Raw genomic sequence first — 72,089 nt, 5'->3', positions numbered from 1 at the left:
GGACAGACAGACACACACACTGAGGAGATTTACAAACATCACCTACACACACACACACACACTCACATCTTAAAATAGCACACACAGTTTTGCAAGTTCCACAGTGACTACAATGCAGAAGCTATTTAAAAGAAAGAAGTTATTGTCATATGATGTGTACAATCTCGATAATTGGACAACATGTCATGTTCAAATGGTGCAAAACAAACAACATAAGGCAAAGTAACCTGTTGTTAAATGATCCAACCTACGGTAAGCGTATGATATACATATATGATATATATATATAAACTAATTCTATGTGAATACACAGCGATTAAAGAAACACATTCTTGGTCAAATGATGGAAGCACCTGTAGTCCCCGGGTCCGGGGAAAAACATAAGCACATCTTTTAATCTTCCAGGTTTAAACATACATAATGTACAAGTCAGAACTATGATTACTATTTTACAGAGTTACTTTCAGTTTGTTTCCTTCACCGGACAGATACCAAAACAGATGATTGCTATTAGACATAAGCTGTCATTCACTTCTGCTTGTTCTCAGCATAATCAGAGCAGAGCTCTTCATACTTCACACAGTCTGCGATCGCTGTCGCTGTCAGACGTTCTACCATCCACAGAGCTCTCTTAGCGTAAAATGTGTTGTTTCTATGTCTGCAGTATGCATTTGCACACATATTGTTGTTTCCTGTTTTTCAAGCGTCTCAAATCAGGAGATCAGATTTGAATCGAAGACACTCACTGATGCTTCATGAAAGCCTAAATCATCTAGAGGGGGTGAATCTGTCTCACAGAACATGTCAAGAACATGTCACGGGTTTCATCGCAACAAATGAAAAGAAATTATATTGTCATGAAGAAAATGAAAATAATGTTAGAAATAAATTCACTGCAAAAGTATTTATACATCATGGAAGTATTACTGCCTTTAAATAAAACACTTTTTTTTTTGTATTACAGTAATGAGAATAAAATATTACCATTGAGAATAATTGATAATTACAGAAGAAAAAAAAAGTAAAAGCACCAAAATCATTAGAATTTTGGTGGGAAAAGTGTTTAATCGAAAGAATCTGTGCTCTTAAAGCAGACTTAATTTTCTTTATGCAAAATATAATTTCTTTTATGTGTGTGTGTTTAATTGAGAGAGAGAGAGTCACCCATGAAGCACTGTAGTTATAAAGCTGCGGAAGGCAAACCCCTGAGCTGAAGCACAGCCAGACGTGAAGTATTTCAATCAGCAGAATGACAGGACGCTTTCACTCATGAGTCAGCGAGGACGCTGGGAGATGTGAAAGAGTCAAGAGCGCCAGATCGTGACTGCATCTGATCAAAAGAGCTTCGGATGGTCTCAGAAACATCCACAAATAAGAGGTCGTGGTTAAAACGTTTGCAGTTACACAACAGCATTGCCAGCTAATCAACCCGGTTATAATAGGAAACAGTAAGGTGATGGAATGTGCCATTAGGATTGGAATTATTTTCACAAAACACTAGATGGATCGGGGATCTGGATTTGGATTTGTTACAAATACTTAATATCAGTACAAAACATAACACTTGTGCATGTTGGGATTGTTTGTTTGAGTATCAAAAGTACATTCTGGAGCATGCAGTAGCACCATGTTTCTTGAGGTCACTTCACATCTCAAGCGATCCTTTACTTTCTCCTCCTCCCGCAGTATTTTCCTTGGCAGCCGGCTCCTCCTGCAGAACAACACCACAGCTTACATTAAATACTATCTCTTCTTCATTTGTGTGAATGAAGATTAAGGAAAGTCGGCTGGGTTTGAAATGGCATGAGGGTGATGACAGTTTTCATTTTTGGGTGAGCTATCCCTTGAAACGTGAAATGACAACACACCGAAATAAATTCATGAAGTTCAACAAGAAAAAAAATGTTTAAAAAAATGTAACCGATTTTATCCATCAGAAATTTGCCTAATTCATATCAGAATGGAGTCTGAATTCAATGCGGAAAGATCCTCCAGAGCATCTCAACTACTTTATGACGTCCACCAGTGCGGCTCTGGTTTTATAAACTCACATAACAGCAGTCTTAAGTCTCTGGGGTATATTTGTAGCAACAGCCAAAAATACATTGTATGGGTCAAAATTAACGCTTTTTCTTTTATGCCAAAAATCATTAGGATATTAAGTAGTTAAGATCATGTTCCATGAAGATATTTCCTACCGTAAATATATGAAAACTTAATTTTTGATGAGTAATATGCATTGCTAAGAACTTCATTTGAACAACTTTAAAGGTGATTTTCTCAATATTTAGATTTTTTTTGCACCCTCTGATTCCAGATTTTCAAATAGTTGTATCTCAGACAAATATTGTCCTCCTAACAAACCATATGTCAATGGAGAGATGATTTATTCAGCTTTCAGATGATGTAGAAATCTTGACACTTAAGTCTGGTTTTGTGCTCCAGGGTCACACATGCTCATGTACATCTTAACTTCAGTAGAAGTAGGCCAGTGTTTGGTGTGATTTAGGATCAGGACGTTTAGTTGAGGACAGCAGAAATGAGATCAGTGATTATGAGAAATCAGTGATTATGTGGTGGCGGGATTAATCTCGTACCTCGATAACCTGCTCCCAGGAATCCCGTCAGTCCACCTCCGTATTTGGCTGCTTTGGCTGAGGAAAGAAGCACACGAAATACACATTAATCAAGTGACCAAATGAGCTCAACAGTCTCATTCTACTGCATCTTCCAGTGATGTTGTAAGGGTTTTAAGAGCGTTTACCTTGTTGTGGTGACAGTCCTGCTCCATATCCTCCTAAAACACAAGAAATCATTGTATTATGAGCTGTTCAAACCACATGAGTGACAGTGAAATGTGGCATTGTGTCTAATTAAGTAAGTAAAGCGAAGAATAACTGTGTGAAGTAGATGCCAATAGGAACTGTGAGTAAGCCAACAGACAGCGTCCGGATTACTGTTTGTTCCAGCAGGAGATTTATGACCAGCTGTGACCAAGAGCATCTGGACGGAAATAATAATAAAGCCACCGAGCACTCTACGTCGTGATTATATAATAAGTAACACATAATAGCGTGCTGTATGACAGCAGCTTGAGTGTGTGTATTAGCAAGCACCGAGAATCACATTATAGTCAGAATGCAAATACACCTTCCATGATATTTGCACTTCAAGCCAGTGCTTTTCATAGTGAGTGGATTTCAGCAGTTTTTCAGCATATTGCCTGTCAGGATATGCTGTTTAGAGGGGTCTTATTATGAGGTTATTTTTTTTCCTTATGTTTGTGCATGAGAATGATTAAGTTTACAAAGCACAAAGTCAATCCAATGTCATTCTCTATGTATATCAGCAAGCACTGTTTCTGAACTCCCTCAAACATCTAGACTGTAGTCCTGAGTTTTCTTTCATGAATGTACTCATCACAGTATCCCACCTTTAAATAAATCCCACCCAAGACATATGCTAAAAAACAAAAGTGGGCAAGGCCTGGTTGAGTTACATTAGTAGTGTGTCGTCACCATTTCACAGATCTAATATACTGATACACACGAAGCTGTTTATGTTCACAGACATAACCAACTGTGTTTTTATGTGACGTCTGTGTGTTTTTCACATAACCTTGCATGTTTTTGACAGCTGATGCAAAACAGACGGATTTCTGTGCACTCAAAAAAAACTGCATATCAGAAGTTTAAACTGACAATGCATGCAAGAAATAAACTGATGATGACAAAGAACTGCAATATGCATTTAAGATAATAAAAAACAGCTGTTTTGATTATTGCCACTAAGTCACAGGCTCCTCCCTCTTCTGGAAAGGGGGTTGGGGAGCAGCAGCTCATTTTAAAGACAAACACACATTTTGAGCTGAAAGCTTCACAGACACTTTCAGGGAACACTTGAGACATCTTATCAAACGTACAACGGCCCTCGAAATGGGAAATTAACTACAGAGGGGCTGAATTCTATAAGGAGTTACAATATGAATTTAGCCTTGGGTTATTTCTATAAAATGATACCTGGATATGCTTGTGGATATCCTCGATATCCTCCTGGAGCTACACCACCTGTAGGAAGAAAAGACACAAAGATTTAGATCTGTAACTCAGTTGATCTATAACACAGATTACAAGTTATAATGTATACTAATCCTAAGTATAGAGGCTTTAGTATCTTGGCAAATTAAAGCACAGATTGAGATCACTTCGATCTCTTCTGAAATGCCATTGGACACAAATGTAAGAGTAATTTAGTCTTTTTTTCTCAGGAGAAACGTCTTTTGTTGTGACTGTGTGTTGTGAATACAGCGAGTATTCTGGCAGATGGTTTTTGGCTGGGTTTGCAGTGTATCTGCATAAGCAGAAAAGCCAATTGAGGAAGATGTTCTGAAAGGACGGTGCTTGAGAGAACACAGTGACACCAAACCATTGCTCAAAGGACCAGTACAAACCCATGATCTCATTGTGTGTGTGAGAGAGATTACACAAGTGTGTTACTGCTATGAGTGTGAAAGTACATGTGTCGTGGGCAGGACAGAGGGGTTTTCTATTTGACTGGGGGATTCTGGTTTTGAGAGAGTACCAGCATGTCAAAAGACCAAAACAATCATTCCTGTCACTGTTAACAGAGTCACATAATTGGCAGAGCTCAGCACCAGTAAAGGCCCACTTCGCGCACTATTTCTATAACACCTCTCCTCATTTTACAGTAAAATTGGTCTATAGCACAAATATATAGACAATTCAAGAACATGTATAGATGCCAATTAAGATCTGTGTGAAGCAATCATTCTTTGTCCAGTTAATGCTGGGCCTCACCTGGCTGTGCGTATCCTGTACCCAAAGAGCCATAGCCTGTTGACAGAGTTAGATGTTAAACACTCAGCACAATCATAGCTCACACAATTTAGAGGACGAAAACAAAAACCCACAATGAATATGTTGTACTTGTTAGATGCATTTCCCTATATCCTCTACAATTCCCCAGCAGAGAAGGCGTGCTGTTATTGAAGCTTCAGTGTTAATCTATGGTCATGGGCAGTGCATTTGTTCTTGGGAAAAATCTTTGAAAATGAATTTGCAATGCTTTTGAAGTACAGTGTGGAGTCGGGTTGCAGAACATTAATTTTTTGTATGCTTTCTTTTGCTACCTGGTTTAGGTGGTTTAGCACCGGCTCCCACACCAACACCTGCTGGATACCCTCCACCTGCAACAAGATGATCGCATGTCTTTAACAACAGCCCACTAACACAAGGGAAGCTATTTCAGTAGTATGTTCAGTATTTTGACAGAAAATGGTGTGCGTGTGTCATGGCACAGAGTCAGGGCCGTCCTTGTAGGAGTACATCACAACTCATGAGATATTATATATATATATATATATGTATATATATATATATATATATATATATATATATATATATATATATATATATATATAAAAATTTGCTAATTTTGGTAAAAATGATCTATCCTCAACACTGCATTACAGGATCTGCACTCCCTGCTAACCTTTGGAGTATCTTAAAGTTAAGTCTAAATTACATTGGCTATCCTTTGGGACTGGGGTACCTCAGGGTTTGATGCTTGGCCCCCTCCTCTTCCCGATATATGCAACATTTAAGAGATCTCTTATTACCCTCATAGAAAGATTTGGTTTAAGCAATACTCTGCAGGACTGATGTTGGCCAAACCCTGTAGTGCAGGAAAATCACAACCTTCCTATCTGAGCAAATGATGCAGAATATAGTGGCATATTTGGTTTTCAATCTTACACCTCTGTTTAAGACGGCACATCCAAGGCACTGATATTTTGATCAGGTTCTGGAGCACCCTCCTAACTTCACTAACAAATGCAAATCCTCCCTACAGAAGTCTGTATTTAGACAGCCGAGTGCCTTCACACCTTCAAGAAAAATTGAAAAAACCTGCACCCTTCCAAAAGCATTTGACTCCCAGCTGTTAATGCACTTTGCACACATTTTTATTCAAAGTGATATATATTGCATTGAAAACATGCAACCTTAATATTGTACTTTTAGTACTTTTCAACCTACAGGAACACTGCTAAATGATCAAGTATTAAGTAATTTGGTGTTGCATTACATCTCACCTGCTCCAGGTACAAGTCCTGCCCCTCCAACTCCCCCTACACCTGGGACTCCGACTGCTCCTACAACTGGTGCACCAAACACACACATACACACACACTGGGTCTAGGAGGGTGCTGTCAGCATACAGTCAGATCCTGATTTGAGAACTCTTCTAAGCTTGCTTGAGCATGATTTTCTAAACAAATGCCAGGTTAAGACGTTATTCAAAATGTTATACATTTACATTTGAATCAGAATGTGTATATATATATATATATATATATATATATATATATATATATATATATATATATATATATATATATATATATATATATATTCTGCATGTTATAACATGGCCGGTGTTGACCACCCCTGGTACAGTATATGATCTCACCAGGAGCTTTCAGAGGTTTGGCTCCAGGTAATACACCAGTTCCAATTCCAGCTGCTCCAGTGCTACCAGGAAATGGGCCTAACACAACAGGACAAAGAAACATTCAGCATGATTTTGACTTTGGTAAGTTTTTAATGTGTTTTTGTCTTTAATGATGGACTTATAATATTTACCATATCCATATGGGTAAACCACACCAGGACCTGTAAATACACAAGTGTACTTTACACTGAAGTCAAATATAGGTGCCTATCAAGGTGAGTGGTCATACTTCAGCGTTTACACTTACACTTCCTGAGTTTTACCCAGTGGGAGATTGTATAGAATTCTGTTTTTTCACAGGTCATTATTTATCTGTTACAACTATGCTTGCTGAGTTTATATATCAGGACTTTTTTACCCTTACACTGAAAGTATTTTGGAGGATGATACTTAATATCAGATGCATCATGATACTCTAGACTGCATTATGACATATTCAAGTATTTACACAGTAAAAAATATAACATGGTTTTACCATAGTGGCTGTCTAAGTAAATAAAAGGTTAGTGTGGAGTTGGCATTATCTTTGTTTTTTTTAATATTCCTTGAAATCACACAGATGATATGAGGACAAAGAACTTTGTCACAAGTGATTTTACCCTGCCCCCAAGAGGTATAACTAAGTAATGCACACATTTAAAAAAGATTATTTTCTGAATATTTTGTCCTTTCTATCAACAACTATAGAGCTTTGGACTGTCAGTTTGGTCTTTGATTATTTTATTTTATTTATTTATTTTTATTTTTTAATTGGGTGATCCCAAAGTAAATTGGGCAAATGTCAAGTTAGTCAGGAAGTAGGTGGGTTTGACAGGAAATGATACACTGAGCCTCACAGCTCAGGATGAATGATGTATCTGAATGCCAGGACACATAATTCAAGGTAAGTCACACCCCGAGTGTCTAATGATGTATATTGACGACTTACCAGCTCCAGGTTTATAAACACCTGCATTCAAACACAGAGAACACAGATGTGTGAGCTGCTGGACACATACTTACCAGTGCTGGTAAACTGCATGCATACTATCTCTATTTGTACTCACCAGCACTAGGCACTCTTTGCGCACCACCTAAGTAACAGAAAATGACATGGTTATCAGCGTACATCTACAGTCAGATGAATGCACAAACACAGCCCAACAATGAATACGACCCCCAGTGTGTCCAGCAGTGACCCCATCTGGGTCATTCTCAGGAAACGGTATCTTTTGAGCCTTATGATGACTGAGTGATTTAATAACATTGCAGATTATAAAGTTTTGATAGATCTAATCTCATTAATGACTACTGGGATTTAGTGGGTTATACTGAAATTAAACTAAACTAATTCGACCTCACTTTTATGTTTATTGAAACAGAAATATCACTGTTTGTGTCTTTTCAAGATTTGAAGCATTATTGTTCTTATCACAAAGTACAAGAATGCTGAATGTAAAAATAAATATATTTGGTAGCTCAGGCTGTTATTACCCACTCCAACACTGACTTTCAGCCACACAACAGGGTTGGCACAAAATATAATAATTTCACAGTATTTCTATTATAGTGCATGATATATATATATATATATATATATATATATATATATATATATATATATATATATACATATATATTCACATTGACAAATGGGACAGCATCCTGAGAATGATCCATCAACAGGTGATGAACAACAGACTCTGAATGGGTCTCAACATACAAATGAAGTCTAATTTAATACACAGAAGACTTGGAATCAGGGTCCAAAATTCACTTTTAGCTTCACCCGCCAATGGATGGTGAAGTAAGAAAAAAGAAAGGCCATAAACTGACACAAGATAGATGTGTGTTATTATTCCACTGGGGTTGTTCATGACAGATATGTCCGTCTTTGATTGGAGTAAAACTATATACAGTATTATGTTAAAATTCCTAATGAAATCACTTGTCATCTCTGCTTGATTTACCTATAAAAGCCAGTTGTGACCCACACAGTTAATTTTGGTCCCTGCTTGGAACTGAGCATGTTCTTTCTTAGCACTCAGTGTGCATGTTTTGAAAACACGAAACATGGATGACCAGAGGACCATTCTTTACAGAGAAAAAAATCCTGCTACATAGTGTCAGTAACAGACCTGAGAAAATGCAGATTGGCAATTTCAAGTGCAGATAACAGCAAAAGTTAGAGGGAAAATGAAGGAGCATTAAAGCTTAATGGTAAAGCATTCTTAGTTTAAGTAAAAGGTTTGAGAAAATGCAGTCCCAATCGAAGTTTAGGTTCGAGTCTCGGGCCGGCAAAGTGGGTGGGGGGAGTGCATGTACAGTTCTCTCTCCACCTTCAATACCAAGACTTAGGTGCCCTTGAGCAAGGCATCGAACAACTGCTCCCCGGGGCGCCGCAGCATAAAATGGCTGCCCACTGCTCCGGGTGGGTTCACAGTGTGTGTGTGTGTTTCACTGCTCTGTGTGTGGCTTCGGATGGCCAGTAAATGCTAATTCTGAGTATGGGTCACCACTTGGCTGAATGTCACGGTCATGTTTCACTTTCACTTTTGAAGGAGCATTAAAGCTTAATAGACAAGACATTTGTACATGCAACAGTAGATCTTACTGGGCTCAGTGGCCTTGCCAGTTGCTACAATAGCCGTCGGTCCTGCCAAGAAACAACATGTTCCACCTTCAACCCTTGCAGTTTAAAGATAAGCAGCATAGAGGTGACTAGCTCAGAGGCCAGCGGAGGCAGAAACCAGAGGCCGCTGCCATAACAGGGTGCATTGTGGGATGAAGGAAACAAGCTTGAAAAACTAGGGCTCAATTTGATAGATGGTGGGGGGGGGATACCAGCAAGCTGACAGTGGAAGACGATCAGTTACAGGGGGAAGAGAGGCTTATACAAGTGATCAGCAAACATATACAGTAATATTATTATCTGTAAGAGTTGCCATTTTATCCTCTGAACCACAAAACCAATGTAAATATACTGTGTGTCTCCCTGTTTTCAACTAAAAATAACAAAAACAACAGAAAATATCAAAACCTAGACAAGCTAGACAAGATATTTGGGCGTCATAGCAATAGTCCTGGAGATGACCGGTATTACCATTCAGACAGTACAGAGCTACATCTAGATGGGTTGGTAAAGCCTATGTCACAACTGGTTAGGCTAGTGCATGCCTGCACACCATGGTGGAATTGCTCAGGGAAATAGATGGAGGTGTGGGCTGAACCCCTGAGGCAGGTCAAGAGCTACATCAACCCACAGACCTTGCCCTCCATGCCACCAAGTACAGCAGATGACCAGATGTAGTGGCTGTTCAATGGCGAGCCCATTGGGATGCTCATTCTCCCACAGTGTTTGGCTAAACCTGCCACATCTAGTGCATTGGGAGGCAGCAAACTGTAGTTGACTTTTTGACCATTCTCTGCAAAACACCATTTTTGTATGTGGTTGTTAGAGGGGTTTCAATACACAGTTTTGCAGTTTTGCAATTATTTGGGAGGCACCGTTTTTAGCACAAGAAGTGCTATCTCTTTTGAGCAAAGGAGTTTGGCTTCTGTGGACACTCTTCTGCATGCTTTTTTTTCTGATAGTACAGCTCCTGGGAGTTCTAGCAAGTGTAAGGCAGAATGAAGTAGGCGTATTGCTCATCGCCCTATGCTAGCCAGCCCGAGATTGGTTCTTAGACCTAATGTTCCTCCTGGTAGGCCCTCCATGGGAGATTGCTCTCTCAACTGCAGGGCTTAGTTCAAGACCCTGGCCTAAGCAGTTGAAGTTATGAGTTTTGCCTTTGCCTTTGCCAATATTAAAATCTAGTCAATTCTAGTAAATTTTTGATTGTTAAGGCTCCCTCTACTAGAAAAGTATATGTTCTGAAGTGGCAGCCTTTCGCATCATAGTGTAAGCAGCATCATTTGGATCCAGTCCACTGCCTTGAATTCCTCCAAGAAAAAACTTCTGCATGTGCAGATCGACAGTACTTCATTGGGGAGATACTCCCTAATTTCCCGTGGTTTACATGGGATCAGATGGCTGAGGCCTTTCTGCCCAGCGAGATCTTCTTCTTGGATCTTTATCAGACCATCTTTTGAGCCTCAAGAGTCAGTGTCTGAGGACTGTCCTAAGTCAGGTGTACTGAATCCTGTTCCTGGAGATCAGCCTACCTGCAGGGTTCAGTTCCAACCCTGTTCCAACACACTTGTCTGTAATTACCAAGTCCATTTTGCAGAATGGATTAATCGGTATACAGTTTCCCATTGTGTCAACCAATGACGCAACCTTGAATTCCTATTTCCTGAATAGGGAATGAGATGCTGCGTCTCATTGCCATACTTCAGGCAGGCCTGTGCATCTTCTTTCAGATAATCTGAGGATGTGATGTTTGAGATGGCCTTTTATGGTGTAGGTGATGAAGTGCACTATGTCAGCTGACCTCTTCATCAGCCAATGGTGTGATTGCACACATTTTTCAGACACTGTCATGCCAAAGGGCATTCCCCAAAGTGTTATCGCATGATGCAGCATCTTGTTCCCTACTCAGTGAACCAGGGTTACATATGTAACATTTTCAACCTGTCCTCCAACTAATACGCTCGTATTGGTCGTTTGTCCAAATCCCTGAAATACGACCCATCAGAGCGTATACTACAATTGTGCCCCTATCGGCAAAAGGTCGTTTTCATATTAATGTTTTGTACTCTTTTATTTGCACTGTGATTTGCGTTTCGTGTAGCTCAGTTGGTAGATTATTGCTTTATGCCTTGATATGCAATCATGCTATCATGGGTTCGATCCCAGAGAAAGGATGTGCACGTTAAATGTATATGCTCAATAAAGCATAATTTAGCAGGATTTCTGTGAGGGTTAGTTTTAGGGGGTGGGGTTAGGTGTGGTCATTCGAACGAATAAGCCACCTAGTAAAATATGTACGAATTACTGTGAGATCGGTGGTAAAAAGTCCACACATTGCATTTAAAATAAACGTGCTTTTTGATTGGTAATGACGTTATACGTCATTTCATGACGACAGACGCAACGCGATACTGTCATTATTTTTATGCCCGCTAGAGGCCGCTTAACTTTAAAACGTAAATATAGGTCGTAATAAGGTGCTTGGACAAACGACCTATATGGTCATTTTTTGTTGGAGGACAGGCTCAACATTTTGTATAAGGCACATATTAAGGGGATGCTATTGATTAAATCTGGATTCTTTATTATATTAAAGGTTTAGTCTATGAAATAATGGATATGTTTCATTTTGAAATAACTGTAATTCTGACCCCAATTCAATCACCATTATTTGTCTGTACTTTAACTCTTTGCAGAAAACTGTTTCAAAAATCTGTACGTTATTTGAATGAGCTACTACTTTCTTTCTTTGGCAACAAACTGAAATGTAATAAAGAGTGCATAGAGATTGCTCATTTATCAAACAGAATCAGTTTTGTATTTACCCGGTAAAGCAGTCCCTCCAGGAGCCAGAGTTGGAAGCTTTGCTGTGGAACAAACACATTAGCTCAAATCAAGCATGACATATTATGTGCTTCATGGCATTTGGTGGAGTAAGCCTATTTGTTGTACCTGGTTTTCCACTTGGTGCAACGGGCAGACCAGTACCTCCAGGAACACCGATGCCAGTGCCACCCGGTACAACCACTAAGTCACCACCAGGTGTTGCTCCAGGAACTGCTATTCCAGTTCCAGTGATCCCAGTGCCTGGCAGACAATGGGAAGAAGTGCATCAAGTGGGATCCATTATGCTGCATTACTTTATTAAAAGGCAACAGGTTTAGATGGAGCAGCTTGTTAAGAAATATATGAATCTTATATATATGAACTACTGTACCAGTTTTAGGAGGTTTGATTCCACCAGGATATCCTGAAAACATTGAAATGAGTCTTACTGATTGCTTGTGATTATTATCTCACACTGATAGTGACCTGTTTGTGGGTCAGTTGAATCAAGTACCTCCAACCCCGGCTCCTGGTGTCAGTCCTGTCCCAGTTCCAGGCAGTGGTGCTCCTGCTGCACCAGGTACTGTACCTGCACCTCCCGCAACTCCTGCAGGCAACCCATGTCACCATTCATATCATTGCCACATAGTTTGCACTAACACCTCTTTTACTACAGTTTATTATGATTCTTTTGAAAAAATGTACAGGCAGCTGCCATGACTAGTAATTTTGGTAACACTTAAGATTAGGGGACACATATTCACTATTAACTATTAAGAGTTTTCCCTCAATAAACTTTTAATTTGCTGGTTATTGATAGTAAGTAATGTAGTGTTTAGGTATGGGGTAGGGTTAAGGGATCTAGAATATGGTCATGCATTAATATATGCTTTATAGCTACTTATAAACAGTCAATATGCAAGTAACATGCATGCTAATAAGCCACTAGTTAGTGAATTATGTTCCCTAATCTAAAGTGCTATTGTAATTTTATTGTAATCAAAGAGAATGGTCAGCATTTTCTATTAAATGTTCATAATTTTGCTAATCAACAAACATTCTTTTTTCTATAATCAATTTAATTTATTGAAGTTCATAAAAATACTGTAATAAGGATATTGGCAGTATGTAATTGGGGTATATTTTCACGAATGGTTACTTGCATATCTGCATACTTCTTTAATATGAAATAAATACGTTTTAACGATTTTAATTTGCTCTTAATAGGTAGTGTCCTAAACTACTCATTTATTTATATCATGAGTAGGCTGTACACCTCGAGTAAATATGATTTTAGACATTTTTCAAAAGTGCTATTCATTTGTTTTGGTGTAAACATTTAAGTATAAAAATAAAAAAATAAAAAAAATATACAAAATCTTAAAATACCTTTTTAGGCAGACATACAAATTGTTCTCTCACCATATTTCGGAGGTTTAACTCCTGCTGGATACCCTGCAATACCATAAATTCATTTTAGAGAATTAATATTTTAGATCACAATTTATGATTTATAATGCTTGCTTAATTGTTATGATATTTCAGTCAAATTTAAATATTTTTTAGGATTTAAGCACAAGTGAATTGTAATTTTAAACAAAATATGTCTTGAATAAATGGTGCAACTGTATATATAATAAAAATACCTCCGGGTACACCACCGGGTACACCACCGGGTACACCACCTGGTACTCCACCTGGTACTCCACCTGGTACTCCACCTGGTACTCCTCGTTGTTCTTGTGCATGTGTGTGATTTTTGTTTTTAATATCGAGGAGAAAGAGGTGTTGTGAGATATGTATTTCCATTATGCCCATTCAAATGTAGAGGACTATAATAAAATAGAGCATGGTTTGGTTCTATGCCTTGGATGTTGATTGGATGTTGATTTGTGGTCGTGGCTCTCAAAAGAAAGATGAAAGACACGGAAGAGTTTAAGAGAAATCCTGCATACGTCGCTAGAGAGAAGACTGTTGATTTCCAGTTAAGACAATGGTTCTCAAATCCTGGTAATAGGAACCTATTGCTCTACAGATTTTGTATGTCTTTTTTATCTGACACATTCAGTTCAGTTCATGGAACTCTCTCCTAATGAGATGATGATCAGAATCAGTTGTTCATTAACGAAGACATACAAAATACCGTTGGCTGAATGTCTGATGCATACAGCACACAAAAGTGGAAACACTTCAGGAGTTTCGAAGTCGTCATCGGATTGGTTGAATTATACAGGATTTCTGGGAGACGTGTGTGTCGCGGTCTTTAAAGGGGTGCTATTATGCTTTTTCACTTTTTCAACTTTAGTTAGTCTGTAATGTTGCTGTTTGAGCATAAAAAAAAAAATCTGCAACGTTACAAAGCTCAAAGTCCACTTCAAAAGGAGATATTTTATTTAACAGAAATCACTTTTCAATGAACGACTTGTTTGGACTACAAGGCATATTTTCCAGGATTAGTGATATCACAAAGATCGACGAATGGGAAGTGACCTGGTTAAACTGCACTAGAGAAGGCAGCGAGTGTTATATCACTAAGTCGGAGACACGCTAGCTTTCCCAAGCAGACAAACTTAGAGTGGTTACAATCATCCGGGTTTAATCACGCTTTTATTTTTTTGTTATTTTGGTTTTATTTACACTGATGCTGTTATATTTACACTGAAAGTGGCTTGACATTTCCCGACCAGGTGCCGAGTGGAGCCAATCACAACACACACTGGCCCAGCTAACTATTTCAAAAGGCAGGCCTTCATTTGATACAGGAACTATTCAAGCCGTTCATGCCAGACTGGGGAGAGAGGTGTTGTAATAATGTAAAATATGTTCAGTCTGAAGGTCTGGCTCTGCGAGACTAAACACACCTTAACTAGTTAATCAGGGTGTTCAGGATTATTGGAAAACAACTGTCAGGTTTGTTAGAGCAGGGCTGGAACTGAAGTCAACAGGAAATTAGCTCTCCAGGAGCAGGGTTGGAGACCCCTAGTTTAGAGAGTTTCTGTAGTATATTCAAACTCCTATTTGGTATAAAAATTAAAATAATTTACCATATTTAGGTGGTTTTGCCCCAGTCCCATATCCTGTGGAAATATGAAATCTGCTTTTACTTTGGGTAAAAACCATCTACACAAATACACATCTGAGAAAATCTATCCATCATTCTCTGACTGGCGAGAAATCCTCCACTTCTTTCTGCTTGACCTGTCTGGGACCATTTCCTCACTACTGTCTGAACATCATGGAAACTGACCTCTGCTGGTTTGAGTTCTATTGTACCTCATAAGTTTATATTTTCAGAATACCTTAGAGTAAAGGGGTTTCTCAGTCGCATCAGTTAACTACTGGTGTACCTCAGGGTCTGGTTCTTGGTCTCCTCCATTTCTTGATATACACTGGCACCTATCATCCAGGTAGATTTTTTTTTTCTTCCACTGATTTCCTCATAACATAAAGACATGCAGACATGCAGTCTTATGATCACAAAGTGACTGCATCTTTACTTGCCTCAGCCTAGATTCAACTACACCATCTCTAACTAGTGCTCCAACTACACCAACTCCCCTGAAGACTGAGCTTCTGGTCTTCTTGGCAAGTCCAGTACAACACCTTCATTATTCATCTAGGCTCATCTACAATATAAGGTAGCTTTACTACAAAAGGAAGATCAGACACTTCCTATCTGAAGATCCTACCCTTCCTACGCAGCGATGCATTTGAAGATCAGTGAACCAAAGAGAGAGACTGCATGTTACACCTCATCTCACTACATGGGATGCCATTCTCTGTCTGCTTTAAGTCAAGGCTTGGGTGCATAGATACTAACTTGTATATTTCTGAGCAAGTTTAGAACACAGCAAGAATTACAGCACATCATGTTGTTGTATCATCAGGTTTAATGTTGTAGTGTACTGGCTGAATATTTGGAAATGGAATACTTTACCTCCATATCCAGTTCCTATTCCAACTCCACCTGGGACTCCACCAGCTCCACCCAAACCTGATGACAGCAATGACACAAGGAAGGACATGTTATCATGACTTGTATATTCTGGAGCAATGGAATATAATTAAATGTTGCAGGGCATTAAAGTGCCACATGTTTTGGTAAAAGTAGACAAGAGTGAAAATGAAAACATGTTCAGCAAAATTATCTAATTTCATATTTTAAACAGTCACAGACTCTTCAAAAGAGGTCCATTCTCTAACTGGCAAACTAAAAAAAAATGTATTGGACAATGTTAGTAAACAGAAATTTTATAAACCAAAATTTATTGATAAACCATTTCCAAATCTCACGTCTATGTAATTGCTCCCTAGGACTTGCATGTCTACACATTTTTACTAGTCAGCCGACAAAGGTAGTCAACAAACCATCTCACACGTCTGAAGCGAAACTATAGTTTGCTTATACTGCTTCAGTTTTACTTTATTTCCACTTAATGTATTTCCTAATGTCTAATTGGCTGATTACAAATCACAAACATTCCACAGAACTAAACAAATAGTGCTGATTTGCACATCTGTATAGTTTAGGAGGTCAATTTGTTACACCTGAACCTAATAATCAGGGGCCGTTTTTATTTATTTTTATTTTTTTATTTTTTTTTACCTTATTTAGGGGTCCAGCCCCAGTTCCATTCCCATAGACTACAAAACAAAAAGTGTTGCCAGTACTTTCAAAGCAGCAAGCTTATTTCGAGTAAAGCAGCATATTAATATGCTTGGTCATGGTTTCAGTCCATTGAACATGAGCTACACTTTTAAACATTTTCAAACATTTTTAAACATTCAAGAACAATCTGTTTCAAGGAACATGTTTACAGTACAAAAATGGATTTATGTCTTTAAAGCCGAAAGTAATTTAACAGGCTTTTTAATTTAGAGTTGCAACAGGCTCTTCAAATTTTAAATAGAAAAATGTTTGTACATGGCTAGGCAAAATCAAAAACAGTTTAAACCAGGAAAAATTGCTGAAGAAGAAAAAAAGATAAAAGAAATCCAAGCAGTCTCTAAATGAAAACACTGTTGATTACCTAAATTCAAATTCACAATATAAACAGCTGTTATAGTCATTATAGTTCTGCTCATTGACAGGCATTTTTGCTTACCTGTTCCAGGCACAACACCAGTCCCACCTGGTAAAGCACCACCAGCACCCAAACCTAGACAAAGATTTTTTATTTAGAGCAGCAAATTCAAGGTTACTAAGATCTAGCTTATATACATCTTGCTTATATCTATATATATAATCAATGAATACAAATACCATATTTTAGAGCCTTGGCGCCAGCAGGGTATCCTTAAACACAGAAATCCATATAGAGTCCATATATTTTAATCCAAAATTTCAAAAAGAGGTTTAAAAGAATTAACATGTCTAACATGTCATCTAATATTTGGCCTTTTACATCTCATCATGCTTTTATGCAGAATGAAACAGTGATACCTCCTGCTCCAGTTATTGGTACTCCTCCTGGTACTCCTCCGGGTACTCCTCCGGGGACCCCAAACCTGTTCCTCCAGGCACTCCTGGGGCCACAATAGCATAATCTTTGACTAGACAATACCCTACCAACAATCCAGCTTTTAAGTCAAATATTTTTTTTATTATAATGTCAACTTCAAGCTCTATTACAAAATTCCAGTGCAAATGGCAAAATAAAAAGCACAAAAAAATGGGATAGCATTATCAAATCATATAAAATAGTCAGACCCATACCATATTTAGGAGGTTTGGCGCCAGCTCCTAGCCCTAAAAACATTTATCAATATTACTAAACATCAGCCCAAAATAAACTATCATGAGAAACAAAATGAGCTTAACTGACATTTGGAACATATACAGTCAAATGTAGACAGTTGAACATATACAGACCTCCAGCCCCAGGCACAGCTCCAGGAACTCCTCCGAACCCAGCAACAGAACCGTAGCCTGGGACAACACCGGCCCCTCCTACAGACATGACATGCAGCCAAGCGGTATCAATTTATTTCTTTAGATTTTTTACAATATACAAGATATGCAGTAAAAGTGATCTGAAAGTGCTATTTTAGAATAATATTTTGAACCCAAATGCTGGGTTCAGCTTGTTGGGTCATTTTATTGGGTTATTTTTAATATTTTTACCCATGTGCTGGGTCATTTTTAACACTGGGTTATTTTTTTTCCACCTAACTGCTGGGTTGAGCCTGTCTCCGTTGAAACAATGCAGCTGCTGAGTTACAGTCAGAATGGGCTTTTTGCGTCCTAGAGAGCAGTTCTCAGTGCCACCACCGCTGATTTGGTGCACTGTTTCCGGAAAATAAAGGTTTGTATACATTTTATTTAATTTATAAAGTCTTTAATGTGGTGTAAATTATATAATTTTACGCAACACACGGACGAGATGTCAGCTGTGTCATCTTGCATAACATTGCCTTGCTTTAAAGGTGGATAGTGTGTCTCAAGTTTGAGCTCCGTCACGTTATTTCTCTATCGTCTATTTTTTAATCTTAAAATCTATTTTATACACCATCATTTTCCTTTCTATAAGGTGAGAATATATATTCTATTGTATTCTACAACAAAAACAATCAGAGCACCTTATCACTAGTTTTATTTTGATTTCCCGAGTCCGCTATTAGCTTATAGCCCGTTAGCATCGCCAGCATGGTTGCGCTAAACCCGCGAGCATTGCTAATACTCTATTCACACACATTACAATTGCTTTACTTACTGTTACTTGCTTTAATGGCAGATGTATGTCTACCTTTGAGTGCAGGTGATGACACGTTCGAGCTGCATTTGGTGGAGCTGGAGGCCGTGGAGAAGCAGATTCGGGTCCTGGAGCAGAGGGAGGCCCAGCTGAGAGAGCAGAGAGCCGTGCTGGAAACCTCCCGGGCTGACGCTCACAAGTCCAGGGTAAGTATGCAGTGCGCTACTAACAGTCCCACCACCTCTCCCCCATGTGTTTCTCTCCACAGGCACCGTGCACCCAGGACGCGATCTGCCCAGATGTCCTTCACTCCGGCGCCAGGACATCACAGACCATGGGTGCATCCGCTGTGGAGGACGCGAGCCAGGCCCCGGGCGATGACCTCTCCCCCTCCGGTATTCGAGATCTCCACACGGAACCGCTTCTCTCCCCTCCGCTAGACGGAACGCGATGCTGTGATCATCTGAGACTCCATCGTCCGACACATCCGTGCTACGTTAGCCGAAGGTAAAGTGCACACTCACTGTTTCCCTGGTGCTCATGTTCTTGATGTTTCTGCGCAGATACCCGCAATCCTGAAGGCTGATGAGAGCCCCGGAGCGGTCATGCTTCACGCTGGGGTTAACGACACCATGCAGCGGTAGATGGAGACACTGAAGAGGGACTTCAGGAGCCTTATTGAGATTTTCATATTGTAATGAATTCTTTTTTGGTTTGTTAGTGGTGTTTTAGGTTTTGTTTTTTTTTTTGCTCTAAATGAATGGTTATTGTCATGGTGTAAAGAACAGAAACTGCTCTTTGTTAATAATTGGAATCTTTTCTGGGAGCTTCCTAGGCTTTTTCTCGCTGATGGCCTGCACCCCAGCAGAGTCGGAGCGGAGCTGCTCTCGGACAACATCTCCAGGACTCTACGCTCCATATGACTAGTAAGACAATTCTCAAATAACTGCTATGATGGCTTTTGTTTTACTCGCTTAAATGTTAGAAGTACTTGCTCCAATCTATTAAGACTGTGTCTGTTCCCCGAATTGTGAGGTCTAAATATAAATTTAATGTAGGATCTAGATAAAATCTTATCTTGATTAAACCAGAAAAATGTATAAAAAAAAAAAAAAAAAAAGTTTAGTTAAAGTTTGGGCTCATAAACATTAGATCACACCCAAAGTAGTTATTGTAAATTAAATGATCACAGATTATACTGAAACCTGGTTAAAACCAAATGATTATGTTGGTCTAAATAAGTCTACTCCACCAAATTACTGTTATTAGCATGTTGCAACAATATATAGTGATATTCTCAATATTACCCAGAAAATAGGATACAGGTTTAAATCATTTGAAATGTTTTTGCTTAATGTTACACTGTCAGATATGCAAAAGAAATCTATCGTATCTCTTGCTCTGGCTACTGTGTATAGACCACCAGGGCCATATACAGTATTCCTAAAAGAATTTGGAGATTTCCTCTCAAACCTGTTGGTTACCACTGATAAAGCGCTAATTTTCAGAGATTTGAACATTCACGTTGATAATACAAATGATGCATTAGGACTTGCGTTTACTGACCTAATAAACTGTTTTGGAGTAAAGCAAAATCTCACCGGGCCCACTCATCGTTTTAATCATATGCTAGATTTAATTATATCGCATGGAATCAATCTTACTGATATAGATATCGCACCTCAAAGTGATGATGTTACTGACCATTTCCTTCTATCATGCATTCTGTGTATTGATGATATTAACTATATGGCTTTGCGTTAAGGTCCGGGCAGAACTATTGTTCCAGCCACCAAAGACAGATTCACAAATAACCTGCCTGATTTATCTCAACTGCTCTGTGTATCCATAAATACACATGAACTAGACAAAATGACTGGCAACATGTGCCATCTTCTCTAATACATTAGAAGCTGTTGCCCCCATAAAACTGAAAAAGGTCAGAGAAAAATGTACTGTGCCATGGTACAACAGTAATACCCACGCTCTCAAGAAAGAAACTTGTAGACTTGAGCGCAAATGGAGAAAAACTAACTAAGAATTGTGTGGAAAAACAGTATGTCCAGCTATAGACAGGCTCTAAAAACTGCCAGGGCCGAGCATATCCACAAACTCATAGAAAAACACCAAAACAATCCAGGATTTTTATTTAGCACAGTGGCTAGATTAACAAATAACCAGACGCCACCCGATCTAAATATTCCCTCACAGTAAAATAGTAATGACTTTATGAATTTCTTCACTGATAAAATAGATAACATCAGAAATACAATAACAAATGTAGATTCTGCAGCGTCTAATACTTTTTTTCCCATCACACCCAAAGTTAAACTGCAGTGCTTTACAACTATAGGACAGGAAGAGCTAAATAAACTTATCACTGCATCTAAACCAACAACATGTTTATTAGATCCTGTACCCACTAAATTACTGAAAGAGTTGTTTACCTGTAGCAGAAAAACCGCTTCTCAATATTATTAACTCGTTGTTATCTTTAGGTCACATCCCAAAACCATTCAAGCTGGCGGTTATTAAGCCTCTTATTAAGAAACCGCAACTAGATCCTAGTGAACTGGAAAATTACAGACCCATTTCAAATCTTCCATTTATGTCTAAAATTTAAGAAAAAGTTGTGTCTGCTCAATTGTGCTCCTTCCTACAAAAAAAAAGATCTCTATGAAGAATTTCAGTCGGGTTTTAGGCCCCATCATAGCACAGAAAACTGCACTTGTTAAAATTACAAATGACTTGCTTCTTGCATCAGACCAAGGCTGCATCTCATTGCTAGTTTTACTTGATCTTAGTGCTGCGTTTGACTCCATAGATCATGACATACTCCTAGATCGATTACAGAACTATAGAGGTATCCAAGGGCAGGCTTTAAGATGGTTTAGATCCTACCTGTCCGATCGCTACCACTTTGTTTATTTAAATGGGGAGTCATCTCATTTATCACCAGTAAAATATGGAGTGACACAAGGATCTGTCCTAGGTCCTCTGCTATTTTCAATATACATGTTGCCCCTTGGTAATATTATTAGAAAATACGGGATAAGTTTCTACTGTTATGCTGATGATACTCAACTATATATCTCAACGAGACCAGATGAAGCTTCTGAATTATCTAAGCTAACAGAGTGTGTTAAAAATGTAAAAGTTTGGATGACCAATAATTTTCTCCTATTAAATTCAGATAAGACAGAGATATTACTTATTGGGACCAAAAAACATTACACAGAATCTCGTAGATTACAATTTGCAACTGGACGGATGTACTGTTACTTCCTCTACAGTCAAAAATCTGGGTGTTATATTAGACAGCAACTTGTCTTTTGAAAATCATATTTCCCATGTTACAAAAACAGCATTCTTCCATCTTAGAAACATTGCCAAGCTACGAAACATGTTACCTGTTCCTGATGCAGAAAAGCTAGTTCATGCGTTCATGACCTCTAGACTTGGACTATTGTAATGCACTGCTAGGTGGTTGTCCTACATCCTCAATAAACAAGCTACAGGTAGTCCAAAATGCAGTGGCTAGAGTCCTTACCAGGTCAAGAACATATGATCATATTACAGTTTTACAGTCTCTGCACTGGCTACCTATTAAGTTCCGTATCATTTACAAAATATTATTACTTAATTATAAGGCCCTAAATGGTTTAGCTCCTGCGTACCTAACTAGTCTTTACCACGCTACAGTCCATCACGCTCCCTAAGGTCACAAAACACTGGACTTTTGGTAGTACCTAGGATAGCAAAGTCCACTAAAGGAGGTAGAGCTTTTTCGCATTTGGCTCCCAAACTCTGGAATAGCCTTCCTGATAATGTTCGGGGTTCAGACACACTTTCTCTGTTTAAATCTAGATTAAAAACACACCTCTTTGGCCAAGCATTCAAATAATGCATCTCATTATCTTGGACTGCAGTTATATCTGATCAAATGCGCATTATTATACATTAGCTTGGGTTAAACTAATTAATTTTACTTGGCTGGAACAGCAGCTACGCTAATTATGTCTCTATTTGTTTCTCTGTTTTGCCATGGGATGTAACTAGGATGTACACAAGTTCCAGTCTGGATCCAGAACACCTGAGAAGAGATGATGCCAACCCCTCAGAGGACCTTAGATGATGCTAACCCTGAAACAACATACACAACTACCACATTTTGCTATAAGTTTGATTGCATAATTGCTGTTAATAGTGTTAATCGTCTTTTGTTTACGTCTTTTATTGATTTTTCTGAACATTTCTGCCATATGCACATAAACTGACAGTCATCACTGATAAGCTACTACGTTGCTTTGCAATGATTTGTATCGTAAAAAGCGCTGTACAAATAAACTTGAATCAAATTGAATTGCATAACATAAATGGATTTTATTCATTATACTGAGTGTAATTTAATATGATGTTAAAATATGTTCTCTAATCTCAGTACTGTTTGTTTACGGGCAGTTTTTGGAGTCAGTCATGCCATCTCTCAGCTGCGAGTTAATCACGAGGCTGCAGTCTAAAGTTCGCTGTTCCCCCTGCAAACAGCAGACCTTCACCGGCTCAGATTTTAGTGACACACCGGCACGAGAATTAGCACTATTTCAGTAAAAATCCATTACAGAGACCAGTTGAATACACATAAATTAAAATGCTACTTTTAAATATGGCTTTTGTATTTCTAAAATACTTGTTAAACAATTTTAAATTAAGTTTAAAAGCCCTGAATGGTTTAGCACCTCAGTACTTGAACAAGCTCTTGTTACATTATAATCCTCCACGTCCACTGTGTTCTCAGAACTCTGGCAGTTTGATAATACCTAGAATATCTAAAGCCCCTTTCACACTGCACGTCGGACCCGGCAAATTGCCGGAACATTGCCAGGTCGACTTCTGTGTGAAAGCAAACATGTCCCGGGTTGATTCCGGGATTGAACCCGGGTCGGGGACCTAGTAACATTGCCGGGTTCAGTCCTGGAACGAGCGCTGTGTGAACAAAAGCCAGAACTAATGCCGTATCGTAGTGATGACGTGCGTTATCGCACGACTCTTTTAGTGTGTTTTGAAGGCAGATCAACGTTCGCAATGAAAAAATATGTGCAAACTGTAACGAAGCAGAGATCAGTTAGTTCCTTACTTTCCGCGCTGAAGCTGAGATAGTTCAACGTTTTCAGTGAAAGTTTACGTGCCTAGCGTTTTCCACTCGTACATTACACGTCACACCCTGATATCACGTGTCTTTGCGGGACATTTACGGGTTGTGTGTGAATGCACACGCATATTCTGGGTAATTACTGGCAGTGTGAAAGTGCAAAATCTAGCAACCCGGGTACAAATGCCCGGACACATTACCCATGTATTTGCCTGAATCGCAGTGTGAAAGGGGCTTCTGTCAACTGCGGGCGGCAGATCCTTTTCCTATTTAGCGCCTAAACTCTGGAATAACCTACCAAACATTGTTCGGGAGGCAGACACACTCTTGCAGTTTAAATCTAGATTAAAGACCTATCTCTTTAACCTGGCTTACACATGACACACTAATACGCTTCTAATATCCAAATCCATTAAAGGATTGTTAGCCTGCATTATTTAGGTAAACTGGAACCGGGAACACTTCCCATAACACCCGATGTACTTGCTACATCGTTAGAAGAATGAAAGTGAAAAGTGAAAGTTGTGACATTTGCCAAGTATGGTAACCCATACTCGGAATTGGTGCTCTCCATTTAACCCATCCAATTGCACACACACAGCAGTGAGAAATGAACACACCGTGAACACACACCCAGAGCAGTGGGCAGCTATATCCAGCGCCCGGGGAGCAACTGGGAGGTTCAGTGCCTTGCTCAAGGGCACTTCAGCCATGGTATTGAGGGTGGAAGAGAGCGCTGTTCATTCACTCCCTCCCACCTACAACTCCTGCCTCAAACCTGCGACCTTTGGGTTACAAGTCCAACTCTCTAACCATTAGGCCACAGCTGCCCCAGAGGGTCACTGCAGTCACCTGGATCCAGTACATATCCAGCCCAGATGGTGGATCAGCACCTAGAAAGGACCTCTACAGCCCTGAAAGACAGCGGAGACCAGGACTGGAGCCCCAGAGTCAGTTATGATTTTAAGTCATTGTATAATAAACAGTGATGTTTGTGACCACAGGAAACAGATGATTCTTCTGCACAATTGGACTTTGCTGCAGCCTGGAATTGAACTGCTGGTTTTGTCTGGCCAGAGGAGAACTGGCCCCCCGACTGAGCCTGGTTTCTCTCAAGGTTTTTTCTCCTTTCTGTCACCGATGGAGTTTTGGTTCCTTGCCGCTGTCCCCTCCGGCTTGCTTAGTTGGGGACACTTCATTTACAGCGATATCGTTGACTTGATTGCAAATTATTGCACAGATAATATTTAAACTGAACTGAGCTGAATGATGACATCACTGAATTCAATGATGAACTGCTTTAACTGTCATTTTGCATTATTGACACACTGTTTTTCCTAATTAATGTTGTTCAGTTGCTTTGACACAATCTGTTTTGTATAAAGCGCTATATAAATAAAGGTGACTTGACTTGACTTGACTTTAAATGTATGTAATATTGTAAACTATGCTGTATTCACCCAAATAACTTCAATTAGAAAGGGTGTTCTTTCTTGATAATAAATAAATACATTTTGATTATTGCTGTTGCCTATAGTAATTCTGTGTGTGATTTTTAATTTCCAGCCCATTTTAAGCCAGCAATATAATAATTTTTAAACAACAGATGACCTAAATTAAACAACCCAGCATGGTGGGAAAAATGTTTAACCCAACCAGATGGGTCAAAATAACCCAGCATGTCTTCTGTCCAATATTTACCCAGTGCTGGGTTGCCAGATAACCCAGAAATGTTTGTTTTAACCCAGCATTTTTAGAGTGTACTACCTAACTATCTCAAGTACTCTACTTGTACTGAATAATTTTTTTAAAAGTTATACTTTCTTTATCTTACTCACACTTTGATTAATACCATGGCAAACTAGGTTTTATTTTTCATTTATAATATAACATCAGAAAACATGCTAGCAAGACTAAAACACTAGTAGCTTGCAGCACCAAGTTCCCACTATTGTCCAGGCTCCCCAGCCTATTCAAGCCGGTGCTGTACATGCAGTGTCTGAATCAAAATGTCATGCACCTATAAACCATAACTGGAAGAGAATTCCAAGCAAAAGTGTTAAACTGAATTTTTTTTTATTCTGTGTTTGTCCGCACTACATTGTAAAATTCCATTTACACCTGAAACATGTGTAAAAGCTCTTACCATATTTAGGAGGCTTCACTCCACCTGGATACACTAAAAAATAATTTGTAATTAAAGTAAAAAAAGTAATTTCTATTGTTATTATTTCATGAACTTTGTCCAAAAGATTAATCCTTCATTATAAGCAACATTTTAACATTATGACATGAACTGTAGGTTTCACCAGATGCAATATTAATGTAGTGTAAAACTCACCTCCAGCTCCTGGAGCTGTTCCTGGAATCCCCCCGGCTCCCCCCACTACTCCACCGACTGGTGCACCTTCAAAATATTTTAGTAAAATAAGCAGCAAACCAATCTACTACTTTGAAAAATGCCCCTGGGATATTAAAATCCATTCAGTCACTTCTGTGACTTGATCATAAAGGCATCTAGTATGTATAGTGCCCAATTTTGGAACCAAGAAGCACCATCATAGGCAGAAGAGATTGCATGACCAAAATGTAAAACTGATATTTAGGGGCATGTACATGTGAAATCAGATACATCCGAAATCTGAAGACAAAGCACAGTTGTACTCATGAGTTGCTTTTCCACTGTGGGGCCAGTGTGAGCCATGGCTAACAGCATGCCAGTGTGTCCATTGTGTGTTTTAATGGTTTTATACTGCGCCTGCAATTTCTTTACCTTATCTCAAACTTGCATCGTAGTGCGCTGGATACTTAGCTTTGCGAATTCAGCAAAAATGTATTTTATTACTTCTTCGTTCCTGCAGACGCCATCAAATTGGCGTTGTACATCGTCCTCGGCCCAGATGCTTAGAAAAGCCCTGGTATCTTCCACAGACCAGTACTGGCGATTCTCCATTTTCAGTTTAGTTCAAGTTCTTTGCATGACGTAATACAGCCAAATGCGCATCTTGCCACAGACACTCTAACCTGACAACTCGCTTACTGGAGATAAACTCCGCCTTTCACCTTGACCACACCTCAAGCCTCAGTTGGCCCGCTTTGGCCCAAGATATTCGTTGGGCCAAAAAACCCAGGCCGTTGGCCCAGAGGAAGCACCGACGAGGCACAATCAAGCCCCAGAAGTGACAGTGGAAACGGGACTGGCCCTGGCATGCACTAGCACACTAGCAGTGGAAATGCAGCTATGGATATTTTGTGCGGTGGCTCCAAATTGCCTCAAGAAGTGATTTGATTGTTTGTTCCCACTCACCTCCAGCTCCAGGGTACAGTCCTCCAACACCGGGAACAACACCAGTTCCAGCTGCCCCACCCAAACCTAGGAGATCGAGGAAGAATCTAAACATTGCTTTATAAATGTGGTCTTAGAATAAACTATATAAATCTCTGTGAAATCCCACCACAAATAAATGTTACCATATTTAGCTGCTTTGGCTTGAGCGGGAGTAAGACCTTAGAAAAAAGAAATGGTTTTGAGACTCCATGATCATTATAATGTTTAAATGTTCTTCTAGATATTTTGCATAGACAGTTTTTTTTAACCTCCCGTTGCAGGATAAACCCCTCCAGCTCCTGGCACAATCCCAGCTCCACCAGGAACTACTCCTGCACCTGGAACAAGGCAGGGCCATGATCTCTCAGTTTGACAGAAATTAGAACCATGGTATATCTGAATAAGAAGGATCCTAAATATGCGATACATGCTTACCGTATTTAGCAGCTTTTGCCTGAGCAGGGGGAGAGTGCAGCAGGACCTTGACACATGGCAAAACACAAAACATTTATCAGTGGCGAATCATTCTAATAAAGTGACTGTCATTTAACACAACGGCACACAATTTATCTCACCCCCTGCCCCAGGAAAGAGTCCACCTGCGCCTGGTACACCACCAATACCAGTAACACCAGGACCAGCACCTAGCGAAAGAAGGTTTGCTATCAGATTGAGATTATTGTTTAACATTGTCAAAATCATGCTCTAGATTTAATACTGTTGCATGGAATTTATGTTAATGGCATTGAAATTCTGCAGCAGAGTGATGATATTTCAGATCATTATATAGTGGTGTGTACTCCATATAGCTAAAGCTGCAAATGTAACTACTTGTTACAAATATGGTAGAATCATCACTTCTACCACAAAAGACTTCTTTGCAAATAATCTTCCTGATTTATCTAATTTCTTAGCATATCCAATAGCTCAGAAAATCTTGATTTAACAGAAACTATAGACTCTCTCTTTTATTGCACTTTAGATATGGTTGCTCCTTTATGCTTAAGGAAGATTAAGGAAAACAGTCCGACACTGTGGTATAACAAGCACACTTCCAAGATCGATACTACTTGAGATAAAATTGTGCAGCCAAAAACCATGCATCCATCAGCTACAGTACTGTATCAGATAGTGCACCATAGATCCACTGAGGAACAATTACACTCATTCTCTACAATACGAGAGAAAGAATTGTACCATATAAACTTGTTAAATCATCTAAACCAACAACATGTATGTTAGACCCTATTCTATCTAAGCTCCTAAAAGAGGTGCTTCCAGAAGCCATAGCTTACTAACTATTATAAATTTGTCACTGTCATTAGGATGTGTCCCAAAAACCTTCAAACTGGCTGTTATTAAGCCTCTTATTAATAGAACACAACCTGACCCAAAATAATTAGTTAATTACAGACTGATCTTGAATCTCCCTTTTCTTTCAAAGATATTAGAAAATGTAGTATCCTCACAACTATGTTCCTTCTGTCACAGTCCGGTGTGAGAAACGCACGATTATGACGAAGATGAAGGAGAATAATCTTTAATATAATCCACACAGAAGGAATCCACAGATGGTAGTCAGGTCATGCACAACTCAACTTTAACACTGGACAAAACACAGAATGCACAGACTTGACTTAATAAAGGGGAGCTTGATGAGGGACAGGCAGGTGAGGAGGATGAACTAATAATCATATAACAAGAACAGGAACAGGAACATAACCTAATATGGACACAAGGAACTAACTAATGAATGAGAGACAGAAACAGGGTCAATGAACACATGAGGGATGAAAAACACAACAAAATGTCCAAAGGGGTGTGACACCTTCCTAGAGAAAAATGGTATCTATGAGGTTTTCCAGTCCCAATTTAGACTTAGTATCATAGTACTGAGACTGCTCTCATTAGAGTTACAAATGACCTCTTATCATCCAAATGTGGTTGTATCTCACTATCAGTGCTACTGGATCTTAGTGCTGCATTTGACAATATTGACCACAACATTCTCTAGGAAGTGCATTGGCATGGTTCAAATCATATGTATCTGACCATCATCAGTTCATAGCAGTGAATGAAGAGGTATCATACCGACGACAAGTGCAGTATGAAGTACCTCAAGGCTCAGTACTAGGACCCTTGCTTTTCATGCTTTACATGTTACCCTTGGGAGATATCATCATGAAACATGGTGTTAGCGTTCACTGTAATGCTGATGATACTCAGCTCTATATTTCTTTGTGGTCTGACAAAACATATCAATTTGCAAAACTAACGGAATGCATAGTTAAAATAAAAAACTGGATGAATAGTAACTTCTTACTGCTAAATTCAGAAAATAAATAAATAAATAATCGGGCCAAAAACCTCCACATGTAATGACCTAGAAATACTGTCTAACACTCGTTGGCTGCTCTGTCAATTCTTAGTCATCAGTTAGGAACCTAGGTGTGCTATTTGATAACAATAACAATCTTTCCTTCAAAAGCCATGTTTCTAGCATTTGTAAAACCACATTTTTCCATCTCAAAAAGTATATCTAAATTATATCCTATTAAACTTTGTGCACATTTCAAAATCTTGCTAATTACTTATAAAGCCCTGAATGGTTTAGCACCTCAGTACTTGAGTGAGCTCTTATCGCACAAAAGTCCTTCACATCCGCTGTGTTCTCAAAACTCTGGCCATTTGATAATACCTAGAATATCAAAATCAACTGCGGGCAACAGAACCTTTTCCTTTTTTAGCGCCCAAACTCTGGAACAATCTACCTAACATTGTTCAGGAGGCAGACACACTCTGTCAGTTTAAATCTAGATTAAAGACCCATCTCTTTAACCTGGTTTACACATAACACACTAACACATTTCTATTATTCTTTTAAAGGATTGTTAGTCTGCATTATTTAGGTCAACTGGAACCAGGAACTCCTCCCATAACACCCGATGTACTTGTTACATCATAAGAGGAATGGCATCTACGCTAATATTCATTTGTTTCATTCTTATTCCCGAGGTCACCTTAGCCATCCAGATGCAGACTGTATCCAGATCAGATGGTCACTGCAGTCACCTTGATCTAGTACATATCCAGACCAGAAGGTGCATCACCACCTAGAGATGACGTCTACAGCCCTGAATGTCAGCGGAGACCAGGACAACTAGATGTGCCCCAAAAACATCCCCAGCGAAGACCTCGTCAGCTAGACTGCCATTGGGACAAGACCACGGGGACCAGAAGACTCCTCTGCACAAAGTGACTTGAATTAAACTGCTGGTTTTGTCTGGCCAGAGAAGAACTGGCCCCCGACTGAGCTTGGTTTTTCTCAAGGTTTTTTTCTCAGTTTCTGCCACTGATAGATTTTTGGTTCCTTGCAGCTGTTGCCTCTGGCTTGCTTACTTTAGGACACTTAACAGTGAAATTGTCAACTTGATTGCACAGATACTATTTAAACTGAACTGAGCTGGACCATCACTGAATCAATGATAAACTGTCTTTAACAGAAATTGAGCATTTACTGTTGTCCTTTTGTATTATTACACACTATTTTTCCTGTTTAATACTGTAAAGTGCTCTGACACAATCTGTATTGTTAAAAGCACTATAAAAATAAAGGTGACTTGACTTGACTATATAATATAGTCAACAAGCCTGAATCGCCCATCAGTCAGTTATGAGCCACATAATAAAGCAAGATAATCAGTCAGTGTACTCACCATATTTAGCTGCTTTAGCTTGAGCTGGAGTAAGAACACCCGCACCTGCTCAGAGAGGACAAATCCAAATTTTGCTTATAGAAAACAGAAAACATCAATAATATCACAGGCCATTGAATGTCACATCTCATGCCCCATGTGCATTGACATCAAACCTATCGCAACGTGTCTTTGCATGCAATGTTTGATTGCACAATTGCTCTGGTAGCTCCTGTTATTCCTAAATTCCTTGTAGTTTCTAAATACCTATAGGTTTCTAAAAGGGAGTGCACATATGGATAAAATGTATACATGAATTTACTCATTTCTTTTGATACAAGTATCAGCACAATGAGTAAATGCAGGACAAATTAAAGTTGGATTTAGATTTTGAAGCTTTTAACAAACAACAAAGGTCTGGTCTGTCCTCAACAACAACACTAATTGTTTTTTTATTTTGTTTTTGGGACTGACATTTGTGTTCCACACTTTGGAATGGCATACGGGTGAGTAAATGATTTCCTTTAAACAAACAAACAATGTCTGATTGCAGCTCCTAAACCATTCTTTAGCAAAAGGATTTTTCACCTCCTGCCCCTGGGTAAACTCCACCAGCACCACCTGCTCCAACACCACCTAAACCAGCTCCAACACCCAAGAAAATATGTAAACCCTAAACTAGCCACTTGAGTAAAAATGACTTATATTTCAATATGGACAATTTTTTTTAATATAAAAAATGTTGATTGTGGTTTTAGGGGATTTCAAAGGAAAATGCATTCTTACCTCCTATGCCAGGGTAAAGTCCACCAGCACCACCCAGAAAAGCTCCAGCCCCACCTAAACCAGCTCCAGTACCTGAAGAAATGGGAGCAAACAGTGAACTTCTAATATTAGCTCTTGAAAAAAAAAAAAAAAAAAAAAAAAAAAAAAAAAAAACCTTATGCACAAACAACTGAATTACAATGTTAATGGTCTTGTTCTTTGGATAAAGCATGTGGACTTCAAAATCATTTAACTGATTATTATTACCATATTTAGCAGCTTTGGCCTGAGCAGCAGAGACACCTAAAGTCCCCACACCTACAGTATGTACAGAGACATCAGATCAGCTACTGGTCATGCATTTGTAGTGCATGTGTGTGCGTGCTGTTTGCAGCCATGGAAAATGACAGTCATTTCAGTATCTTTCCAACTCTTCTAGGGTGAATCTCATGAAGTCAAGAGCATGTGTGGGTTTTATTTCACCACACAATCTGACTACATAGATAAGAAATTATATTTTTGCATTAACATTGAGTACATTTTGCATTGGGACATTATCTTTGTGAGAACTAATTAAAAATCTATAGAGTATATCCCATAACACACACACACACACACACACACACACACACACACACACACACACACACACACAAAATGTATATAATATATTATTGAGCTAAAACATAATGTGTTCTGTACAGGCTAAGATTTTTAAGATTCATAGTGTATTATAATTATTTAAATATGGTGGCTCTGACATAACACACCAGTCCCTGTTGGATAACCGGGCTTGGAGCCAGCTCCACCTTTCCCACCAGGGAGTCCAGCACCTCCACCAAAACCACCATAACCTTTGGCATAGCAGGCGAGAATCAGCACACAACTCATACACATCACAAACAAGGTATACAGCACATGCATGTGATCGAGGTCATCACTGTAGCCTACCGTAAGGAAGTTTACTACCAGTGTAGGGTAACCCAGCACCTGTTAGGACAAGTCATGACATAAAACTTATCGAGACATACTAAAGACATACTAAAAATACTGTGTCAACAAATATGTTGTATCCTGTACATACTATAGCTATTCACAACAGTAGAGTTTGACGAGAACTACAGTAACACATGGCCAGTATTTGAACAAAGAGCACATACAGATAAATTGCTACAGATAAAACATATGCAAAATATTAGATGATAAATAAGCCTCTGAATAATTTCTGTTGACGTACGAGCTCACTTTCACATAACCTGTAAACCTGTTGAAGTTGACACACATTTTTATCAACATTGTATCCTGTTTTTATCAGAACAAATATGCAAGTTTGGAAAAGCTCTCTTCCACTAGAGTCTCACATATTAATACCGCAATCAATTTCTCTTAATTTCATTGGATGTATTCCTAGTCCATGATTAAGGTTGATAATGCGCTGATAAGAGAGACATGAAAATATGTACTTCATTTCAAGCTTCAAATGGAAACATTTATGAAAATATTTTCAGTTGTGACTATGAAAACTATGACTATGAACTTGAACTTAACATTAATTAATTAATTTAACTTTGTCAAGGCACTTTCAAGTGAGATGTCACTTTCCAGAGAGCACATCATCCATCTGAGGTTAGTGCTCAAAACTAATTAATTGAGCACTTCAACTGCTGAACCTCTATGTAGAAGAAATCACACAACGTTTCGGTGCACCGGAGAGCAATCTACCACATAAATGGATGACTAGCGATGCAAGTCTAAACACTGATCCAATATAACTGGGTTTCATCTGGAGCATTTGATGAAAGACATTCTTACTTTCTTAATTCTGTCAACCTCATATTGTATTGCTTAATAGCTGTAATACCAAAAGTGCAATCAGTCAATAAATGTTTCTTTTCAAGGCATGGTAGAACTGGGCTGAGCACGATTTGTGAGTCTGATCAAAAGAATCAAATGTTCCACCTGGGGCTTTGGGAGATTTGAGAGGGTATCCGTGAAATACTCCTTGTTGCAGTGGTCCATATCCACGCCCACCTACAACAAAAGGATAATTTGTTTGAATGTCAACAGACAATGTAAACTTTTTGAAAACAGGTGTTGTTCAGATTTGCAGATACTTCCAGACTATCCAGATATCATTAATATTCTGTTTACATTGTTGCTGTATGCTCATGTACTGTACTAACCACCACCTGGTACCAGACCCTGCCCTCCACCAGCAGCTATAGGAAAGATTCAGTCAGTCATAAAGATATGGTAGAATTTATTTCATTGCATTGGCTGATGTCATTTTCATTGAGACTTCACCTGATTTAGGTTTGAGTCCAGTTCCTGTGGCTACACCAGGAAGAACACCCCGCCCATTGAAGCCTGTAATCATTCAAATCCAAGTGATCAAGACCAAATGAAGGCCATGTGTGCAATTTTAATTTGGTGTTTTATCCAAATGACTGAGTAGCAGGCCTGCACTAAATCTGTGAGCACAGAAAGCCCCACAGATGTCTGGAGAAATCATTCAGGTTCTACACATACCTTTGTTTATGAGATGTCTTGGCAAATTTGATAACGGACAAAATTTATTATATGCATGTATGTGCAATATACATTCAATGCATAATTTCTGCCTGTTTCTGCTAACATTAGAGTCTTCTATAGCATGATTTTACTTAGGGCAACTGCTGTTATGGAGGAGTCAATCTTGATGAGCAAGACAAATAAATTAATGTTAAGTTCAACACTCTTCAAAGGGGTCATATGATGTTGCTAAAAAAAAAAAAACATTATGCGGTTTAAGGTAAAAAAACAACAACTTTTTATTTTCCACATACTGTACATTATTGTTTCTCCTCTATGACCTGCCTTTTTGAAACGTGTCGATTTTTAAAAAAGCTCATCGGTTTGAAAAGCGAGGTGTGATCTGATTGGGCAGCTGTCAAGTGGGTTGTGATTGGCCGAATACCTCAAGCGTGTGACAGAAATGTTACGCCCCTTAACATGCTGTTATGCCGTGAATGAATGTTCTGAAGTGATGTAAACTTCAACAGATTTCCCCTGCTCAAGGAGTAGGGAGCAATGAACACTGTGTAGGGACCATGTCAATGGAATCAGTTCATGGATGGAGCTCACTTCTAACAAGCTGATTATCTGAATCAGGTCTGTTAACAAAGAGAGACGTGCAAAATATGCGTGAGGACTGGAATTGAGAACCACTGGGATTACATTAGTTGTACATGTTAATGATAATTGCTTCCGAATTATGCTACCATCTGTTTTAATGAGAGGTAGCAAAATCTGACAGGGTAGCACAAATCATCAGAACACTGGCGCGACGAGACAAAATCAATAAAACCCATTACAAATAAGGCATTTGTTGTATCCTGTGGGGACATAATTACGGATTATAATGACTTATACTGTGTTTTTATGCATTGCATTGCATTGCGCTGCTTAAACATAAAACCATGTCTACATTTGTGATCGGAGAAACGACAAACAGTAAGCACTGCTCTTCACTGCTCAAAACTCATGTTTGAATCGTCATTGGCGAATCCTTTAAATATGAAAACATTTTGTGAGTCAGAACAGCCGGCATTGTAGTCTTCTCTCCCAGGTTCAGGAAACAGTCCTCCATAAAATGTGCTGCACACATCTGAATATTTGGTTTGAACTGTTCTGGAACAGTGTTGTAAATACAACTTAACCACTGATTTATAGTTGTGTCCTCTTTTAGAAGGTCAAACCAAGTATTTTTGCTTTCACAACGAAACACACAGCCTCTTCACAACATGGCGGCGGCAGCAACAACAATAAAGTTATTTATATTCTTTCTTTACGTGAACATTTAGGCGGCGTTATGCAAATCTTCCCACATTATGACATAGACATGTGGAGGCGTTTTAGGAGGGCGTGGAAAAGTCTTAATTTTTATAAAGAATATCTCTTTGGATTTGAGACTTTAGTCTTTGCACCTTTAGGGATCTTATCTATTCACTAACAGCTTGTAACACTGCAAAGAGAAAGGAAAACTTGAATTCGCATCATATGACCCCTTTAACAAGCTATCTGAATAATCCATTACACACTGTGAAGGTAACTCTATTGCTCCCTTAAGTGTGCCAAGAATTTGTAGGTTTGCATTCTTGCATATAATATGTTTCTGACCTAAGAGTGTAGCATCCTCAGCTCAGTTGAACATATTTTGCCATGAGCAGATCCATTTCACAGAATTCGGCATATGTTCCTCACAATCCGCACCATAAATGTAAAAAACGTTCTCAGTGTCCTTGTGGGCCTGGTGGTCATATTGCAGTACATAAACAGAGAGAAATTATCAAACCTTGTCCAGGAACAAGTCCTCCTTGATAAGGTCCAGGCACTCCCACTCCTGCAAAAAAAACCCCAAAAAAAAAAACCCAACAAGATCGAAAGTTGATCTATAATCATGCTTATTTCCATGTATAGATACAACGTCAGAACCCCACACTCACCCGGCACTGGAGCTTTTCCAGGCTTTGCGGCTTTTCCCCCAGGTCCAACCCCACCAGGGCCCAGTCCTTGTACCCCGGTCTGAGGAATGACAAGACCTAACAAACAATTGAAAGGTCAGACTACCTTAGACAAGACTATCACTGCTGGCTAGTCATTCGAATGAACTCATGCCAGTATTTGCTAAATATACATTGACTGCACCTGGGAGGCCAGAACACCAGGGCCAGTTCCTCCTGCACCTGGGCCCTGAATGAAAACCCAACAACACATTCAGTCAGATCACTAAACACATTGGGTGCAAATCTGGCCTGCAGATATTCCTTATGCTTCCTTAGTAATTTAGTTTGCCTCACTTGCTCCGTCCCTTTGACATGAAACAAGTCGTCTTATCTGATTTCAGTGCCTGGAAGCTGATGTTTCAGGCTGTTCATTTATTTGTTTAACCCTTTTCCAACCGATATCAAACACAGAAGAACAGACATTGCATGCTGCTTTTAGATTTTGCCAAGGACATGCTGAAGTAATGTGCTGGCTTTCGGTACATGAACACCACCAGCGGGTTCCCAGAGGGGACATGTTTGTTGATTTGGCTCATGATCTAAGGCTCCTTAATTCAACTTCAAGCCAACTGGAGTACCATGAAAAGAGTCATAGCCGCGTGAATACCAGCAGAGTAAGCTATTTGTTAAAGGTGTTAAAAAGGGACCTGTATGTTTTTATTGTATGAATGTTTCCTCTGAAAATGAGGTCAGATCACCTCCTACTTTTTCCATTTCAATTCTTCTCGAAAGACGTTTAATTCACAATGTGTTTGTACAATGGAAACAATGGACTCTGAAAAATGTATATTACCTCCTTTAGCAGGCTTTCCACCGGCACCTGAATCAAGAGAATCAGACTTAGAAGAGAGCCATGTAGTTTTTGTTACTTAGCCACAAAGAAAACCCAAATCATTAATAGGCTTGTTGAATGAATGGCACCTCCAGGAAGACCTCCTCCAGGCAGACCTCCTCCAGGAAGACCTCCTCCAGGTAACCCAGCACCTAAAGAGAATCCCTAATGGTTATATTTAATTCCTTGACTGCACTTTAAACACTGCTGACTATTCACTGGATGATGAGCACCTGGTTTAGCCGGTTTCAGACCTCCAGCCACTGGGTACAATCTTCCAGCACCACCATATGCACCATAAGCCCCATAACCACCTACAGTAGAAGAGACATAGAGCAACAAATTCAGAAAACCTGTATGCCAGGCATGGAAATTTACTGGCATTAAAAGTGTCAGCAATTTTAACATGGTTAACTTGAGGAAATTAAAGGACAATGTATAATTTTCATTGAAGGAATGTTCTGGGTTCAATACAACTCAATCAGCAGCATTTGCTGCTTTTCAACTTATTGGTCACACTTTATTTTTAGCCCACTTAAGCATTCTACTGACTATTAGTAACTTTACAGCTACATACAACTAGCAGTTATTTGAGTATCAGTAGACCGTCAGCTTAATATCTGCTGACACTTTATTTCAAAGTCCACCAACAAACTATAAGTCACTTTCAAGTATGTCTACTTATTCTACTAACCCTAACAACAAGAGAAGACAGTGAAATTAAAGGAAGCAGCATGGAGGCTAGATCTGTGGTAGCCTCTAAGCAATGAAGTGAATGTTCTAGAAATACAGCATTCTGACTAGCTGCATCACTGTGTGGTATGGTGTCTGCAACTCATCCTGCCGGAAGACTCTGCAACGCATAGTGAGAGCAGCTGAGAAGATCATTGGTGTCTCCCTCCCCTCTCTCCAGGAAATTTACGGAACCCTTCTCACTCGAAAAGCCCTCTGCATCGCAGGTGACCCCCCCCCCCCCACCCGTCACACAGCTTCTTCAGTCTGCTGCCATCAGGGAGGAGACAGCGGAGTCTCCAGGCCAGGACCAGCAGACTGAAGGACAGCTTCATCCATCGGGCTGTCAGGAAGCTGAACTCGCTCCCGAACTTGCCCCCCCCTTCCCTCTTCTGCCCCAGGCACCACTGAACTATGAATCCCACCCCCCACAGGTCCCACATCCCCAGGTCCTTCCACTCCCACCTCCCACTAACATACGATAACATGCACCAGACACTTTGTGCAGCATTGGTCTGCTCACTACCTCATTCACCATGGAACTGACTTCATTCTACTACCTCATCAGTCAGTTTAAATAAAATAACTGCTCTTGAGCCCTTTTGTCACTTTAATCAGGCTGAATAAGGTTTTTTTTGCACTAAAAATCTTTTTATCTGCACTGTTTGTTCACTGGTTTGCACTCTATCTGCCATGTGCCTTGCACTGCTTTATTTAACTTTATTTTTATTTTTTACATTTCCTTATTGTATAGTTGTATCTCATATTTTATATTTGATCTAGATTTTTAGGCTCTACTGTTAGTGTTATTTGTATGCACCGGGGGTCTGAGAGTAACGCAATTTTGATTCTCTGTATGTATGTACTGTACATGTGGAAGAATTGACAATAAAGCAGACTTGACTTGACTGTTGTGATCATGAGTATGCCTCTCTAGACCATTTGAATCCATGATTCTGGATAGTGGAATAACAAGTTAGAAGTGATATCTAACAGGAAGGATGTCACATATGAATCATTATAAATTTTGAAGATGATCTGCCCCCATATGAAGATGATCTGCCTCCAAATGGCTTGGACTGTAAATGTTATGGAGTGATTTAGCAATGAGACTGGAAGGGGCTGGATGGGAAAGAATGAAGAGAGAGAACAAAAGACAATACATTTTTTAAGAGATGGAAAGTGAGGGCTCAGAGGATACAGTGGATCTTTTTGGCTAAGTAAATGAGGAGTTAGCATGATTGAAAATTATTGCCACATTGTGTCCTCCTTCAACAAGGAAACCCTAAACAAATGAGGTCATGAAGTTTGCATCCGTATTTTATGGTAGAGGGAGGAATACAGGAATGGAAAGGATGTGCAGTAAAATGCTTTGCTTATGAGTCTTTCTTTTGCCTTTTTGCCATTATAAATCTGAGAGTAGCTTTTAAAAGCCTTGAAATTCTGGTGTTGGAACTTCTGACAGAAGAGAAAGAGATGAAACTTTTTATAGTGGATCATGGCAAAAGGAGGCTACACACTCATGCTTTCCAAGCATAAATTGCAGAGGGTCACAGACAACAGATCATTAACTTGGAAAAAATCCACATTGCTCTGCAGAACAATGCCACAATTGTACAGAGCTGAGGATGTAACCATATTTTGACCTGTTATGGAATATTAAACAGCTTGTCTACATTTGGCTCCAAACTTTTGGATCAGTTAAATGTCTAGTACATGCTAAAGAAAGGTCTCCGCTAATCTCAGCCTCAAGCAACATACCCACAGACAATGTCAACGGACTGAATCATCAGTTCCAATGTGACTTAGTACTACACATAAAAGAAATTCTGGAAAAGAAGCTTTGTCTTGAGCATCTGGTGTGACCCCCTTGATCATTAATACTAGAAAAGAAACATTTCCAGTAACTGCGGATCAGTCCTGCACAATCCGCTTAAGTGAGTTTGACTTGGCCATCCGGAAACATTTAATTTTGTTGTAACCAAATCTAATGGTTCTCATTTACAATCAAATTCTGTCTTCTCATTGCTCCACAAAATGTTCTTTCTCATTCACATGGTTTTAGGCACATTTCAGGTCAGTAGAAATGTTCTTCTTGTAGAGCTGTCTTGCCTGATTGTGAAAAAAAAAAAAAACACACACACCAACTTTAGCCATTTCAAGAGAGGCCTCTAGATCCTTAGATGCTGTGCTCTGGGGTTTTGTGACCTCCTAAAATGTCATATGTTTTGCTCTTGGAGTGATTTTTGTTTGGACAAGCATGCCTAGGCAGAGAAACTGGTGTTAAACTTATGAAATGTTTCCATTAGAACAATATCTGCCTCTTTGATGGATATTAATCCGTTTTGATTGTTTTTTTTTTTGTTGTTTTTTTTTTTTTGCTTTTTTTTCTGGAAATCAACAGTGCAATGACAGTTTACCATTTAAAGTCTCTCCATATGTTACATATTTTTCTCTTGGCTGTGTACGGTTATGCTGCTGGCTGTTGTGTAATTGATCAGGTTCAACCTTCGTGCCTACTTAATTATCAGTGCAATATATCGTCAAATCATTTATTTTGTGAAAGGCCTCTCAAGTTGTATTTATGACTGCGAACCTCTGGGGTAATTTTGATACCCAGTTTTTAAGTTGGGTGGGCCACGAGCTTTAAACATGGCAGAGGACAGAACTATTGTAGTGACTGTTAAGTTTTATTTGTTTTTCTTACAGCATCTGCATTGCTTTATCTTGTCTATACAGTAATGTATATTTATGTATATAAAGGAGTATTTGATGGAATATATATATATATATTTTTTTTTACACAGTAAAACAACATTATTCGTCTGAAATTCCAGGATCATCAGCAAGGTGACTTACTAGATAGCACAATCACTGTATATAATAACTGTTTTCAGTTGGATAATACAATTGCATTATTTTTCAAGAAAAAAAGTCCAAGAATGCAGAAATTGCAGACACTAGTGCCCATAAAACACCAATAACCTTTTCACACAAATCATGATTACAGAGGCAGTAATGACACTTATTTTTGCACAGTTCTTTGCACAATACTACTGTATGTTATGACCTCATAATGCTTTTAACCAAAGCATTATAAAATTTGTATCACATAACCAGTTCCATATGTGAGGCTTTTATGATGTGGTAAGCTTGCTCAGTAGCTCATCTGGTATGGCATTGCACTTGCGATATGGAGCGCAAGTCACATTAAAAGAGCTCAAAGACTTGTAGTAGCAAGTTAAAGGGGTGTGGTTGCTTTGTTTGTGTCACATTTGCTTTTGTTAACACTAATAGATTCAGGGTAGGGTTTAGTGTAGATGTGAATGTGACACCTACAAAAACCAAAAATAAAATGTTTCCATATTCATGTTCGTCTGATTTGGAGAAAACTGAATGCTCTTTTAGTGCCACTCACTGGACATTTTGCTCTAAAAGTGCCAATAAACATGCAAGAAGCAGCATAATATCATAGGAAAGTAACAAGAGTGTTTTTAAAGTGAGCCTGGGTGGATTATTTCAGAATAACTTGCTTCTTAACAGCTCTTAATAACAAAAAGTACACTGGTCGCTTTATTTTTCAGTCAGCCTAAGTGGACAATTCTGGGCCAGAATAAGTTGTAAAATGGGCCAGACTTCATGATAAAAGATGGGCTACGTGACACTACTGAAAGTCCCCGCTAGCACATCTGAACTCACAGAGGCTCAAGAAATGTGGAATGGTCTTGGACTAATTGTGGCTAATTTCCTTTTGTTCATCATGAGCTCAGATCTTTAGATGGAGCTGTTGATCCATTCGTTTCTTAGTGCATCTAATCTTTACTAATATATCAATTAGAGCGACTCTCAGACACGTGGATCAGATGCTCAGACGGGTGCGTCTGCCATTAGTTTATGATGCACTCCCCTGGTTTCCCGGTGTCAGAAAGCAAACCTCCCTCAAGCACTGTGAGTACTGCTCAGGCAACGCAACCAATCCTGATGAACATGAAGACAGTCCAAGTGCAGCTGGAATATATTACTGTCATCTCATTTCTCCCTCTTTCCACAAAGCCCTGAGTGCATGAAGGTTATCGAAATATAATTCTACCCACTCACAAAAACTTCAAGAGGAGGACAGAAGAAGAAGAAGCATATACTTTTTTTTTTTTAATGGATGATAGACAAAACTACCACTGTAAGTTTAAGCTGGATGCCATTTGTCAAATGATGTGATCTGGCAAAGATGAAACACTCAGTATAGGTGAAAATGTTAGATTTCGAAGAACTTAAGGTTCAGTCATTTTGAAGTTATCACTGTTATTGTGAAGTACTGTCCAGTGCTTTTGAGTATCCCTACCAAATAGTGACAGCTTATCAGTAGTGTCAGAAAAAATAATGAATGGTATGTTAGGATCAGGTTTCCAGCTGTTGCTTGTCATAGTAAACTGCTCTAATTGCAAATGTAAATGTGTTAATTTTTCATCTGCCCCACCCTGCAGCTGATTCACTAATTGACCATGCACCACACCGATCTATGCTCGCTATGTCGGATGCCAAATGACCATCAGTTGTGCATAAACACAAAAACCTGCACGAAATGTTAACATGCAACAGATATCGCTATTATACTAATCTAAAACAGGGCAGCTGGATACATTACAGCTAGTCTGCAATTAGATTTTCACCAGCCAGTGCAACAATACTAGGAATAATGAAAGGAACTTCAGAACTTTGCATGGATGTATGTGGATGATGAATGTGAATTCATTTCCACTGATTTCTGAGAATATCGAATAGTCATTTGTTATATAAGACAAGTTGTTTGGTACTGTTCACCATTCTAGCAGATAGTGGAAAGATGCCATCTCTTTGTCTACATAAAAGATGAAAAATGTAATGCAGCTCTCTCTCCTGTGATTTATTTCAAGCAAGACTTACAACAACTAGGCATGGTAACATTTGGAGATAATAACAGATTTATCAAGTATGAAATGATCAAGACTGCAGCAAGCCTTCAATTCTTAAAGCTTGTGGTCATCCAATCCATCTTGGGCTCAGGCATGCGTTTGTAGAGCTGGGTGCCAATCATGTGAATAACTGGTGTAAACACATTCCATATGAGAAAGAACCATTCATCAATGATTTCTTTTTGAATAAAAACACCTTTTGAGCAGAGTCCAGATGAGAGCCGGATTGTTAAAAGCAGCAGATAGAGGGAGTGAGGAGTACGAAGCAGAAGCAAAGTTTAATCCACACCCACAAACCCCCTCCAACCCTTTACTCGTCCTTGCTGGAGCAGCTGGACAAGCCTGAAGATTTAATTTAAGAGAGCAGAGAATTCCATGGCCCTCGTCCATGTATCTGACGGCAACTGCAGTGAACCGACTACAGCATCCTGGAATTCAAATGGCACGGAGGTCCTGTGAGATTATTGGAAGGATCTCAGACCCAGCTTGAGATACCTTGTGAACCCTACAGCAAGTTAAAGGTGCTCAGTTAAGTAGCCATCATGAAATTTGGGTGCAAGCTGTTTCAGCTACAGACAGAAATACATTATTGGCTGGCAGAGGGTCTCTAGAACTTTGTGTCCAGAACCGTGAACATTCTGGGTGCATTCCTATACTGCAAAGATAAGTCAAAATAATGCTAGCTCTCTTCAACACAGAGTTTTACAGCTCCACGACACATTCTGTAGATATGATATGCTTCGGAAAAGCTGTGGTTGAACCTGGTTCACAGGCCATTTAAGGTCACCTAAAGAGAGCTATGCAATTTATAATTTGCATCCAGGAGATATTTTGCGGTGTTTTAGTAGCAAGTGGTGTTGCTACTAAATCAAGCCACCAGTCTGCCAAACCGATTGTAGTGGGATGGACAGTGGGTGCGTTGTTTCTTTAAATATGCCACGAATACATGAGTTGTCCAATCATATACTTTCACGGGTATATAAAAGAGGACCTTTAAGGCACCATTCTGTGTTGGAGCACCGAATGTGTGTCACTGCCCGAGGCCTGCCCATTCCGGTTTTGGTTCTTCCCATCTCATAAGTATGTGTCTGCTAACTAGTGAGCATCAAGAGGTGTGCTTAAGGTAAATAGTTTTATTTGGATTGAAGTTTTCCGACAGACAAACGTCACCATGGTTGGTTGGCAGTTGCCTTTCTCATCCAACATGCTCCGGCTGTAATCCCGTGCCTTTTTGCTGCGTTGATGTCCGTTCGCGTGCATGGCCGGACTCATGACTATAGCAACAACATGAAGGTACAGTATGTGCAACTACTGCTATTGATGTATAGTGTTTTATGTGGTAATAATTTTACATTAGTTTGATTAGGATCCATTGCATTCAGTGCAGCCTATAGGGCAACGCTCTTTGACGCTGCTACTTTGTTGACATTAGTTCCTGTGAATTAAAACTGCTTTTTGGCGTGTTTGCGCTGTCTATCGGCCTCCTCCATTAGACCAGTTCTTCTGTGTGCAGTTGTTGTGTTTATTGCTGATTGATTTATCCCTCTTTAGTTTGTATTTGCTTTTTGTTTCTTGTATTTGTTTCATATGGTTTAACCTTGTTTCAGTCTGATTTTGCTTGATTTATATTTCTTTTTACTCTGCTCAACCTGGTTTAGTTTGTATTTTTGTTGTTTACTTATTGGTATGCTTGAAATTGGAATATGAAATAGGAGTGAACATCTACCTCCATTTGATGAGACATTGTTAACCTCATAGCAGGTGTCTTGATTTTCTTGGATTTTTCATTTAAGTGTTGAGCATTGTACAGTTGTTAGCATTATTTCTTTTGTTTTGAGATTATTTGGTTAATTTTGTATTCTGTTGCAGGAACCGAGGCCTCCAGGCAGGCCGCTAGTAGGCCCTTGTGTGCGGTGGTGGGACTTTGTCACAGAGTGCAGTGTGTTCATGCTTGATTTTATTGTGAGTGTGTGTGGTGTAGTGAGACCTGTGCACCTGGTTGTAAGATCTTTGCGACATAGGAGCCTTGCACTCAGTAAACTAGCTTACCTGCCATAGGTAAGCCTCAGTTTTTGTTTGTTTCTTGTGTCTTTTCTATGTTTCTAATCAGGTCTACAGTTTAATGATTTTAAGATTAGCGCTTGATTATTGTTGAAATAAAGCTTTTTGTACTTTACTATCCACATCTCAGGCCTCTGTCTTTAAACCACGTTCCTGTGTGCCCTTTGTAGGTGATCAATTCATAAAAGATTTTCCCTGTTTGACAGGGTTCGATAGTCACTCCCTCCACACACCTATAGCCAATGTCACATTGTGAATTCATTTTCAAGCATAGTCCAGTGAAATTGAGAAAACTGCAAAAGAGGTCTTATGCAGGATTTCATTATAGCAAGACTTACCTAAAACTTTGATGTGGTTCTACAAGCACTGCTATTTCCTTAGCAAATGCAAATCTAGTTATCGATATGCTGTTGTTTTTCCCTTTATTGGACGTGAAAGTAAAATATTACCATATGTCCCCTACTGTGTCCAGTATCGTTTTGGACGATTGTTCCTCCCAAAGGGAGCAGGTGTTTGTGCAGGAAAGAAAATAATGCACTGCCATATGAACAGATCCAATTTACATGCGATTGCGAAAGATTGCGCCATTGTAACAATATCAGCAAGTCTCATTGCCTCAGCGAGATTTTCTAAAACATGACTCATTTGTACTGAGTTCTCCCTTATGTTACAGAGGAAAAGCCATATCTGCTACTGAAATCGTTTTTTTACTGCCCTGTTTACTGTCATTCACTTGAAAGTGTATCTGCATATCTCATAAACCTTCACTATATAGGTTTATGGTAATTATTGTGGTGTTTGGTGAAAGTGTACAACTTTAACATAACCCACTTGCATGCTGTATAATCAAAATCACTGATGACAACCCAACACTGACATCATGGCTTCATTTCAAGACATCATTTGTCACAAACAGAAAGACATGCTTACGCAATGTTTACGTAGGTTTTATGACAGAGTGCACCGGGGTGAAACACCATCTGCTCCTGTCAAGTTTTGTTTCTCGTGCGATTCCAGAAATATGCTACAAATACCTTCAATCCGCATCATCCCCCTAGGCAGAACGTGAACATATCTGCAGTCTGAGCTGGCACTAACTGTTAACACTAACTTGATCATTTATTGCTATTATTTATCAAATCTCAAAGAACAGTACTGTGCAAATCAAAGTTAAAAATGTCAATGCGAGAGCCAACTGTGGCGGTCTGATCAGTTGGCGATGCGAGAAACATGTCCCAGATGGCTCACATATGCATGGGGTTTGTGCACGATGAATACTTTTCTGACAAGTCAGGGCTGAGATATGATACGACCGATAAACAGAGCTCACATGAGCTCTCCACTCTTGCTCCTGACAGACCTAAGGGATGTCAGAGAACTTTTGTACTGACTCTAAATCAGGGGTGCCCAGTGTTGCTTCGACCTTCCTGTTCAGTGCCAATCCTGCTCTAACAAACGTGTCTGTGATTATTAAAGGTCCCTGGAGATCTTGGCTGGTTCAGGTGTGTTTGCATAGGTTTGGAGCTGAACTCTGCAGGAAGGTAGATCTCCAGGATTGGGCGTCCTGGTTCTAGTACAGTGGTTTCCACCCTGAATCAGATCATCAGCTCATGAGCAGAGAGTCGAAGACCTGAAATGGAAATGTTGGGGGCTCCAGGAATGAGGTTAGGAACCACTGCACTACAATGTGTCTGCGTACTGAATGTCCCTTACAGAGCAATACTGTGACAGGACCATGGTACGGGGGTTCTTTGACCAACAAAACATCACAGTACTATTATGTATGCTCAGAACAGTGGTAGTACCATGGTACCTGTCCAAAACAAAAACAAAGTACTGCTGCAGTAAATATGTTTTATCAGATGTTCTGTGTATCCATGCTTGAACAGTGCAAGTTTAAAGTAATCGGAAAAGCATCGTCAGGAATAAGTCTTTGAAACTGTTTTGGGGAATAACCTCCTCGCATGTTTACATTACTGCTCTTTCCCCGCCTAATTTATTGCATCCACATTGCATTGAGAAAGGAAGTCCAAATCTGAGATAATAAAGATCTGCTGCCTTCTTCCCCCTCTTTTAATTATTTATTTATGTCCATGTTTCCTCTTATTTATTTCCAGCATCACACATCTCTTCTTCCAGTAAGGATGCATCTTTGTGTTTTATGGCTGCATATGTGTCACCGAAAGGTTCTTCATTCAGGAAGTGAACTAAGATGAAAGAACTTCTTGATTTATGCTAAATCATACTCTAAAAGTAGAACGCTGTTATGATGATGACCACATAGTGATGAACAGAGTTTTTTTCTTCTTCTTTTTTGGAACAGCGCTCCTCCAAAGCGGTTGCACAAGACTGGTGAAACGAAACGCAATCTTCTGCATTTGGAAAATGTTTGCCTCTGACAACGTAAACAGACAAGCATCTCATCAGAAGTGAGAATGAACTCCACGGACTTGTTTGCAAATTTTGTCTTCCGAATCCGAGCATATTGTCCGCACCTGGGGACGAGCGCAGGAAGTGATGCGTGGCTCCCGGGGGAGTTGAAGGATGTCAGCGTCGACTCGGCGACATGAGGATTGGCCATTATTCACAATCAGAGGCCAGAAGCGAGCAGTTTGAGGACAGGCCTGAGCACGCTAATGAAAAGCATATGTGCTTCACAAGACTCTCTGGCTCTTCTCAGCTCATCTGCCTGGCCCACACCCTTCAAACTCTCCGCATTCAGCCCTTGCTCCCTTTCAAGTCTGAAACAAACTGGCTTCTCTCACTGAGACAACATAGAAAAGCATGTGGAAAGCAAAACCTGACATACTTTCTTAGGGTTGTGCTGCTCTGGTTTCTGTACAGATCAAAAACAATGTCTGCTTTTAAGATCAGGTGACTAAATAAAATGCAGCTGCCTTTTTAGCCATTGCAGAATGAATCCAATAAATTCAATGTGAAAAGTCTTGTGAGCCAAATCTTTCCTCGTCACCGCCAATCTAGCCATGATGTTTATGAGTTCGATCCCATGCACAAGCGCAATAAAGAAAAATGTCCACGGTCTCACGACATGCAAGCTAACTGTTTATGACAAGAAGCTGCCCAACATTTGTGGAAAATAAGGCATTTGTGTGGCGATGGCAGCGGCAAGCGACACAGAATCCACCTGTGCTTCAGGCACTGTGACTTGCAGATGGTTTCCAAAAGTCCTCCCCAAATTCAACAGCTCATCCCAGCAATGATGACAGGCCTCACAATCAGGTCTGTTTTACAAGGGCTCACATGAGCCAAGCTCATGACTCACATTGCTCGTCTTAGCCATCACCTTGCTTTAATTAAACACCAGGTATCTTTTCGCAGTCGAGGTGTTCATAGGGGTGGCCGGCATAGATCTTTTTCAACACTGTCTTCAATGGTTTATAAGTGATCCCAAAATGTATTGTGTACAAGGAGACTTGGGTACAACTATAAACCATGGTGTTGTGCTATAAGGGATTTTAATCATATACACATACGTTGCTTTGCCTTTTAAAAGCAATTACTATGACATTATAAAATGGTTATGACTTCTTATAATAAAGCAGATGGCTAGGGGAAGCAAACAGTTTTTCACAAATTCTATAATCTATGTTATGAAGTATAGTTTTACTGAAATAATAATAATAATAATAAAATAAAAAAATATATCAAATGAAAGAAAAGAAGAAGAAGAAGAAGAATATGATTAATGAATAAGAAATAAAAAAACATTAACAGCTTAAGCCAAAGTGGCTTTCAGTGTATTCAAGGAAAACATTTAATCAGTGGCACTTACCACAAATAGAAGTCTAAATGCTAAAATAAAAAGTAATAAACATATATAAGAAAATGCTGATAGTCCACCAGAATAAAGTAAATTTTACAGGATCATTTTTTTTTTTTTTCAATATTTAAACCTTTATTTGTATAGTATTTAGAACACATTTGAAGTGACCAGAATTGGTTCTTTATTCTCAACTTCATTCTCCAAACTGCTCGTCCTAGTTAGAGGTGCAGGGATTGATGATGTATATGTAAATGTCTCTAAATGTACATTAACATTAAGTTTGTCATCTTAGAGGGCCAAAGACGTATAGGACATTTGAAAAACATGCATGTAATGTTCAGCCTGTAACTTTTCAGTGGTTAGTTTGTGAAGGGCTGGATAGGGGACCTGGGAATGCTTATTCTAAGTTAATAAACAGTTGTGAGTTAGACCTTTAAAATTTTACACTTGATAGAATTTGATTTTACTTAAAATGTATTTAAGATTGGGGACCATCACAAAGAGTTTAGTATACAGTCTCCTTATTCTGGGAGCTTTTTTTTTTTTTTTTATAAAACTAAGGGATAGATGGACCTAACAACCAATCAAAGCCACCAGCTGTGGTTTCTATGGCAACCCTTGGACCAATGGCATGAGCTCAATCTTTTTTAAAGAGCACTTCTTTGGAGGGTGCTTCAAATAACAACAATGACTGACTGCTTTATTATTTATGCTAGTATGATCGTGTTGTTTTCTCTTTGCGTACAGTGTTATGGCGTGTAGATTTAGAGAGCATGGGTTTTGTCTGCTGTCATTGTGGTTTGTTTGTTGGTGGTCAAGATCACTGCATACCAGAAACAAAATCCAGTTGTATGATGTCATAAACAGACCGTGTTCATCAAATAAATCACCAATCCTATCACTTCATGCAAACCCTCAGATCCAAGACATTGCTCAAGTCATGCTCTACACTATAGTCTTCTATAATAATGACCAAACTAATTTGTTATTATTTTGCGTGGAATGATCTACACACATTTATTTTGATTGTTACTGTTGCAATGCACATTTGCTTTGTTCATATGTAACCCCTCTCTCCCGGGTCCACACCGCCACACCTCGTACTTGCTCCGAGTTGGCCTCGATCCCAGGTCTTCGGCATGGGAGGCGGACGCACTAACAAGGAGGCTAAATGACTGCAGCCACTAGCGCGTCTCTCGAGATCAGGGGAGTGAGGTTTACCTGCACAGCACCTACTCGCTGGCCTCTGTTACATATGGACGTGATTTGCGGTGTGTAATTTTCTCAGATTCACCTGGAGGCACAAGCTAACTGATCGAATATCAATAAATGTATTCTAACACTGCAGTCATAACTATAGTTTCGAGTTGCCTGGCTGCATGTGTCTGTCTACTTATAATGGATTCTTAACATTCTAAACCAAAGTTACCTTGGTCCAGTAAGAATGTGTAGTTTTTTTTTTTTAGTTTGGGCGTGTGCAAAATCTGAGCACTGGAGATCGAAGTGTCATCCGCTTAAATCTAGGATCATGACTGAATAATGAACACACGAGGGGCTGGGAGTGTGTGCAGCTGGGTGGTCAGTGAATGAACTGTGCAGATCTGCGTGTCTTTCTGCAGAGCTCTGCTGGCACAGATAAGTGCACGGCCTGAATGAAATACAGGAACACACAGCCATGAGCCATTCTGAATTTGGTCAACTGAACTGCAGGGACCGAGCCTATTCATACACTGCCTTACAGCCAATCTAATCTTAAATACGTTTACTCGTCTTATCTGTGGACTGCGTTCATGCTAGGTTGTGTGTTCAGCTAGATGCGAGGCCTCGGGTTTGAACGTGTCTGCTTCCCCTCAGAACTGCTGAGTTTTTTACCTTTAATATGATAGGCGAAAGATTAGACTATTATCTCCTGCTTTGTTCCAACACTCACAGCCAAAGACAACTTCCACTGCAAAATCTGATATCGGGGAGTTGAGAAGCTCTTTCAGAGTGAAAAGGTCTTTCTCAGAGGAGCCAGTGAGCTGCTCCAAAGTTTATCGAGCCTGGCTACATTTGTATAATTCCTTATCTTTCCAAACATGTCGCTGGAATCCGCACTGTTTTAGGAAATTTAATTATACCCAAACGGTGCTAATGCACCAATAGTGCTCGGTTTGACAGAGAAAGCAACAATATTTATATTACAGTATCAGAATGGGTCCATTTGCACTTGGTAGGCGCCTAGATTTCCACTTATTGTATTGCGCGTCTTCCAATAAACACATATAGAGCTGCTGCCTCATTGTTTGAGTAGCGCTGATGTAAGTTTACACTGATTAAATCAGCTCGTGGACAGGGGTGCTGGGATAAAAAAAAGATCAGGTCGCCAAACTCATTTCACCAAAAAAGGATATTCCATGGCAAAACCTGGTGAGCCGGTGGATGTAAAACTGGAAATTGGAGAACTGTGGCAATATTTCACAAATATTATTTCACAGCAGATATCCTAGTATGCTTTTACTGATGGACTCTGGGCACTGGGACTAATGCTTTATTGAGATTTCTTATTTGAATCATTGCCAAAATCCTCATTGGGCTTACCTGGTTTAGGAGAATTTCCACCAGCTCTTAATAAGGGGGGGAAATGCGCTTTTTGGTATTAAAAAAAAAAAAATTAATGAAATTTTTTTTTTCTCTCTCTCTCCATTTCCAATTCATATGTATAATTTTTGGTATTCCTGATAGCATTTTTTTTTTTTTTTTTTTTATTAAGGAATTGTTACACAAGATTTCTATTTCAAATAAATGTTGTTTTTGAACTTTCTATTCATCTGTGAATCCTGACAAATAAAATGTCACGGTTTCCATGAAAAACATTCAGCAACACAACTGTTTTCAACATTGATAATAATCAGAAATGTTTCTTGAGCAGCAAATCAGTATATAAGAATGATTTCTGAAGATCATGTGACACTGAAGACTGGAGTAATGATGCTGAAAATACAGCTGCACATCACAGAAATACATTACACATTCACATAGAACACCCCCCTCTTTTTTTTTTTTTTTTTTTGAAGGCTAGACATCTTTTTATTGCTTTGCTAAATAAGTAAATGCATGCAAATGAATGTACTTGTATGGATGACCTTGAAGAGCTCTTACCAGCTCCATAACCTCCAACCCCTAAAGCTCCTGTCTGAGTCCCAGCAGCACCTCCATATCCTCCTGCTGAACAAGAGATTGCTTCATTAGCATCCGTCTCATGCTTATAACATGCTTTATCTGAGTCCGCTCGAGCAGCTCACATTACACAGTACTTGCTATCAACTTCCTCACAGCATTTGCACATGGAGAGATGTGACTTCGCCAACTGCCACACAGGTGGACTTTGACCTTTAATGGCAGTTTTATAAGTAAGGACAGCTCACTTTTACTGACACAGCCTGCCTGCAAACACATGCAACTTAACTGTTGCTTTCAAGTTTGAGAAAGGATAACGAGACACTAGTGTTATCATCCTTGCTGAACAACAGGTTTATAATAGCAGTAAGCTAGATTGGACTTGAGATAAAAAGCTATTGAATATTTGCACTTCTAGAGTGTTTATGGTCAAAACAAAATGATCTTACCTGCTGCTTTTGCTGCTTTGTATTGGGACACCCCAGCGCCTGTTAAAACAAGTAAAGTTAGAGCGCTATCAGTGCAGATGATTTCACATCTTGTCAAGTGTAAGATGAAGATGGTTCAGCTTTACTCTCAGACACCACAAAGCGTGTGAAATGCATCTAGTCTTTGGAAGACTTTCAAGAGTTTTATTTGAGACTCATAGTAGCCAGTAAACAAGATATTAATTTTAAAGTGTGCATAACGTGTGTAGTATCAGATTGTTGTATGTGAAATCCATTCTGAGCTCAGATTGAAATCAGCTGTCATGGCCAGTGTCATTTCTTCATTTGGTATAAATGAAAGCGGTGAGCGGCTCATGGCTGTTATTGGTTATACCTGGGTAAAATCCAGCACCTGGTAGCAATCCAGCACCTCCTGGTCCTGCTCCAGCTGAACCCGGTGGCACATACACCCCTGAAACAGAAAAACACACATCGTCAGGATGTCTTTCATGTCAACAGACACGCAAAGAGAAGAATTCAGACAAAAGCTGCATCTCTGAGGAAATCGCTGAAGGCCTTGAAAGGCATTTCTCTGGACATCTAGCTGATGTCAGTCACTCCTCACGAGTTCAGGAATCGCACACAGCCTTCAAGTGAAGTCATTTTCATTTTTTCTCCATTTTTTTCTTCCCTGACAAAACAGGATGCTTTAAAGCACTAATACAACAGAATGGGTGGCGATATGTGTGAAACCAATGCTTTGTCATCCTTGTGCTGCTACAGAGGATAATAGTGGATATAATTGTAGCACAAGCCTTATAAACCAGCTAAAAGAATGCTATTTTACATTCATGCATTAAGCAGATGCACTTATCCAAAGCCACTTACAAAAGAGGAACGAAGCAATTCATCAAAGAACCAACAATGTGTACGCAATGCCAGGATCATTAGACAATTAGATTAGAAAGCAAGCTAGATAAGAGGAGAAATGCTGAGAGAAAAACAGAGTGCATGCAAGCTGGTTAACTGCTTGTGGAAAGTGCTTTTTCCTGAAAGCTTTGTCCTTTGTTTTAATCGGAAGTATTCCAAATGTGTACAAACCAAGTGCTTCGTACATGAAAAATCACAAACCCCTAGAGGTTCATGATGGAACTGCATCCCTGACAAAAACAAATACAGACTTTACCTGCAAATACACGAATACACGAATGAGTTTGTGTTTATTGTTATTTATTATATTTATTGAAATATTAATAACAAAAGATATCAATTTTGTGATGTCATGACTGTTTGTTTGTTTTGGAAAGGCACTACGGTAATTGCATGTATTCTTTGACATATCATGCCATGATAGACCAATATGGTAATTATTGAGTACCATGGTATGTTAGTACAAAAGCATTAGCGATGCAGTAAGCAAAGGTTGGTCTCATGTAGTGGGCTGCTGTACATGGGCCCGGAAAAGGCTCACGATGGGTGGGCCGGTGGGTCCAATGCTTTACGACTGCTAACAGTCTCCCAGGAGGTCTTGTTAGCCCAGGCATCAATTATGAAGTTACATTTCGAAGCCAGATCCGGTTTGCATCACAAAATTGGTATCTGAAATTGAACAGACCCTCCAAGGACAAAGATTTTAATAGTTTTGCATGTTCCTCGAAGGCCATTTAATCAAATCCATATGTCCCAGCTTCTTTGGTGTTTTATTAGCAGCAATGCAGAAAACATAGCTTTTATTATGGAGTTGCACGAATACCCTGTCATTATTCAGTAAAGGATTATACATGCTTTATTTTCATTATTATTATTATTTTGTGGCCTACAAAAAAAAAAAAGCCACTCAAGGCCAGAGTTTGTTGTCATGTGAAAGAGAAAAAGCAGACACATGGGAAGAATCACTCACAGTCGGCAGATCAGAGATTGAAACTACAAGAGCAAGCTGTGAAATGCCCTGGCATTGACTTGCAGATGAGGCAGTGAAGTAATAAGCTAGTGGAAAGTTTAAATATACTGTCATCTTGCCAAAACCTTCACACGCTTTGCAAGGACAGAACATTTATCGCACAGCCTCAAAACATGATTGGGGGGACAAAAATGTTTAGTCTGAGGCAGGCTACACTTTTGCTGTTGGAAAAAAAAAAAATTAATAAAAAAATAAATTCAGCTTACAAGCTGGGTTTTCATTTACCTTCAAAGTGGTCTGAAAGAATCTTGCAGGAAATGGTACAATTTGTGTGCTGCATGTGTCTTTATGACTTACTGCTGATATCAGTAACAGTGAACTGAACTTTATCACATTATGGGGAAGACTTCACTATTAATAGTGTGACATGCAAAAGAAAATCATTTTAAATGCTAACATCAGCCAATGTGACATCTGCAACAGTGAACTGTTCCTTGCCGGTGCCATTGCCGAGTGCGCGTGCCCGAAAAAGGCGGGGGGTCCTTGTCAAAATGAGGCCGTTCATCCGAGAGGCCAAATGCAAAAGCGGGTCCTTGCAATTCCGATATTCTGAGGGCCGTTCCAACCGTTCCGGAGGCGGTGCCCGATGCCGAGGTCGTTCCCGAGGCGGGGTCCGTGTCCGATGTTCGATCCCGATACCGATGCGGAGCCCGAGGTCGTTCGATGCCGTTCCCGAGGTCGGTGTCCCTTGTCCACATGGGCCGTTCCTGAGGCCGTTCCTGAACCGTTCCCGAGGAGGTGGCCCGATGCCGAGGCCGTTCCCGAGGAGGGGGGGTCCTTGGTCCAATGCCGTTCATGAGGCCATGTCCGAGGCCGTGTTCCAACGTTCCCGAGGCGGTTGCCCATTGCCGAGGTCGTTCCCGAGGCGGTGGTATTGTCCGATGGTTCCGAGTGCCATTCCCGAGGCTGGTGCCCGATGGCTGTTCCGGAGAGGCCGATGCCGGGCACGAGATAGTTCCGGAGGCGATACCGTTCCAAGGACGTTCCGAGGCAGGTGCCCTTATCTGAGGCCTTTCCCGATGCCGTTCCGCATGCCGTGACCTGGCCATCAGACCCAGCCTGTGCTGGCTTACTGGCTCCCCGATTGGCAGTTTTGTTTCGGCTCCACTCCAAATGGCGACTCCTCCGGCCATGGCCGTTGCTGCCACAACACGAATGTACTGATCCACCGTGGGCCACTGAACCGCCCTGGTCCACTCGTTGTCCACTAACTTTCCGGTCCACCGTGGCCACCGAAACTTTTCGGGTCCACCATGTCCCCCTGAAACGAGCCACCTGGGCACCAGGGGAGCCATCACTGGTCCCAGTTTTCCACTACATGGCCGCCATCCCTCCCCCGTTCTGCCTCCACCAGGTCACCCTCCCTCCTGGTTCTTTGTGTTTGGGTTATTTTGTTCTTCTAAGCTGATCCTTTAAATAAACGTTCCCCTTATAGTCCACAGTTAGGGATCATAGGCTCATTGCACTCAGCTGTCGGTGGTTTCTTGCGACTATTACAATAAAAAAAGAAAATGTCCAAAAGTTCTTGTTTCTGGACTGCTTACCTGGAACCTTTGCCTGGCTGGACCAGAGATTGGATTATCTAATATAAAACATACTGCTAGTGATATGAATCTTTTTCATGTTATACTGTATGAAACTTACTGTGCTGGTTACTGAATGTTTAACGATACTTTCATTTATAACAGTAGTCTGTGATTATTTATACAGTGTGTGGGCATATAAAATCCAGTAGGTGTGTTTCTGTTGCTCTTATTTAATTCACTTTACTGTGAAAATGTAGGCTGCTGTTTTAAGTCAGGTAAAGTTATCTGTAGAAATTAGTGTCTAATGTAACTGAAGCACACACACGTCAGATATTCAAGAGGGAAAGTGTTGATGCGTGTTAGACAATGGGCCGTGTTTGAGTGCGGTGGAACATCTGAGCGAACGGGATGGCGTGATACTGATCTGCACTGAAAACATAACCACTGGCTGATTGGGGAGTGCAGAGAGAAGCTCCACCCTCTGAACACACTCTGGACAGGAAGTGACGATCACCACGGTAACCATGTCACAGCCTCGTATCAGCATCAAAGAGAGGATTTCCTGTCTCTGTTGGAGTGGTGAGAGCAGAGTTGTTCTCAGATACCTGACTGCAACAAGCTGCTAGTGTCTACAGCGAGTCGGCCGTCATTTCAGTGACCTTTAGAGCCGCCGCTGCGGTACAGGCCTCATCTGAACCTCTCTCAGAGGAAAACCCAGGATCACCACATGAGTTCAAACGCAAATATGCTTTAAGTACGCTGTTTAAATGTACCTTTTGTTTATTAACTGAAGATGTAGACAAACCCGGCCACAGCTCATATTTTCCACTTTTGTCAAAGTGCTGAAATCAGTCCAGTAGCTCCTAATATTTAGTCAGTCCAGGCTTGCTTTCGTCCAATAGTTAATGACTTTAGCCCTTACTTATTGCAATTCAATGTTTTCGCACGCAGTTGAACAAAAAAGCTATTATGAATGCTTGTACAAATCCGAGCTGCCAGCTAGATCTGAAGAAGTTGGCATCAGGACAGTTTTGTGTTTATAGAAAGCGTGATATTTACGACTGCAGTTATAGTCCAGTGTGACTGCTATTTTTTGCCCTTTCATTAAGGCCCTTCATAAAGGCACCAATTTATTAATGAATCTCTATGAATTTTGGGACATCTAAATTATATCAGTAACGTAATTTATAAGGTTATAAATGTAATATAAAATGTAATAAAATCATTGAATGGTGGTTTAAATTGACGCAATGGGAATCATTAAGGCTGTTTTGGTGACTTGTTTGGCAAAAAATGACTTGTATTAAACTTTACACATTCTCTATGTGGGACGACTTGAATTCCCATCCAGGTCACGGCTAATTAACTCATTAATGAACGGCATGACTCAGAGCACCTCGCTCCATTGCCAATGATTGACAGTTTTCAGCTTACAGCGTTGTTTGGAACATATTAGGTTGTTGATGACAAAACCCCCCCATTTTCTTCTATGGAATTAATTACTTTCTTAAGTCGTAAAAGAAAACTGTAAGGCCAATTAAAGGAGTAGTTATGAAAGAGTAGTTAGGACTTTTGCAAACATCGTTGCAATTGTGCATGCAATAAATCATGCGGACATGTGAAATCATGCACCCTTTACTTATTTACTAATTTCCTTTATTTTTAAATGTGATACTTGTATCAAATCTGGAATCTAAAAGAGCTTTGCGTGACTCACTGATTAAACTGATTAACTGATTAAATACTGAAACAAAAAACAGATTTGAACATAAAGTCTAGCAGACAGAAGCATGAAAATTTCAAAGTGACACAAATAACACTTATTTTTGAACTTCTCTGTCTAGATTGCATGCAAGAACATCACTATGAAAACAATCACTACAATTGAACCAGTAAAAATTAAAATAAAAATTCAAATTATTTTGATTGATCGTGTAAGTACATACATTATAACCTGCAAGCCCCGTAAATGAGCATGTGAGCCTGAGTCTTGAGGATTTTTTTTTATTATTATTATTATTTTGTGAATCATTAAAATGTACTAATTGGTGTAGCGTTATTTTCATATACATTAACAATTTTGAACCCTTCAGGGCACTGCACACTTGCTTGAGCATTGTGGTAGGTAAACCTACATTCTGTAACATCTTGACCACTAGATTCCTATCTTGAAGAAAATAACAAAAGGAGGATGATGAACGGCTGAAAGATGTGAGCCTGAGAATTAGAAAAGTAAATCTCTGTGATGGGAAACACCCTTCCCTGCTTTTCTTCTCCTGGACACGAGCCGAGCTGCAGTGCAGAGGGACAGCGGTTAACTTTGAGGAATGCTAAGGCAAATAAACATATGATGCACAGACTGTCCTACATTCTTCAAGTCGCTTGAAAATTAAAGATGATTTGCCTCTATTCTCCTTGGCTGAGAAGGTAAAACGATACAGACAGAGATAAGCGCTCCCTTTTCTTTTTCCATTATATCAGCACAAGCCTTCTCCAGAAAGATCTCATCCAGCAATATTAGAAAGGCCTGAATTTTGTAAACAGCATTAGCAGTGGGCTATGCAATGCCCTGTGCATTACAGCGATCTTGATGAAGCGACAGAAGCACACGTTGGTTGGTTTGCTGTAATAGGAATGGATTTGCCATTAGACATGCTTTACAGATTTCATTTGGAACAGAAACACCCCAGGTTCCATAGCTAAGTAAAGGGTGAGCTGATTGCTCCAATGTTTCCAACCAAAATCATAATCATAATAATGAGGAATGGTGAAAGAGAGGATGCTGTTTATGCAAAAAACTTGTAAATGTGTCATACAAGAACATATTTAATGAACCATTTCTGGAGACTTTGCATCAAGTCTTAAGAAATATTACGTTATACTGTTCCCTAAAACCCAAACTATTTAGTTTTAACACAGTTCTGGTTTAATGTAATTAGAACATATGCTGTGTCTGAAAAACACACAAGTGTGATTTATTGTGAATTCTCATTTCACGGATGTTGTCAACTTTGTTTTATTGCTGGCTAAATATCATATTCATACATGCAAATGAAAAATAAAATGGTATGCCCTCCTTTACTATATTTCTTTTTTGAGTTTGTGAAAATGTCTCAGAGCTTCAAGTATTTAAAAAAAAAACAAAACAAAATAGAAGCAAAATATTATATTCTTCTTTGATGCCTTTTGTGCTTTTTTGTCTCGATTCCTGCTCCTTGTGTGTGTCATTGTTTTATTGCTGCTTTTGTTGTTCTTAAAGTAATCATTATTATTATTATTATTTATGGTGGATGTGCCTTTGGTTGCTGGTTGTCCCCTGCTGTTTACAATTAGCAATTAAAAAAAAAAAAAAGGATAGGCCACCTTAATTATCTACCAGGCTCACCCTGTGGCCTTTTGCATTATGACTGAATGAAGAGCAGAAGTATCAGATCAAGCCCTAAGCCCATGACCAAGCACATTCCATTCAGAAACCCCTGTCCATGTCCTCTCCCCAACATCGGCTGGTATGCCAGCTATCCGGGCTGGTTAAGTGCAGGTCTTTGTTTAAATTTTGGCTCCGTCTTCTCTCAGTGGAAGTAGACAGGACTCTCACTTTGACATTTAGCCTCACGGGAATTTGTGGTGTATAGAGCAAATAACATTCTAATGTGCTGTAACATCGAGTATTGGTTCTGTACAGTTTTAGGACATAATTGCTGTGAACAGCTTTATCAGACAAAATTGCTTTTATTGTAAATAAGACCATTGAAGCTGTCATTAACCCGCTTGAATTGCTGTTAACACCACTATGAACAGAGATAAGCCACCCATCCATATGTGTAAACAAAACCTAAATAAGACTGGTCCCAAACTCAAGAGCACTCTAAAGAGCCTGATTTTAAATTGAAACTCACCTTACATACGGTCCACAACAGCACTTGCATTAAGCAGACCGGCCTTACTATCATGTGATATCCCAGCAATGCCATCCTGTGATGGGCCGGCGACTGCTGGTTATATGAGTGCGTGGCAAGTGAGCTGTGTTTCAAAAATGCCAAAGATACGGGAGATAAACTGTCAGATCTTTTAGCGGCCTCAGACTGTGGAATGAGGGGGCGGTATAAACTCATGTAGCTAAATGAAGCCGCTTATCTTTGGTAGCATTCTTACAGAGCCACTGCCAACACTGCAGGAGCCCAACAGAGTGTGGCGTGAGGAGCTGAGGTCATGATAAAACTCTCTACAGAGGCCTTCTCTCTGCAGGCCTGCGCTATTCTCTCTATGCAAGGCCACTTAGAGAGTATCACATCAGTCAACAAGTACATTATTCTGGATAGCTAACTGGAGAGCAGGAACACATGGGAGGTATTTCAGGCTACCAGAACCAGACGGTTCAGATGGGATGGGAAAGATTCATATGTTGAAACTATGGTTTTGTGTTCAGACTCTGCTCTGCTACTTTCTGCGGTGTGCATCTGTTACTAGGACTGCGATGATAAATCGATTCTGAGATCTTCCGAATGCATCATGGTTCCTCTCTTTAACAGCAGATGGCACTCTAATCTAGTTTTTATCTGGACACTCAAATGCTCATGAAGAAGAGCGCTTGTGCATTTGGCTGAGTCCGTAATGTCACCTCGGCTCAGAATGCTTTTTATGACACCGGATTAATGTAAACACAGCCCCTTGTAATTTGCTTCAAACTTTTCTAATTTTATGAATGATTGTTTTAGGTTCACGTGTGTGTAAGGATTTGAAAAACAAGCAGAGTATGGCTGTTTCAAAAGCACGCAGCGCCATCTCATGCTGCTTTCAAAAAACTAACCTCAGAATCCAATCGAGGGAAAGAATGTGATGCATTTGTAAAATCTCAGAAGTTATATAATTTCTGATTCATGAGTGCATCGATTTATTAACCCAGCCTTATCTGTGATCCTTAAAAATCTCACTAAATAGCTGGTATCCAACATATGCAGTAGATGTGATGTCCCCAAGTACAGTTTTTGCTGGTGGAAATCATGGCTCTGGTGCCACCAGCTAGACCAGCACAATAAACCCGCCTTAGTGCATGAAAAGGCATCATATGCATGTCTATCACAGGCATTTACTGTGTTAGCATCTCCAGTCAGCGGACAGCATAGCAAACGCTCCGTTCAAATCAATCACACACCACTAGACATACCACGAGGCATTAATTCCCTTTAGGCGAGTACAGCCTCTCTGAAAAACAAGATCTCCAGGATGGAGTCCAGAGAGGCGCTCCCAGCACACATTGCCTTAAAATACCTCTGGAGGAGTCGCTAATCAGATTGGGAATTCGTGGGGAGGGGGAGGGTGGGCAATTTATCATAATCCCATCTGACAGCGGAAGGTGTGCCATCTGATCTGGAGGTGATTTCATACACCTTCAAGCAGAGCCAGCTGAGTGTCAATGAGGAGGAGACCTAATTGGATTGAACTCCTCTGATGTTCTGAGCCAGAGGACTTAGGCCAAGTTGTTGCCTTTTAAAATGTGCCCTCATCCTTATTTCAAGCTTTTGTGTGCGAAAGGGGGGCTTCTTAATTCTTACAAGACCAGAAGGAGGCCTTGCTTTTCTTTCCTTTCATCTGGCCCTCCTCTCATAGCCCGCATGTCATAAATAGCGGGTTGTCATTAAAACAGTCTAATTATTTTGGCTGCAGGAGTGAGACTTGGGGCCCATCTGCCATGCAGTGCCATACTGGAAGCATCTGTGCTAATAGCCGAACAACAATGGTTATTTTGAAGGGCAGCCGTTACCCGATTACTGTGCACAAAATGATTGGCTGTCATACACTTACTGTACAGTACATGTATGACAGACTCTGAGTGATAAATTACCACAGGAGGGTATTGGAGAGTGAGAGTAAAAAAAAGCTGATATGTGGGTAATTGGTACTTCCACCGTGGGCTTTCCATTGTGTATGATGTGACTGCCAACTGCTAAGGTATGCTTACACAATCGATTAACAGTTTAGATACACTAGACGTAATGCCAGCTCCAATAAAGCAAACAAACTTGGGATCCCACAAGATCATTACTCAACAACAACATTTAATGCAGACTTTGTAACACTATATGGTTTAACATGAAGTCTCACAGTGGGGTGCTCTTGTGCCCTTAAATGACGCTTTCAAGGGGTCAAAGTAGTGCATGATGTGAGCCTTTTGGCTCCAAAAATGACATTCCTTCAGCTCTGACAGAGGCTGTTCCATGTGTCAGAACTATCACCATTTAGCAGGAATGGAAGCCGAGAGAGACATTTAGGCTTTGCTTAAACCATCACAGTACAGCAACGTGTCTGGTGACATATAGTAACTTCCCAAGGTCCTCAAATTCCCACCTGCCCCATAACTCACTCACACCATTAGAGAAACATTCCACCTGTGAGAGCTGTCCAAACAGACTCACAGGGCTCTGAACTTTGAAATTCAGATGAACATTTTGGTAACGATCCAGTACAGAGATCATTTGATAACAAACGCACCCAGGAAAGCAATGTGTTTATTGTGCACAGCACTGAAAAAAAAGAAAGAAAAAAAAATCTCTCTATGGGGTAATGGTAGATGACTCTAGACTCTTTTGTGTCAGTTCGTCTGACTGAATGTATGTATACGCTCTGTCCTACAAAAAACAGCGTTACCTTTTGCTTAGCGTTGGCTTTGGTGACGAATTGATAAATGCATGCCGAGAGGGTGGAATGTCATTTTAGAACCAAAACACTTTCCCCATTCACGGCCTTGATAGTTTTTCACTTTCGGCACGCAAATATTCACAGGTGCCCTACAGACAGGGCCTGACTCGGAACAGACCACCAGGTGCGGGTTGTCATGGAGCTTGAGAGTATGGAGGAAATAGCTGAGCTCTGTTTTATGGCCTCAAATACAATTATTAAAATGAACATAGCAGACTGCTGATATTAAAGATGCGGGCCTGATGATGCGTTTTATGGAAAACATTAACACAATTGCAAGTCCTCACAGGCAACAAGAGCGTATTTTCTCCGTAATAAATTCATTCAGCATTAGGGAGACGGTGCGGAGAGAGCTCTCTTTTAGGAGCAGTTTGGAAACACATACATCAGCAAGTGCCGAAGAAAGTTTTTTTGTGAAAATAAATAAATCATTGTGAAATACTCTGGCTTTGTTTGGAAACTGGGAACAGACCCCCACATCCTTTCCAATCACGACTAAACATTGCACAAACGCACATCCAAGAACATCAAAACAACTGCAATTTAATGATGGGGCCAAAAAATGAGTTGGAGATTTTTTGACTTCTCCGTCTTCCATACCACAGTTTGCCTTGGTACTTGCAAAGCCAGGTTCTGAGCAGAGTGCAACCAAAGACAGCGACCTAATGGGCACTTGCAAGGCTCACTGGACATTGATGTCCACTGGGAAGGTTTTTTATTTGTCAAATCTACACAAACTGACAGAAAGAGTCCATCTGTAGTCTTCAGAAGTTCAGTATGCATGAGCTGTGTTTTCGATTAACAAACTCATCACAACCCTCCCCATCAGCTAAGCAAAGCACTCTACGATCGAGGGGGAATGGCCTTCAAGAGAAACAGCTCTCTCCACATTCATATTCCCAGTCGAGCACTCTGGCAAGAGACTGCGGAGAACTTAAACTAACATCTGTAGCTGAGTTAACGTGCATGATATTTAGTTGTAAAATCTCTGCAGTCCGCATTTGCTGGATCATACTACAGTTTTTGCAAGCTTGAATTCTTTAAATTGGATTGCAAAAAGACTGGACGCTGCAGTTTAACTTGATGGTGTAACTCACCTAAACAAAGCATTTGAATGCATATTAACCACAAAAGTATATGAAGTGAATGTATATGAACCACAAAAGTTTAATATGGGAATCCTGTGACTTACTAGACATTTTAAGCTAACTAAAGCACAGGTTGTATCATATCATAATTTACTCTTCTCAGCAATAAAACATCCTTTGTTTGGTTTGAAAAATGACCTGGATGTTGTTAGGCAAAAGCAGAACATACTCAAATGTGGATCATGTGAATGTACCCACACTGATTATTTCCCATTAATGTGGACCAGATTCCTCAGTAAACATGCATGATGGTAATGCTCAAGATCTGAGGGATGCCTCTGAAATCCTATAGATTTTTTTAAATTTAAAAAAAAAAAAATTTTTTTTTTTGAGTTATGCATTGTAGGGCTTGTATAATATTGCTTTGTAATCGTCTGTGTCATGTCAGCATGCCAGTCACAGGTAAATGTAATGAAACTCATTACACTGAATGTATGTCTGCCTGCATATTATTACTATCCTAAAACCTCCAGTGAAAATGCACAACTACATTCAGTAGTAAACATGACCACCTGCAGCGCCCTTCGATTGCACAAGTCCTCCAGCTTCACTTTCTGCACAGCGCACACTTCAATTTTTTACAAAATGTGCAGAAAAAAAGTACTTGGGAAACCCACAGTGTCCCTTCTACACCAGTAATGCTTCTCAGGATCTCCTATACGAGCCATCAAAGTGCACACCTACCTCCTTGGAGTGAAGGACTCAGCTGTATGATGAGGATGAATCCGAGAAGGAGCAACGCAACCCTCCTGTTAGCCATCTCGTCCCAAAATGCACTGGCCCTCCCCGAATCAGCTGGTTTTATTCTCCAAGAGCTAATTACCACTTCAAAAATGTCTCAAAAAAATGAAGAGGGGAGGAAAAAAGAAAATGATACTGGACACGACGTAATTAGGAAAGGGCAAAGCCTTTGGTTCGATGGATCATTGCACTTTTTTCTCTTCTATGTCTGGTGTTGCTGTTTTTATTCTGGTCACTCCTGCCAAAAAAGCTGAGTGCTGCCAGAGAAAGAAAGAGAGTGTGAGAGAGAGAGAGAGAGAGAAATAGAAAGAGACATGCAGGGAGGAAAGACAGGAGAGAGGGGAGGGAGGAGAAGGACGAGAGAGAACAGGAGAGACAGGGAGAGCAAGAGACCCGCTTTCCCACTCTCTCGTCCAAGAGGAATTTCACTGTCTTGCCAGACATTTGCATGGACTTTAAGAGAACTTCACTTTTTAATGAGAGCAGAGGAGTAAAACAAAATCAGTACTCAGATAATGATGTTCACTCCGTCGCTGGGTTTCTTCTTTACAACTGCTCATGCACATCACATCGATCCTCAAGTAGTTACAATGGTTCTCATTCCTGTAAAATGACGAGTCTTTTTTTCCAATGGCTGCTCAGTCAAGGGAAACTTGACCAATGTTTGTCTAAGAGACTTGGGGGAAATAAAGCCCATTGTTCTGAGAAGGGCATGTTGAATGCTTTGTAATGCATCTGTTACACCTGCCAGGAGTAACTGTACTGACACTCGTTACACATGAAAGTGTGACTGCTTGCATATTACCTCTAATAAAAGACCTTTGTGAAGCATTTCAAAAATGCACACAATCTTGTTGTAAGCTGAAAACAAAATTAGACATTAATGGGTCGGGTAAAAAAGAAAGAAAGAAGAGCAACTCTTGCTCAAAAGAGAAAAAATCTGGGCATGCTACAAGAAGGCAATCATTCTCATAAATATGAGCATTGTGCACTTGTAAGAGTTGTGAGAGTCAACAGAAAAAGAGACAATTGATGGGACGGAGAGATGCTCTGGGATGGCCAAACTCAGTACAGCTCAGCAACTGCACTCTTCCCAACCCTAATCCTGAGCTCTCTGCCAACCCTACATTCACAGCGAGTATTAAGCCTGAGTATATTTGCTTCTCACATACTTATTACCTACAATCCAAAGCAGGGATAGGCAACGTCGGTCCTGGAGTGCCGTTGTCTTGCAGAGTTTCACTTCAACCCTAATCAAACACACCTGAGCAAGCTAATCAATGTCTTTAGGATGACTAAGGCTACAGGCAGGTGAGGTTTTTTCAGGACTGATGTTGCCTACCCCTGATCTAAAGACATGTCTCTAGCAGAGACATACATACAGGACTCCAGCCAGTTTGAGATGGCCTGAATCAAAAAGAAAATTAAAACATCTCAAAAGAAAGCTGTATTAAAGCAACACACCATGCTCTATGTGGCACATACAGTATACGCAATGTTTATTATTTATTCCTTAAGATTTATTCCTAAGATAATGATTTATTAGATTGTGACAATTAAAGCTGTTGGTTACAGACAAAATCTCCATGGACTAGCTGATGTGCCTCAGTATCATCCAAAAAAAAAAAAAATTATAGCCTAAGTCCAAGTTTTGTTTGTTTTTTCAGTCTTCTTCAGGCCTTCAAAGCATGGTGAAGATGATTTCCTCAAGGAAGCCCTGTCTCCACAGATTTGAATGGCTCCAGTGTAATTTTTCCCAGAAATGACGTAAGATGGAAAGAAGGGGGTCACATTGAAATCCTCGCTGATAATGAAACAGATAGATAAAGACACACAGACAGAGATTGGATTTCAGTTTTTAATCGACAAGCCAAATAAATTTAAAGATATTTGTTTCCAGTAGAACTTTAACTTAACACCAATTCAGGAAATGTATTTACATGTCTGCAGTAGATTTACCTTCTTATACACGGTGTTCACTAGACAGATCTTTAAAAGCCTTTTTAACCATTCTATACAACCATGATTACACTGTAACACATTTCACCAACTTCAACTTAAAAACGTCTCGGTTATGTATGGTAACCCTCGTTCCCTGAAGGAGGGAACGGAGACGTCACGTCGGTGACCGACTAATCGGGATATCGCTTCGATAGACCAATCTACTTCGAGTGTAAACTAAACGAGCCAAGGCACATTGGCATGCAATTATTGCATCCAGCTGCCGCTGATCACAGTGTGAGTATAATAAGGCAGCAGGTGCAATGCATACTAGATTTTCGCTGAGGAGCCGAGCCGGAGATCCCTACCAAAGCGCCATGGGTGCTGCCCCTTCCAGTGCCCTGTGCGAGCCACCTGCGCCCCTATTAGGTGTAGGCCGGGGCTCGGAACAAGTCACTGGGTGAGATTGGATAACACTGGGAAAACGTACCCGTTCCGCTTGGAACAGGGACGCTGCAGAAGCCCCATCCTTCCCGAAGGAATTTTCAGAAGCAAATGCACATATAGCATCCGTTTAGGTGTATATGGAGAAATTTGTGGTGATTCAAACCCTCTTGGGAAGGCAGAAGTCTGCCGGGGAAACATGGGCTCTAAGGCTATACCGTGGACTATACGCATAAGAGTACCGCTTAGGTATCAATATGGAACCCAGCCTTCCACGGTTCTCACGGATTCATCATGAAGGCCTGGCGCCGGACGTTCCGCCACGTCCAGCTGCCAAGGGTGATGGAGGATCTCAACAGGGTCTACACTATGGACACTCTGGAGCAGTTTTAGCAAGCCGACACTAACCGGGGCCTCTCGAGTGCCACTACCCATTTGAGGTGAGAACACAAGAAGGATACCGGCTCTACTCGAAGGCTATTGAACCTAGCGAACGTGTTAGAGGTCGCCCAGCCCGCAGCTCTACAAATATCTGCCAGCAAGGCACCACGAGCCTTTTTGCAAGACCCGAAATATGTTCTAGTTGGTTGATATAGCAGCATTTTTAGGCAGTGCTTAACATTTGCCTGATAAGCCAGGGTTATGGCATCCACAATCCAGTGGGCCATCCTTTTCTTAGACACAGCATTCCCCTTCTGCCAGCCTCCGTAACAGACAAAGAGCTGGTCTGAGGTCCTGAAGCTTTGTGTCAGGTCTATGTAGCATCTCAATGCTCGGACGGGACAGAGCAAAGTCAGGGCTGGGTCTGCCTCCTCCAGGGGCAGCGCTTGGAGGTTTTACACTTGGTCTTTGAAGGGTGTAGTGGGAACCTTGGGCACATAGACGGGCCAGGGCCTCAGGATTACCTGGGAGTCAGCCGATCCAAACTCTAGGCATGAATCGTCGACCGAAAATGGGTGCAGGTCCCCTACCCTCTTGATGGAGGCCAGTGCAAGCAGGAGCAGAGTTTTCAATGAAAGAAACTTTAGCTCAGCTGAATGCAAAGGCTCGAATGGGCCCTGCTGTAGTGATTTTAGCACTAGAGTCAAGTCCCAAGAGGGTACAGAGAGGGGCCGGGAATGATTTAACCTCCTGGCCCCTCTAAGAAACCTGATGACGAGGTGATGCTTACCTAAAGACTTCCCATTCACCGGGTCATGGTATGCAGCAATAGCAGCAACCTGGATTTTGAGGGTGGAGGGAGACAGCCTTCGGTCCAGCCCTTGCTGCAGAAAGGAAAGCACGACCACAATCGGGCATCTTCGGGGGTCCTCTCGGTGAGAAGAACACCACTCGATGAACAGGTTCCACTTCAGACCACCTTGTCAGTTGATGTACGCAATGGTCGCTGTATTGTCCATTTGGACCAGCACATGCTTGCCTCATGCATGCCATCATTTGAGACGGTTCAAGGCAAGGCGCACTGCTAACAACTCTAGGCAATTGATGTGCCACTGCAGCTGTGGGCCCGTCCAAACCCCTGAGACTACATGCCCGTTGTGCGTGGCCCCCCAGCCAGTGGTGGAGGCATCCCTGTAAACCACAGCATGCCCGGAGATCTGCTCTAGGGGCACCCCTGCCCAGAGAAACCCAAGATCTGACCACGGGGTGAGGGTTTTGGTGACAGGCCGGTGTAACTTGGACCCGGTGAGTGCCGCGCTTCCACGCCCACCTCGGGACTTGGCCATAAAGCCAGTGCTGGAGCGGTCTCATATGTAACAGGCCGAGCGGTGTAAGTGCTGCTGCGGCCGCCATATGCCCAAGGAGCCTCGGAAAAAGTTTCAGTGGGACCGCTGTCCTGCCCTTGAACAAATTCAAGCAGGCTAGCACCGACCACGCAAGTTCCTCTGTGAGGCGTGCTGTCTGTTTGACAGAATCCAACTCCATACTGAGAAAAGAGATCCTCTGCGTCAGCGAGAGTTTGCTCTTTCCCCAGTTGACCCGACAAAGCCCAACAGGCTGAGGTGCCGGAGCACCAGGTCCCTGTGCTCGCACAACTTATCCCAAGATTGTGCTAGTATCAGCCAATCGTCTAGATAGTTGAGAATGCGAACACCCTGCTCTCTGAGGGGAACAAGAGCCATCTCTGCGACTTTCATGAAGACATAGGGAGGCAGGGACAGCCAAAAGGGCTGGACCTTGTACTGATATGCTCTTCCTTCAAGCACAAACTCCAGAATAGGTCTGTGGCACGGAAGGATCGATACATGAAAGTACGCATCCTTCAGGTCGATCGCTGCAAACCAATCTCGGGGACGGATGCACCCGAAGATGCGTTTCTGCGTCAACATCTTGAACGGTAGCCATTGAAGGGCCCAGTTCAAAACTCGCAGATCCAAGATTGGTCGTAACCCACTGCCTTTCTTGGGTACAATGAAGTAAGGGCTGTAAAAACCCTGTCTTCTATATCAGCTGGAGGGACCAGCTCTATCGCGTCCTTTGCCAATAGGACTGCGATCTCTACCCTCAGAACAGGGGCATCGGACGCTTTCACTGTAGTGAAACAGATACCGCTGAACTTGGGGGGATGCCGGGTGAACTGAATCGCATAGCCGAGGCTGATGGTCCGCAGAAGCCAGCGAGACGGGCTGGGTAGCGCTGACCAGGCGCTTAGAAACCATACAAGCGGGACCAGCAGAACCACAGCCGTACCCGCAGTGGGGCAGCGAGGTGGAACACAGGGACCCAACTCGGGCGGCTTGTGAGCAGACCAGAAAGGGGTGTGAGTGTGGGGTGCAAGGCTCACCTGGTTCCACAAGTTGGCAGAGGGTCCGTGAGTAGGGCCTTCGTTGACGCTCCCGAACCACCCGCTGCTGCCATCTGGCGAAGGAGGAGGATGAGTGAGGTCCGGTGCTTGGCCGTCCGCAACTCTCCATGCCCTCCTGGGACCCAGAGATAGAGAAAACCGCTCTCTTGTCGAGATTTCCAGATTCTTCACCTGGCCCTCCTCCAGGGGTGGGAGAGGTGCTTTCACCATCCCCCAGAAAACAGCTACCTCTCTCTGGGTCGCCTGTCCTGGGGCCTCTTGCTCTTCTGCTCACCGCCAGGTTTGACGGGGGCCAGGACGGGTGGGGCGGCCTGCCTACGCCCAGCTCTATGGTGCCACTTGCTGGAGGCTGCTGCGGATGCGGCGTGGGAGCGGGGGTGGATGCAGGGGTCCACCCTTGGCGACAAGCAGGCTGGGGCGCTGCAGCCAGCGAATGGGTGGAGGCAGCAGCTGCCCGACAGGCAGAAGGTTGGACTGCCTCAGTCTGCTCCCATGCAGCAGAGAACTGCTGGGCCAGGTTCTCGACCGCATCGCCGAAGAGGCCGGTCTGGGACACAGGGGCATTAAGGAACTGATCTTTGTCAGCGTCACTTATTTCAACTAGACTCAGCCAGAGATGGCGTTCCTGGACCACTAGCATGGACATCGCATGACCCAGAGAACGCGCGGTGACCTTCGTCGGACTGAGCGTGAGGTCAGTTGCGGTTCGGAGTTCTTTCAGAATTTCTGGATCGTGACCACCCTCGTGCAGGTCCTTCAGTACCTTGGCATGGTGCACCTGCAGTAACGCCATAGCGTGTAAGGGCGGAAGCAGCTTCCCCGCAAGCCATATAGGCACTGCCGGTTAGACCAGACGAATGCCTACAAGCCCGGGAAGGAAGCACCTGGTCTCCCTACCAGGAGGAGGCGAACTTAGGACACAATTGCATCGCTACTGCCTGCTCCACCAGGGGGATCGCCAAATACCCCTTTGCTGCAGTCCCATCGCGGGTGGTGTGGGAGGAGGAGCCCACCAGCCGGTTTCTGGCAGTAAAAGGTGCCATCCACGACCTGGTGAGCTCATCATGCACTTCCGGGAAGAAAGGCACCGGGGTGGGGTGCTGAGAACCAGCATGAGCCACCTTGAGAAACCAATCAACCTGCCTCGAGGGCTCGGGACATGGTGGAGATTTCCTATATGGCTATTATATATGGGCGGCCCGGGAAAGCATAGCTGTCATCTCCGGATCCGATTCAGGCTTTGCCACTGTCCCGGGGGGCGGCAGCATGGCCGAATTCTTCATCGGACAGCTCTCCCTCCGATGCTTAGATCGACATCTGGTTGGGGGGAGGCCCACTGGATACTGCTGGTACGCTCTTTGAAGAGGGCCCAGCGCGTTCTGTGGGTTGCTCCACTGGATCGGAGGTGCAAGAGGAGTGATGGTCCCCAGAGGGTTGGTTCCCTGTGGGGTTTGCCACCACTGTAATCCTCAAACCACCCGCACTACTGCTGGAAGTGGTTCTCGTCTGTCGGCCACCAGAACGAGCCCCAGGGGGTAGTGCAGCCTGAAGTGTGCAATCCACTCGATGCTGGAACGACCACCGCTGAAGAGCCGTCTTGCCAACACACAAAGCTTCTGAGAGCGTGCTGAACTCATAGTTCACAGCAGACACAGTTGAGCAGAACGATACTAATGCTCGGCTCCGAAGCAAAAAGCTGGTATGCATTGCACCTGCTGCCTTATTATACTCACGCTGTGATCAGCGGCAGCTGGATGCAATAATTGCATGCCAATGTGCATTGGGTCATTTAGTTTACACTTGAAGTAGATTGTTCTATCGAAGCGATATCCCGAATAAGTCGGTCACCGACGTGATGTCGAGAGTGACCGACTGAAAGGGAACCTTTAGTTTTTAATTGCTTTTAGTTGCTTCCTCAAACATCTTCAATATTGCAACATTTTACGAAAATCAAGATTGAATATATTTGGTCAAAATCCCATGTTATAAAAGATGAAGTGCTATGCAGGCTATTTAAGACAATATTGGCTGATTAGATCTAACATGCAAAATGTTTGCCCTCTCTCTCTTCCCTGTTCCCACATCTCAGACCTCAAATACATAAAATATGACCCTTTTTAGATAGTTTAGTAAAGAGTAAAGAAAATGCTATACAAAACTTATTAGCAGTTGCCAAGTGGTTATCAGTCTTACTTTTCCAATACAAATAAGACCAGTCTACCTTTTCATAACTGAATATAAAAAGTTATAACCAGTGGTGACTGTCAGTTAATGTGCATATGGCAGAAATGTACAGAAAAATCAATTAAAGACATCATCAAACAGATAATGAACACTATTAACAGCAATTATTATATGATGCAATCACATCTCATAGGTGACCTATTTTGATCTCAAAAAATTTAGTTGTCACCTAAAGGTGAGTCGTTTGCATCTATGCGATTGTGAACCCTTTTTCTGAACCTTTCTCTGCATCCTGCACAACCGCATTAGTTCTGTGTTTAGCTTAAGGATAATAACTTTTGCCTAATGAGCCTGTGTTAAGACACTGGGTGCTTTTTTTTCTCCTTTTTTGTCAGCTGTTCTATTTTAGCTCATGTCTGGCGCTTGTCCTTTCAGCATCTTGGAGATGCCAAAAGACTTAGCTTGTTTATGAATCCAAGGAGCATGTGAATACTATCCAGACCTGCATTTGTCAAATAGTTATGTTGTTAAAACATTCAACACTTCATTCAAAAAAA

At 40.8% G+C, this 72,089-nt stretch overlaps 1 protein-coding gene and 1 long non-coding RNA gene across 8 annotated transcripts; one reads left to right on the top strand and one right to left on the bottom strand.

Moving 5' to 3' along the window:
- Nucleotides 1–12,358: 12,358 nt before the first annotated feature.
- Nucleotides 12,359–64,425, bottom strand: LOC109104495 (elastin-like). Of its 7 annotated transcripts, none has more exons than XM_042738917.1 (32): nt 64,101–64,425; nt 52,481–52,558; nt 52,108–52,146; nt 51,641–51,706; nt 37,207–37,287; nt 37,063–37,125; nt 36,935–36,961; nt 36,082–36,177; nt 35,931–35,978; nt 33,902–33,964; nt 33,781–33,816; nt 33,557–33,628; nt 32,549–32,587; nt 32,368–32,451; nt 31,865–31,915; nt 31,619–31,690; nt 31,421–31,477; nt 30,854–30,898; nt 27,117–27,182; nt 26,151–26,216; nt 25,956–25,988; nt 17,841–17,918; nt 17,685–17,717; nt 17,412–17,494; nt 17,232–17,264; nt 17,074–17,127; nt 15,906–15,962; nt 15,013–15,045; nt 13,627–13,698; nt 13,391–13,423; nt 12,483–12,575; nt 12,359–12,392 (listed from the first exon to the last, which is right to left on the bottom strand). In XM_042738917.1, exons 1-24 carry the CDS (start codon nt 64,174–64,176, stop codon nt 17,424–17,426), a joined length of 1,440 nt encoding a protein of 479 aa, XP_042594851.1. In that variant the 5' UTR covers nt 64,177–64,425; the 3' UTR covers nt 12,359–12,392; nt 12,483–12,575; nt 13,391–13,423; nt 13,627–13,698; nt 15,013–15,045; nt 15,906–15,962; nt 17,074–17,127; nt 17,232–17,264; nt 17,412–17,423. The 7 variants fall into 7 exon arrangements, with proteins under 7 accessions (XP_042594851.1, XP_042594853.1, XP_042594852.1 ...); XM_042738919.1 differs by having other exon boundaries at nt 31,421–31,468; XM_042738918.1 differs by having other exon boundaries at nt 51,641–51,703.
- Nucleotides 43,673–44,643, top strand: LOC122139760. The gene is made up of 3 exons (XR_006156516.1): nt 43,673–43,734; nt 43,786–43,947; nt 44,524–44,643. It is a non-coding gene; the product is annotated as an uncharacterized LOC122139760 (long non-coding RNA).
- Nucleotides 64,426–72,089: the final 7,664 nt, after the last annotated feature.

The sequence above is a fragment of the Cyprinus carpio genome, chromosome B15 (assembly GCF_018340385.1).
Source record: "Cyprinus carpio isolate SPL01 chromosome B15, ASM1834038v1, whole genome shotgun sequence".
NCBI classification, from domain to species: domain Eukaryota; kingdom Metazoa; phylum Chordata; class Actinopteri; order Cypriniformes; family Cyprinidae; genus Cyprinus; species Cyprinus carpio.
This window is presented reverse-complemented; position numbering and strand designations above follow the sequence as displayed.

Coding starts and splice junctions, on each gene's coding strand:
- LOC109104495 (XM_042738917.1), bottom strand. CDS start 64,176: ATGGCTAACAGGAGGGTTGCGTTGCTCCTTCTCGGATTCATCCTCATC. Junction 36,962..37,062: donor TGGAGGAGGTCTTCCTGGAG/GTGCCATTCATT, acceptor CTCTTGATTCAG/GTGCCGGTGGAAAGCCTGCT. Junction 33,629..33,780: donor GGGTCTGGTACCAGGTGGTG/GTTAGTACAGTA, acceptor CTTTTGTTGTAG/GTGGGCGTGGATATGGACCA.